We start from the raw sequence: 72,089 nt of genomic DNA, 5'->3' as shown, positions 1-72,089 counted from the left end.
ACCTGATGAAGGAGCAGTGCTCCAAAAAGCTAGTGCTTCCAAATAAGCCTGTTGGACTATAACCTGGTGTTGTGTGATCTTTAACTTTGCCTTTTTGGTGATCATGCTATTTCTTTGGGTTTTGCTAAGGTCTAACTCACAATCAGCAAGTGATTGGGAAAAAAGTCCCACCAAAATTTTCAACCAATATCTTACTGTGAACATTTATTTCCTAAACAGGGAGACTGAGACAAGCAGAAAACACAGAGATTTTGATGTCAGATTTAAACGTGGATTTGATCTCGATGAAGAATACTGACAGTTGTAAAGTGGGTAGTCATACTGAGATCACTCTAAAATACAAAAGTATTTCTAAAGGGCTGAGTAGTTTTAACATCCTTCCCTGTCTATTTTATTTTAAACAGTGAACGCTGACAATATCATCAGGGCAAATGGCAGAAAAGAATTACTGAGCCCAGCAGTGTAGGGAGCTGAAATCATATCTGTAGAAATGTAGTTATTCACCCAAAACATTGCTACCATTTTTTTCACTTCAGCTGCAAGCTCATTAATTCAGATCCTACTCACTGTCAGTACAGTAACTCCTCCATTAATAGCTCCAGCACTCTGTGTTAAAGGAACTGTTCCAGTGCTGATGGCAAGGCTGTGATTTTTATAGCTATTTCAGTCACATCTACATCTCAAAATCAGAATAAGCTCCCAGGATATGCTGTCGTCTCTGAATACCCTGTGTATATTATTCGACATTGACGACTTATCTCGGCTTGTTTCTTTTATTCGTGAGGTTGAGGAGGGGCTGGCCAGTCCACTAATTGTTACCCATTGAGAGAGCAAGATGGTGACTTTGGGTTGTATGGGGCTCCCACAGTCTGACTGGGAGATGATAAAACTCTTGGTTTTCATAGGTCAAAAGGGGTTCACGTTAGCTTAGAATAATAGGATCTTCCAGTGTAGAAAAGGCCATTCGGCCCATTGAGTCTGTACCACCTACTTCAACTTTTGTTTTAACTAGCACTTTTGATAAACCAGCAAAAAGTATATCCCTCAAATATTGAGATGTCTGAGTATTTAGGCTGTAAATAAAGTGCAACAGTGATGTGTATACACCCAACATTATGATTATATCACTTACTGTGTGTTTTTGCATTGATGTGTGGAGGTGTGTTGATTTTTTTAAAGTAGTTTTTTGAGGGATATTGATAATTCGAAATTTCACTTGGTCAGAGTTTACTGTGGTCATGCATATCTCTTGATGATCCAGAATATTGATCAACCAGCCCACTTCTGGTCCTGTAAGTGCCAGTAAATGGAAAGTTTGCTGTAACACCTCCAGTAGCCTCACTTTCCCGTACAAGACCTTTCAAGGTCCTGTATGTTGGTGTCGATGAATGCAATTAGTGTGGTCAATCTTCATTAACATACCAAACAACAGCAGATACTCACAACAAAGACAAAGGTGAGGCCACTTTTGGAATATTGCTTTCAATTCTGGGTGTCTTTCTACAGGAAAGATGTTGCGACACTTGATAGGGTGCAGAAAAGATTCACAAGGATGTTACCAGGGTTGGAGGATTTGAGCTACAGGGAGAGGCTGAACAGGCTGGGGCTGTTTTTCCCTCAAGCATCAGAGACTGAGGGGTGACCTTATAGGAATTTATAAAAACATGAGGGGCATGGACAGGGTGAATAGCCAAGGTCTTTTCCTCAGGGTAAGGGAGTCCAAAACTAGGTTTAATGTGAGAGGGGAAAGATTTAAAATGAACCAATGGGGCAACTTTTTCACACAGAGGGTGGTGCCAGAGGAGGTGGTGGAAGCTAGTACAATTATAGCATTTTAAAGGCACATGAATAGGAAAGGATATAGGCCAAATGCTGGCAAATGGGACTGGATCAGATTGAGATGTCTGATCAGCATTGTTATGAAGGTGAAATGGGGTACTGTACCTTTAAGAAAGCTAAAAGCTAGCAGAATTACCTGACAGCACCAAGTATTCTGAATAGGATACAATGTAACTCGTGGTCCAGCAGATAGTGTAGCTGGTTGCCTGGAGACAAACCAAATTTGAATTCGGCCAGTCAGTTTAAATTAGACCCCAAAATATCAGCTTCCAATCCAGTTTGAATTGAGTTTATTGACAATAATAAAAGCCAATGACATAATCCCTTTGCTTTGAGATATAAGACTGGGAAAAATTGAACAATTGGGAGGAGAACTGCCAAAAGACCAAGAGATGTAGGCTGCTAGTCAGAACTCTCTGAGAGGTACCTGTCTAGAAATGGAGTTTGCATAGAAACCATCAACACCGACCTGGAGAGCAAATCTACAGGAAGGTAGGAAGAGAAGATTCAACCACAGGCTGGTTTTTAAATTTGAATTTTTCAGTAAATCTTAATCAGGGGTTTTATCAAACTAGAATCATAGAAGGGAAAGTAAAAGATAGGTTAGAGGAAGGAGTTATAAATAGTTGTTAATTAATTATTCTCCATTATACTTTAAGAAATAAAGTTGTTAATTTTTAATTTAGATATTTTTTGGTCTCTCAAATTTTCACAGATTACTGCATGGGATAAAGCTTTTCTGTGTTGCTGGTTTAGATTAAGCAGGAGAGCTTACCCCATGTCATAACAGTTTGGGGACTCATCTGGGATTTGAGCTGGTTTAGATTTGGAGGTATGAAAAATCCTAGTAGATTTAAACACTTGCAGGATAGTGTCTTAGGTCTTTCAATAAAATATAAGTGAGGCAACTTGTTTAATTTCCGTGACGGTGGTTGATTAAATTCAAATGATTCTCAAATTTGCCAAGAAGGTTTAGAAAAAAGAAAAAGGTCATACTTTTAGAATTAGCAAATAAGTTAGATTTGGGTCTAACCAAGGACAGAAGTAAAGCTGAAATTGTAAGGGCATTACTGAAACACTTAGGTACATCAGAGAAACAGACAACTGCAGTAGAGGTAGAAAAACTTAAATTACAATTGAGGAAAATGGAGTGAGAAGACAAACAAAGGGAGAGAGAAAGATAAAGAGAGAGAAGGGAAAGAGAGAGAGGAAAAAGAGAAAGACAGAAAGATCTTAGCTGAGCAAAGAGAGAGAAGAAAGGGAGAGAGAAAGAGAGAGAGAGAGCGAGAGACGAAAAGAAAGAGAAGGTTCTTAGCTGAGCAAAATGGGAGAAAATTTGAACTTGAGAAGTTGCAACTTAGTCAGCAAAGTCAAGTTAACAGGATCGAGATTAAAAGAGAAGATAGTTATATATTCGAATATGAGAAAACTCTGCCACATTTTGATGAGAAAGATGTTAAAGCCTTCTATACTTCATTTGAGAAATTGGCTAGGTAGATGGAGTGGTTCGAGATAATGCTAGTTCAGACTAAACTGGTAAACAGAGCTAGTGAGGTATCTGGTGCGCTGTCAGATGAGGGGTCAAGTGATTATGAAGAGGCTAAACAGGCTATTTTGGGGATCCAAGATGGCGGCGATCTCAGAAGCTTCACACCACAGTGCAAGCGGGACAAACTTTTAACTCACCCTACCCAGACCACCACAATATCCTGGGACTCTGAAAAGGTAGTGGAGTCCCAGGAAACTGTTAAGAATCAACTTACCTGGGTTTTTGCTGAGCAGGGATGCTGAATAAGGGAGGAGAGCATCCGAGGCTGGGCCCAGCCTGCAAGATCCTTGGACTCGATTTCTTACCAGGTCCTGGTGAACGAGCTTACAAAATCTCGTGAGATGTTGAGCAGGTAGGTAGAGGAGAAGCTGGCCTCGATCTCTCTCATGCTGCAGTAGCATGAACAGCAGCTGGGAGACCTGGAGTAAAGGAAGGATGAGGTGGAACACAGGGCCACAGTAGTGGAAGCTGATACCAGTTCCTCCAAGGATAGGATCCAAGCCCTGGAAATGCAGGTCCATAATTTATGTGACCAAGTTGATGACTTCAAGAAAAGGAGCTGGAGAAAATATATCGGATCGTCGGTCTGCTGGAAAGTGAGGAATTTATTGAGGACGGGTTGCCGAAATTCCTTAACTTGGAGACAGGAATGAGAGGGCTCACTGGGTCACAGTGCAGAGGTCAGGTCTGGGTCAACGTCCTTGACCTTTCCTGGTATGGTTTCATCACTATAGAGATAAGGAGAGAATCGTGGAAGCTTCCAGAATCCAGGGGAAGAATCCAAAGGCCCTAATTTACCAGGACTCTAAGATCATGTTCTTCCAGGGTTTCTCAGTGGCGGTGATCCCGAAACGAAAATCTTTTGATGGTGTCAAAAGAAGACTGAGGGAGCTTGGGATCCAGTACTTTCTGAGGGATCCAGCAGTGCTCTGGATAACCTTAGATGGATCCGTGCAGCTCTTTGACATGTCAGAGAAGGCAAGAGACTTTGTGGACAAATTAACTTAATCTGAACAATTTAGTATGTGCAAGTAGTAGTATTGTTTGGGTATGTCTTTGTTTTTTCTTTAAAGAAAAGAAGTCTGGCCAGGGATTTCTTTTCCTATCTTTTTTATTGGTAATAATCTGATCTAAACTATGTCGGGTGGCGGTTGAGTTGTGTACTTTCAATTTCAAAGTTAAGTTATACCAGAGGATGAGTGTGGCTTGAGCTAGGAGGAGGGAAAATGTTTGGGATGGCTAGATGCCTACTTACAGGCAGTTTATACCCAGTTCAGGTATTTAAATGCCCGGGCTGCGGACTTGGCAGTGGGATGGGTAGTTGCCCCATTTGGGCAGGGGATGGGTTGGTGGTATTTATATTAGTTTGTTTTTTGGTTTTTGTTGTACATATTCTTTGATAGCTTTGTGGGTTTGTTAAATGTAGTGTTTTTTCTTTATGTAGATTTTATGTTTGATGGATCTTGTGACACTAAGGCTCAGCGATTTGTGGTTCCAGTTCCTCCTCTCTGGAATCTAAATGTTATTGCAGAAGGTTATGGCTAATGATTTGATTAAGTACCTGGAACATCAAGTGGTGTCACTCACCAATTAAAAGGAAGAAGGTACTTTTGAGTCTTAGAAAGGAAAACGTGGATAATGCTTTATTACAGGACACATACTTGGATGTTAGGGATCATTTGAAACTACAGCAGAATGGTTTTGATCAGGTTTACTTTTCATCTTTTAATACCAGAAGTAGGGGAGTGGCTATATTGGTTAGGAGGAATCTCCCATTTAACTTACTTGAGTGTGTTAAAGACACACACACAGGAGGTTTGTAATTCTCAAAGCCCTGATAAATGGGGAAGAATATAATGTTTTAAATATTTATTGCCATCTGGCCCACCCCCTCAAATTTCTGGTAGGTGCATTCTCTAAACTGATCAGTCTCGAGTCCCAGCATATCATTATAGGGGGAGATTTTAATTGTCTCATGGATCCCACCGTAGACAGGTTGACCGAAGGCTTCCCCGGACATTAAAAACTATCAACTAAGCTTGCTTTTATCCTACATGAGTGATTGGGACTGTGGGGACCACCTTTCAATATGGTTAGATATCGAAACCTCTCAGGCAGGGTGCCCTCTTACTAGCTTGTTGTTTTTGGATAAAGTGAGGACGGTTAGGGAATATTGCCATAACCCAATAGTTATCAATACTGTTAAAGCATGGAGGGCAATTTGGCAGAGGGAAGGCAATGTTAGCAAAACATCTTCTCTGACACCTATAGTGGATATGTCGGGTTTTCAACCGGGGATGATAGATTCAGGATTCAAACAATGGGCAGCTAGGGGTGTGTCTTGCATGGGCAATTTATTCGAGGGAGACACAACGATGGCCTTTGAACAGTCAGCACAGAAATATGAACTGTCTAACAGGGACCTCTTTCATTTTTTTCAAGTTAGGAATTTTATTCAAAAAAAGACTACACTTTTGACCAATCCCTACAAATCCAACATAGAGAGGAGGGTGCTAAGTGGTAAGAGTACACTTTCTGTTCGCACTTTATATTATCAATTGATATAATTGATATCAACTGAGGGTCACCCCCTCAGATGAGTTTGGTTGACTCTGCAGAGTGTGGGAGAGAGGGCTAGGTGTTGAGGTCTCCTCAGAGGCATGGGAAGATATTTGGGAAAATGCAAGAAAGATATCAATTTGCAACAGGACCCATGCTTTACAGTTGAAGATTCTCCACAGGGTCCACTTGGCTCTGGATCGTTTGTCAAAATTTAAACCAGGGGTATCTTCAACATGCCCCAAGTGCATGGTTGGTACGGGCACTCTTACCCATTGTCTCTGGTCCTGTGATAGGTTTCAAACATACTGGAGCGCTGTGGCGGCTGCAATAGAGGGGATTTTGGGTGTGAGGGTGGAGAAGGACCAGATCTCTCTTCTTCTTGGCCTGCCCAGCGTGTTCCCTGTAGATGCGCATAAGAAAAATTTATTCAACGTCCTCACTTTGTGCGCTAGGTTGAGTTTCTGAAAATCCCCTGGGCCTGTTGAGTTTGTGGTAGATTGTTATGGAGCAGATCCCCTTGGATTTTCTGACAAGTATGATACACCACAAACTGAGAATTTCTATAAGACACGGTGGCCCTTTTTAGAATATCTGGGCGTAGATTTGTCTGCTGCACTAACAAGGGCTTTAATATAGCTGTACCGATTGTGTTTTACGAGTCCAATATCCACAGAGGGAGAACTGCGAACATATGAATATGTGAAAATTAATGCTCTCGATATGAAAGAATGAGTGTTTTGTTTGGCTGAGCTAAGTTATTATTGTTTATTAGTTATTGTTGGTTATTATTTATTCAGTTAAGTAGTTAGTTGGAGTTTTAAAAAAATATATATTTCTCTATATATATTTATACATTTGTACATGAGGGCGGTTTTGGTTTTTTACATTTTTTTGGTGTTCTTTCTTTGTACTGTTTTGATCTGTATTGTTTTGCATTTGTTGTAATATTAAAAAATCTATTTTTCAATAAAAATATATTTTTAAAAAACAGACTATTTTAAGTGCTTATGAATTGGTATCAGAAGCGTATAGACCTCAGTTCAGAAACACAAAGAAGAAACCAGATCAGACTTATGTTGAGTTTGAAAGAGTTAAACATAGTCATTTTGATTGATGGATGTGAGCCTTAAAGATAGGTAAGAGCTATGAGGCTCTAGAGAGATTATTCTGCTGGAGGAGTTTAAAAACTCAGTTCCAGAGATGATAAGAATTCACGTAGAGGAACAGGAAGTTCAGGAACTGAGAAGGACAGCAGAATTAGCAGATGAATACATGTTGGTGCATAAGACAAGCTTCCGGCCGGAATTTCGTCCTGTGAGGGAGAGAAGTTAGGAGAAGGGGGGGATCCTTCACTACTAAACCAAGAGTAGAGAGCACTGGTAAGAGTTTAGCACAGGATAAAAAAGAAGCTCAAGAGGGTGGAAAGGAGGTGAAAGGCCTCAGGTGTTTCCATTGTGGGAAAGTGGGACACGTAAAGTCACAGTGCTGGTCGTTAAAGAGAGGCGCCGTGGGAAAAGATGTGGTAAAAGAAGGTAAGCCAGTAATATTAGTGAAGGTAGTAAAGGAGACCCCAAGATGAGCTGAGGAGCTGCAGGAGAGTGCACAGCCGAGGCAGGGGCTAGGCATGGGGTTAGTACCTGATCTCTACAAAGAATTTGTGGGCAAAGTTTACCCGGAAAGAACAGGGGGAGAAGGACATCAAGTTATCATTTTGAGAGATCCAGGATCTAACCAATTGCTGATAGTAAGAAATGAGCGAAAATGCACTCTTTCTGATCTGTTACCCGCGAGTGTGGTAATTTGTGGGATAGATCGACAGAAATTTAGCATTCCCCTATGTAAGATCAGGTTGGAGTGCCAATTCAAGACTGGGGAAGTTACAGTGGGAGTGATTGATAGAGTGTCAGTTCCAGGGATTCAGTTTGTTCTTGGGAATGATTTGGCAGGATCCATGGTGGGAGCGACACCCCCCCCCCACCACAACCTTGTTGTGGAGAAGTTCAAGGAAGACCAAGATGCTGAGGAGTTAAAACAGAAATATCCTGGTATTTTCCCAGACTGCGTAGTAACCAGATCCCACTATCATAAATCACAGCACAAAACAAAAACTAGACGTAAAGATGAAGGAGTTGAGGTTCAGTTTGTGGATACCGTGTTTGATGTAATGGTACAGGAAAAACCTGAAGAGGCAAAGGGTCAGACAGAAGTGTTTAGTCCTGAAAGGCGAAGGCAGTTGCAATAGTAAGATAAGATGATAAAAGATGTATATGTGGGCGTACTCCAAAAAGCAGGCAGAGAATATTCCTGAGGGTTATTATCTGAAAGATAAAATCCTAAGACTGAAATGGAGACCACGGCAGGTTAGTGCAGAGGAGAAATGGGCCGAAGTTCACCAGACTGTGTTTTCAGGAGCATACAGACAGGAAGTGTTAGGGGTAGCTCATGAACTCCCTGTAGGAGGTCACGTAGGTATACAAAAGTCTCAGGCTAAGGTACAAAAATATTTTTATTGGCCCGGACAGCACAAGGATGTCGTTAACTTTTGCTGTACGTGTCATAAATGCCATATGGTGGATAAGCCACTGGCGGTAATAAAACCAGGACCTTTGTTGCTAATTCCTGCATTTGAAGAACTTTTCACAGGGGTTATAATTGATTGTGTGGGCCCCCTCCTGAGATCTAAAAATGGCAACCAGTATTTGTTAAACATAATGGATGGGTCTCCCTGATTTCCGGAGACAATTCCATTACGGAGTATCAAGGCAAAAAGGGTCGTAGAGGAATTAGTAGCTTTCTTCACACAGTATGGGCTACCCAGAGAGATTAGTCTGACCAAGGGCCAAATTTTACTGCTAGGCTGTTTAAGGAAGTCATGGATAGTTTAGATATACAGCACTTTAATCCCAGTGTGTATCATCCTGAATCCCAGGGAGCTTTAGAAAGGTAGCATCAGACTTTGAAGACCATGTTGAGAGTATCCTGTCAGGATTAACAGAATGTTTGGGATAAAGGTATCCCATTCGTATTGTTAATGGGTTTCATGCTGTACCACTCTATGAATGTATAACATAATGGATTAGTGGGTTCTGTGTTGTATATCTCTATGACTGTATAACTTAGTGGGTTTCAGTTTGTGAGTTCCCACAGACAAGAGCTCATTACTGGCTGGTCAGTCCACTGACAAACTCCTCAAAAGGAACCTGGGCAAGTTGCTTCAGCATATCATGTTGATTGTTACCTCTGGAGAATGCCCAATTATTTTTCAAATTGCTCTGCTGCACCTTCAGCTGCCTGAGCCGTAATCTCTGAAATCCCCTTCCTAAAGTGCTGTCCCTCCACCTCCCTCTCCTGCTCTAAGCCGCTTTGAAAAACCTACCTCTTTTGCCAATTACTTACGCTCATTGCACTTAAAATTAGACTTAAAACCTCCTTACGTGGCTCAGAATCAAATTTTGTTCCACAAGCACTCCAGTGATGTTGCTTGGGAGGTTTTGGTATGCTGCCGGCTTCATACAAATGCAGGTTGCAGTTCGGGATTGATGCAAATCCCCTACTTGTCATTCTGGGTTGGTTCTGCTCAATATTGCTGGGGTCAGATACAAAGGAAAGCTCCCACACTGGTGACAGCTGAACCCAAACCTCAAAAGAGACTCCTTTCTGCACCAGTGTGCCTTTGCTTTATCTCTCACCATCTGTTCGATTTACTTTCCGAAATGCAAAATCACTACGCGCTGTGCCAAATGCTGGGCTGATTGTTTCGATTTGGGCTCTCATCCATTGTTAATTAAAGTACTTCACAAAAATACAGCAGAATGGTGCTCAACACAACTCCCACACCTTCTGTATTCTCTCATTTCCTCTTTCAATTTTGCAGATTTTGTTTAATCCGGACACTACGTCCTGATTCAATTCCAACTTCCTTGTTGTTCTCAAACTTGGATCCTGTCCCACACCTTGGTCCTCAATTTAATGGGAATCTAGTCATGAGGATGAAATTGTAGTATTTGTTAATAAGGCAAAGCCAGAGAAGATTAAAGACAGCCACAAACATGGACTGTGTTAATCAACAATTCTTTTGTTCAATCTGTCAAACAGACAAAGATTCCTGGACTGGAAAAATCCATCAGGAAATCTCCAGCAGATGTGTACATTGGCCCCAATATTGACATGGAAACTCTGAATCAATACTAACTGCAGTAATCTTGGAGTAATCTTGATTAGGTTTGTGTGTGTCTCTCTTTGTCGTGGGACTGAGATTATGCTTCACCTTCCTTTACAAGTAAACATCAACTTGTGCTTCAACTTGTGGTGAAATTTCTTTCCCATTTTAAGATGTTCTCTCCTCTTCTCTTCAGTCCCGTGGCCCAGGGAGGGGGAGAGCTGGACATTCAACTTCAGGAGCACCACAGAGAAAAAAAAACTCGGTGAAATTTGTAAAGATGCCTTCCAATAAAGTCACATCAACTGCGTCAAAACGTTCTCCCAAACATTTCATGGAGTTTTTGGGAAATTATACAATATTGTCTCAAGGCACCTTGATTATTCTTTTGAATATCGTTTATAAAGTTTGCCTAAATTAAATTCTATTACTTTAATTTTATCCGTTTTCATTGAATTGCAGTGAGCAGATCTCACTGAAGTTGGTAATTTAGGGCAGCTATCCATCTCAACTCGTCTTTATCAATCTTTATTTTCCTTATCCTCTCACAATCAAACAGCGGGAAGCCAAGCTACCATTTTTGAATTTGATTGTACTTTTTACAGCGGATTGGTTCCTGTTAGATTCCTGGACTGGAGCCAACTAACACTCTCTTCAGTCTCTGACCCTTTGGCGTCATTTCCAGCTTCACACCATTTGTTGATTCCTTCGTTACAATTGCTGGTCCCTGGAAACAGCAGATGGTGTTGTTCTTGGAGACGTGTTGAGTGAATGTGGGCTTTGGCCCACCGGATCAGAGTGGAATATTTAATTGGATTAGTTAACAGCTTTTCTGGATAAAATGTGTGTTGTAATGTCTCTGGAAATACAATAGATTAAAAAAAACAAGAAAGAGATAAAATTGCCAACACAGTCCAAGTGCTGATGGGCATCAATGTACATTATAATATCAAACAAAACTTCAGAACAATTTGACATCTCCTTGGTTCAATTCCACTTCAGAGCTGTTGAGTATGGGACTGAAGTTCGGTAATAGAGTCTCATTATAATTGTTTTCTAAACTATTGAGATAATCAGATGAAAACATTGAAAAGTTGAATGATTCCAACTGTCCCACAATTCTGTCAGCCAGGAGGAATAAGCTTTCTGCTTTTAAGATCAAAACCAGAGCTTTTTAAAGATTCTGTTTCTCAGAACTGTGGGATTCACAACGTCATTAGCTGTCTCTTGGAGCACACTCAGTGCCCAGGTCACAACCTCTCTCTATGCCCCAATTAGGAAATTACTTCAGCTCAGGTTCATACCTCTCACTAACATGACAGCCAAGATTGGAAACTCCCTCAACAGAAACTTCTTACCTTCTTCTGTTAGTTACTTCTCCCTACTATGAGAATGCTGCAGTCGCCTGTGAGTTGTTGGAGTGGTCTGGTTAGTAAACCTTTTCTGCAAAGTAGTTTCGACCCTCCCCTACAGAAGCTAATTAGCTAACTCTCAGTGGGAGCTCTGATCAGTTACAATGATCCAAGAGAGATCTGAGTGTGTTGTCCAGCTTTGCAGGATGACGTTAATTTCCCAGGAGCAGGCAACATTGTAGATCACTGTCAGCATGGTCCATGTGCTGTTCTCCATTGTCATTGTCGGCATGGTCATTGTCATTGTAAGGCACTGTCAACATTGCCTATGTGCTGTTCTCCATTGATATCAGTAAACATAGGAACAGGATGAAACCAGTTAAGTCTTCAAGCCTGTTCTACCATTGAGTGGCTGATCTGTGATCAAATTCCATTAACCTTCCTTTGCCCCAAATTCCCTCAAAATTTTTGGGATCAAAAATCGATCAATCTAAATTTTAAAACGAGGAATTGATCCAACACCTGTACATGTCATAAACATTTACAGCTCTTTGTTGTAACATATTTTCTAATATCTGCCCCACTCCCAGCACTGGGGATGTAGTGACATCATGTTTATTGCAATGGTTCAAGATGGGGGCTTACCAGCCCTTTCTCAAAGAGTAACTAGCGATAAATATTAGCCCAGTCGGCAATGCCCACATCCCGTGAACGAATTAAAAAATCAGTGTGATTAAATCACTCCTTTATCTAAATTTCAGGGAATTTCGGCTTGAGTTTGTGCAATCTTTCCTTATAATTTAACTCTTGTATTTTAGGAATCATTCTCACAGACAAGCACTAGATTGGGTGTAAAATCTTCTTTCTTTTTCAAGAAGTACATCCACATAGTCCCTAAAGCAGTACAGTTTTGTACTGTAGCTTATGAAAAATCAAGCAAACATTGGGATTTGACTCTATCCAACAAACTAACCAAAGGCACTACTTACTTGTACAAGATTATATGTACACATATTTGAGGAACTAGGAGGGTCCAATAACTGAACAAACCCCATTTACCTTCAACAGAAAGACCTCAGATGGTGGTCTTTCCCCACTGCCCCTTGACAGCAGCTGCCCCAGGCTTTAGTGCATCCCTCAGCACGTAGTCCTGGACCTTGGTATGTTCCAGTCTCCAACACCCGGTCAGAGTCAGCTTCTCTCTCTGGAAGACCGACAGGTTTCAGGTAGACCAAAGAGCATCTTTCAGTGAGTTGGTGGCACAGTCAATATTTGTCTGAGTCCCGCATCACAGAGTTGCTGGGGACAGACTTCAACACTGTTACACCACAGCAGTGGACTCTTCTGCTAATTAAACCAAATGCATAGAAAAGCTTAACTCACCTCGAACTCCCCAACTTCCACTATTTAAAGAAACATTAAACAACAACTATTTACAACTCTAAACCTCCTTTCTCTTCAAGGTCTGTTACCTACCTGCAGCTCTATAACAATATACTGAGCCAGGAAAAGCTCCATTAAAACTACATCAACTTAATTTTCAAAACCAGACAGTGACTGTCATTGTAGGCGTCGCTCTCCTGCTGTAGATCTCCCTGGGTCATCTTTGGGTCTTTTGCTGCAAAGATGTTTCATATGAAAAAGGTCCCGTTTGATAGAGAGTGTTTTGGATGGCAGTCTCTCTCTCTCTCTCTCTCTCTAGATGGCAGGGTGCTCTCTGGCTTTCAAAATGTCTGTTTTTTTTGAATATCCCAAACATCAGATCATCTCATTGGTTCAATATTGTCAAAACAGTAAAATTCAAATTTAAGTGGGTTTTAGTATCCTGGGGCATAATTTAAACTGATTGGTCAGATTCGAACTGTCAAATGTTACATATTTTCAATTTTCCAGTATACCCTGAGTCTGCTTGTCAGTCACATGACAGGTGTTAGCAAGCTCTCAGTGCAAAACAGCCTTCAGTCTCTCCTTCAACTTCAGAACAACACAAACCACGGCATCTCTCACATTATACTGCATGTAATACCTCTTTCCTAAGGTTGTTAAGAGCTGCCTTGTGTGGTCTAACCAAGCCTTCACAATCTCCACATTCATATTGCAGTTCACACCTTTGTCATGCTGCCAGAATATTGGTGCCTTTATTTTTCTTTGTCAGACTAGAATCTGTGGAAGCTATTCTACCCAGGAATAAAATGTCAGTGTGGATTCACTGACTCCCCTACCCCTGCCAAAAGAAGGCCCAGCAAAACTGAGGTGTCAACCAATCTCCGGCCCAAATTGTAAAGCAGCATTTGGAAATTATTCATTACCCAGGCCAAGGCTGCCACTTACATGAAGTTCACACCCCACAAAAACCGCAGCACATGGTCCTCAAAAACTAACAGATTGGATGGTGTCAAAGCCTTATGGATACGTCATTAACACTTCAGTAACTCCTCACTGAATAGCAATCACTTCTCTTCTTCAATTAACACTTCAGACATCTATGCAATGCAAGATTCCCCAAAAAACAAAGTCAACAATCTTTAGGATTATGGATCTGAGTGACAGCTGGTGGAATGTCTGAAAAGCACACATATACACAGCTGCTCGGGAAAACAGGAGGTTAGTCGTGTCAAAACCAGAGATACGTTGCCAACATGGGGTGGCACAGTGGCTCAGTGGTTAGCACTGCTGCCTCACAGCACCAGGGTCCCAGGTTCAATTCCAGCCTTAAGTGACTGTGTGGTGTTTGCACTTTCTCCAGGTTTCCTCCCACAGTCCAAAGATGTGCAGATCAGGTGAACTAGTGCATTAGTCAGAGGGAAATGAGTCTAGGTGGGTTATTCTTCAGAGGGTCGGTGTGGACTGGTTGGACCGAAGGGTCTGTTTCCACACTGTAGGGAATCTAATCTAATCTAAAAACATTTTCCATCTTACATTCATCAGGACAACAACAAAATATCAGATTACAAAAGATTGCAACAATTTATACTGGAGGAGAAAAGAATGCTGGCTCTTGGCAAATTAACTGTGATTGGATGGTATGTTGCCATGGAACAGGAATGGTGAACTATAGGCTCCCCAAACTCCAGAGTAATTCAAGGAAGGCGCAAGGCTAGATCGTGTTCCTTTTACTTGCTGACAACAGCTCTCTGTGTCTGAAATGGCCATCAAGTGTAAGTAACCCATCTTATGTGCTTAACAGTCTCTTCAATCAATTGTACAGTTTCTAGGCCCAAGCCATTTGCAAGTTTTATTCAGAAATTGAGTGCATCCAATTTAAACTGTAGGACAATGATTATTCTACCACGTTGTGTATCGCATAAATTCACAAACAGAGCAAAGGCTAATATCACTTTTCAACTGTGAGGTTCCCCATCTGGTCCAAACTTCCTTGGTATTTCAGAATTTGAAGAACAGATTCAAAATCTGTTTGATGCTGCTCTATGAAGTGCTTACAGAGAATTATTCTGCACTAACAAGGTGTAGCTGTCAGTCCAATAAGACATTCTGTCTGCCACATAATTTATCAAAATTGTGCCTGGGTTTCAGTGTTAGTGTGATGTCAGCTATGTGGGCCATCCATCTCAGTGTGTGGCTTATCAAATCTTTTGGCTGTTTGTAAGGCAGAGTACTGATTCTACCCAACCAGACTGCACTTGTAAAACCTGAAATAAAACAGCTCCTGTTAGACATGGTTCCATGTGAATGCAGTATGTGCTGAACAATCCTGATTGTATTAACAGAACAACAACAACCCATAATCAGTCAAGGTCATAACACTGATTGTTTTACACTCAGTATAAGTGATATAAACTTATATATAGGGACCCGTTCTCTGCAAAAAACGAAAAAGGCTCAGAGGTTCTAAGGAAGGGTCACTCAACCCAAAATGTTAACTCTGACTTCTCTCCATAGACATTGCCAGACCTGCTGAGCTTTTCCAGCAATCTCTGTTTTTATTTTCAGATTTACAGCATCTGCAGTTTTTATTTAAACTGTTTCAAACATTGGACATTAATTTTCAATTGGGTTCGTGTTGAGCCCACAGTAATCCATTGTTTTTCTGAGGTAATGCCTCATCAATTCACAGTTAACTTGATAATCAATCAGCACCCTTTTTGTTTGTGTTATAAATTGGTGTGAATATTTGAAATTTGGAATTCTTGTGTGGGTCCCGATGAACACAAGATGAAATGATTTGCAACACGTCTGTCTTTTTAGAAATTAAAAAATAATTTATGTTTGTTAAAAATAAAAAGATTTGGTTCACTGAAATTATATCGTCATCATCATCACAGACGAAGATGACTCTCTCCAAGGGTAAGTAAGTACAGGCTGATACAGCTTCTGCAGGTTCTGTTACCCTCGGGGCAGGTGGTAGTCACATGAAGGGGTGGGTGGGGCATTGGTTTTGCAACACACTCCTTTCACTGTTTTCATCTGACTTCCATTTTTTCCCCGATGGCAAGTCTCAAAGTGCTTGGCACCTTCCCGAGTGCTCCTCCACTCGAGACAACCTTGGGTCAGTGATTCCCAGGTGTCTAGGAATGCCACACTTCACCGGTGACACCTTGAGGGTATCATTGAAGCGTTTCGTCTGTCTACCTGTATCCTGTTGGCCAGAGCAGCTATTGAAGAACTCCAGCATTGCCTCCAGTGTGCTATTGCAGCCTTCAGCCACCTGAGGAAAAGGGTGTTCGAGAACAACAACATCAGGTCTGACCCCAAGCTCATGGCAAAAATAGCTATGGTGGTTCCTGCCAGCCTATGTTGCTGTAAAATGCAGACTATGTCTACAGCAGACACCTCAAAGCACCAGAGCAGCACCACCAATGCTGCCTGTGCAAGATCCTGCAAATCCTGGGAAGAAAGACGCAACAATACCAGTGTCCTTGACCAGGTCAAAAAACATTCCCAGCATTGAGGCACTGACCACCCTTGATTGACTGCAAATGGGTTGGACACATCATCATCTGCATGACTGACATATACTCCCAGCTCCAGGTGAGCCCCAGGTGGACAGAGGAAGTGCTTCAGTGATTGGAATGAGACAGATTAGGAATGAATGAGGTTGGATTCAGTCCAATTAGAATGGTTGAATTGTTAGAAATTGATTCATTCAAACTTTATACAAAAATGAAGGGGAAAATATTTTCCCACTGGAATTCTACAAAGGGGCTAGAATGTGATGATTCTTTAAACAGTGCTTGCTTATTTATATTTGGCTGAGCCATGCCTCACAAAAACATTGAGAACTGCTACATTAAAACATCAATTGAGAAAGCAGTGCTATAATATATCATCGTTGATTGAGATGTCTTTCAGTTATATGTCTTAAACATTCATTGTAAATGTGCTTGAAAATATATTCAATGGAAATGCATTATGCAAAAAAATTGCTTTCAGGCCATCAGAGCCTTACTCCATATTCATGCCTGAGAATGAAAATGAATATATTGTTTTCAGGCCAGTAATAGCTCTGTTTATTTAGTCATTAGATTGAAGAAGGTGGTATTGCAGCAGGAAAACACTTTCTCAGAGTTTACATCTATATCTACGCTGACAATACCACAAGGGATTTACCACAGAGCATCGACCAATCCAAATATGAGTGCCAGCTCAATCTAACACTGAGAGCACACGTTCCCACTGTCACTGTTTTACTGTGAGGAATATCAGACACAAGGATGGAACAGGTTGTCTCTTTTGAGACAACTTCATTCATCTGAAGGTTACTGAGAGCACAGGAGGGTTTAAATACAAACTTATTGTCAGTGCCAGAATACAATCACAGTTTAACAATGCAACAAGAAGGGTGGGTTTGATTAGATTAGATTCCCTACAGTGTGGAAACAGGCCCTTTGGCCCAAGCAGTCCACACCGACCCTCCGAAGAGTAACGCACCCAGACACATTTCCCTCTGACTAATACACCTAACACTATGGGCAATTTAGCATGGCCAATTTACCTGACCTGCACATCTTTGGACCGTGGGAGAAAACCAGAGCACCCGGAGGAAACCCACGCAGACACGGGGAGAATATGCCAAACTCAATACAGACAGCCGCCCGAGGCTAGAATTGAACCTGGGACCCTGGTGCTATGAGGCAGCAGTGCTAACCACTGAACAACCGTGCCAATTACAATTCTCAGCTGAGGAACAGACAAGGCAAGCGGCAGCAGAAAAAAAAGAAAATTCTACCTGGGGTAGCTGGATGGCCCCAGTATTTATTGCCCATCCCTAGTTGCCCCCTCAAGAAGGTGGGGGTGAGCTGCCTTCTTGAACCACTACAGTCCACCTGCTGTGAGTTGACTCACAATGCCCTTAGGGAGGGAATTCCAGGATTCTGACCCAGCCACACTGAAGGAACAGTGATATATTTCCAAATCAGAATGGGGAGTAATGTGGAGCGGAACTTGCAGGGGGTGGTGTTCCCATATATCTGTTGCCCTTGCCCTTCTCGATGGAAGTGGTCGTGGGTTTGAAAGAGCTCTCTGAGGATCTTTGGTGAATTTCTACATCTTATACATAGCCCACACTGCTGCTACTGAGCATTGGTAGTGGAGGGATTGGATCCTTGTGGATACGATGCCAATCAAACAGGGGCTGCTTTGTCCTGGCTGATGTTGAGCTTCTTAAATGATGTTGGAGCTGCCCCCATCCAGGGCAAATGGGGAGTATTCCATCACACCCCCGGCTTGTGCCTTGTAGATGGTGGACAGGCTTTGGTGAGTTACTTGCCGCAGTATCCCTAGTGGAGAAAGTGAGGACTGCAGATGCTGGAGATCAGAGCTGAAAATGTGTTGCTGGAAAAGCGCAGCAAGTCAGGCAGCATCCAAGGAACAGGAGAATCAACATTTCAGGCATAAGCCCTGAAGAAGGGCTTATGCTTGAAACGTCGATTCTCCTGTTCCTTGGATGCTGCCTGACCTGCTGCGCTTTTCCAGCAACACATTTTCAGCAGTATCCCTAGTCTCTATCCTGCTGTTATAATTGCTTATATGGTAAGTCCAGTTGAATTTCTAGTTAATGGTAACTTCCAATGATGTTAATAATGGAGAATTCAGTGTTGGTAACACCTTTGAATGTCAAGGGGCAGTGATTAGGTTAGATATAGAATCCCTATAGTGTTGAAACAGGCCCTTCACCCAACAAGTCCACACCAACTCTCCGAAGAGGAGTAACCCACCCAGACCCATTCCCCTACTGCTCTACATTTACCCCAGACTATTACACCTAACCTACACATCCTTTCACACTAACAGGAATCTACTGTCTCTGCACTCTCATTATCTTATTTCTGAAGCCTTCCCTTATTCCAGCCGTCCCTTTCACCTACAAACATCTGCCCCCAATCAACCTTTGAAAGTTCTTGCCTAATATGCTCAAAATTAGCCTTCCTCCAATTTATAACTTCAACTTTTAGAATGGTCTATCCTTTTCCATCACTATTTTAAAACTAATAGAATTATGGCCACTAGCCACAAAGTGCTCCCCCACTGACACCGCAGTCACCTGCCCTGCCTTATTTCCCAAGAGTAGGTCTTTTTTTTGCATCTTCTCTATTAGCTACATCCACACACAGAATCAGAAAATTTGAATGTACACACTTAACAAATTCATCTCCATCTAAACCCTTAACACTATGGAAGTTCCAGTTTATGTTTGGAAACTTAAAATCACCTGCCATAACCACATTATTATTTTTACAGATAGAGTCATAGAGTTTTACAGCACGGAAAAAGACTTTTCAGTCCAACTCGTCCATGCCGACCAGATATCCTAAACTAATCTAGTCCCATTTGCCAGCCTTTGGCCCATATCCCTCTAAATCCTTCCTATTCATGTACCCATCTAGATGCCTTTTAAATGTTGTAATTGTACCAGCCTCCACCATTTCCTCTGGCAGCTCATTTCATACATACACTACCCTCTGCATGAAAACGTTGCCCCATAGGTCCCTTTTAAATCTTTCCCCTCTCACTCTAAAGCTAGTCCTTCTATTTCTGGACTCCCTCACCCCAAGGAAAAGACCTTGTCTGTTTACCCTATCCATGGCCCTCACAATTTTATAAACATCCGCAAGGTCAATCTTCAGCCTCCGACACTCCAGGAAGAACAGTCCCAGTCTATTCCCTATGTCTCTCCCTATAACTCAAATCCTCCAACCCTGGCAACATCCTTGTAAACTTTTTCTGAACCCTTGTAACTGAGATCTCTTTACAAATTTGTTTCTCAATTTCCTGCGAAGTATGGTGGCTCTATAATACAATCCCAATATGGTGATCATCTGTTTCCTATTTCCCAGTTCCACCCAAATAACTTCTCTGGATGTATTTCCGGGAAAATGCTCCCTCAGTACAACTATCAAAACCACCAGGCCCCCTCTTCTCTTGCCCAACCCCCTTTTTGATCCTTCCGATAACCTCTATACCCTGGAACACTTAGCTGCCAGTCCTGCCAATCCCTGAGCCACGTCTCTGTAACTGCTATGATATCCCAGTACTATGTTCAGCACCACCTTTTGCACTGAAGTAAATGCAGTTTAATTTATCAGGCTTACCTTGTTCTCTGCTTTGTTCCTGCCTGGCCTGACTGTTTGACATGATCCTTTTTTTCAATTGTGGAGAAAGTGAGGACTTTTTCAATTGTATCAGTTTCAGATTGATCTCTTTCCTCACTATCTCCCTGGTTCTCACTGCGCCCCCATCCCCACCTTAATAGTTTAAATCCTCCCGAGCAGCTCCAGCAAATCTCCCTGTCAGTATGTTAGTCTCCTTCCAATCCAGGTGCAACCTGTCCTTCTTGTACAGGTTACATCTACCCCAGAGAGATTTCAATGATCCAAAAATGTGAATCCTTCTCCCATAAACCAGCTCCTCAGCCATGCATTCATCTGCTCTATCCTTATATTCCTACCCTCACTAGCTCGTAGCATCTGGAGTAATCCAGATATTACTACCCTCGAGGTCCTCCTTTTTAAATTCCTGCCTAACTCTCTACATTCTCTCCTCAGAATCCCATCCTTTTCCCTTCCTATGTCGTTGGTTCCAATGTGTACAATGATCACCTGCTGGTTCCTCTCCCCTTTGAGAACATTCTGCACCCTCTCTAAGACATCCTTGATCCTGGCACAGGGAGGCAACACACCATTCTGGTTTTTCACTGCTGGCCACACAAATGTCTGTCTGTGCCTCAGATTAGAGAGTCCCCTATCACAATCAATTGTTTGGAATCTGACATACCCCTCATTGCATTAGAGTCAGTCTCAATACCAGAAACATGGCTGTTCGTGCTATATTCCCCTGAGAGTCCATCACCTCCACATTTTCCAAAACAGCATACTTGTTTGAGATAGGGATAGCACTACCTGCGTACCCCTCCTACTTTTCCTGGAGTTAACCCATCTACCCGACTGTATCTGCGGCTTTTCTCCCTTCCTATAACTGCCATCCATCACACTCCCTCACCCCCAGCTCTTGTAAATTCCTTATTGCCTCTAACTGCCGCTCCAACCAATCCATGCAGTCTGGTAGGATCTGCAACCAAACACACTTCCTGCAGACATAATCATTAGTAACGTGGAAACTCTCCCTTAACTCCCACATCCGACAGGAAAGGCACATCACTCTATTAAAGGCCATCTTTGCTCCTTCACAATCTACAGACCCATAAAAATGGCACCGTCTTATTGCTGTAAAAAAAGACAGTGCTCCAGCTAACCTACTACTTACGGTTGATAGTTTTAAAATTTAATCAAGAGCCACATCGAATTAAAACATGTTTGACCTGATGTCACGAGACTTCCTGGGGCCCAGAGTGAATGTTGAGGACTCTCACAGCAACTCCTTCCCACTGTGCCGTCCCTCTGCAGGGTCTGTCCTGTCGGTGGGACAGGACATATCCAGGGATGGTGATGGTGAGGTCTGGGACATTATAAGCTATGATTCCGTGAGAATGACTATGCCAGGCTGTTGCTTCTGGGACCGCTCCCAATTTTGGCACGAGCCCCAAATATTGGTCGAGATCTTTTCAGGGTCGACACGGCTGGCTTTGGTATTGTCCTTTCTGATGCCTTCATTGTTGGCTAATGGTGGGTGCATTAAATAGAATGAGTTTCACTTTCTTGCATTAATATTTCATAACCTGCTGAGTCCTTAAATAGCCAAAGAATAATGGGTTGAGTATGAGGGGCTAGTAATAGATTTATAGTCGTTTTGAAGAGGCGATGGAAGGAGATTGAACAGAAATTGAATAACTAATTAAAAAAGGGAGTTTCTCAAAGCTTTGGGGTAAGATATTTCCAAAAGTCTAGCACAGGTAAGAGATTGAATGGCCATGACTTTCCTGTTTGATTTCCTTTGCCCTGCACAAAACAAAATGAGATTGTGGAATGGCTGATAATAAACCAGGGGTTAATATGTTTAAAACTCCAACCGTCTCACTCAACAAAACAAAAAGAAGAGATTGAGTAGGGAATGTTAGAAAAATCTTATTGTTGAACTTGATTTGAGGTCTGGAAATTCATAGGTGACAAAGTCTTTTCCCTGGGGTGGGGGAGTCTAGAACTAGAGGACATAGGTTTAGGGTGAGAGGGGAAAGATATAAAAGGGACCTAAGGGGCAACTTTTCCATGCAGAGGGTGGTATGGGTATGGAATGAGCTGCCAGAGGATGTTGTGGAGGCTGCTACAATTGCAATATTTAAGAGGCATTTGGATGGGTATATGAATAGGAAGGGTTTGGAGGGATATGGGCCGGGTGCTGGCAGGTGGGACTAGATTGGGTTGGGATATCTGGTCGGCATGGACAGGTTGGACCGAAGGGTCTGTTTCCATGCTGTACATCTCTATGACTCTATGACACATTTGTTGGGGTACTGTTCTTTGCTTTGTGAAAGGCACTATATGAATACAGGTTGTTGTTGCATTGTTGCGGATGGCTCAATGAATTGATAACAAGCGAAAAAGGATTACTTCTCTTAACTTTGACAAGAACAATAAAACCATCCAAAACAGAGAAGAAAAATCACAGATTACCTTGCCCTCACACACTAAATGACAAGTAGTGCTATTTGTATCGTTAAAACTAGAACAAGTCAATTATCTTCACGTCAAATGAAATGGAATTTTGTGAGACTGGTAGAAATTTCAGTGGATCTACTCACATCTGCATCACTTATGAACTTGTTTAAATATCATTGAATTCCCAAATGCTCTGACAATATCAATAACACATCAATTTATCCTGAAGAGAAAAGAGCTTTTCTGAAAATACGCGGCATAATTATATTTTCTTCCAGTTGAGCTCCAACCGAAGTAGGCTATGAGTGATTGTAGGGCCCAATATGCTTTTTGCTTAAATATAAAGCACAATGCGACATCCTGAGAGCCTGCACACAGCACACAGAACTCGAGATGTTAGAGGGAAAAAGATAAATTGAACTCGGGATGACCTTGAGAATTAAGAGTCAATAGATTGTCAGAGGAGTCAAAGAGTGAAGCTGAGGACAGCTGTCTCGAATGGTTTGTGAGTAAAGTATTGGAAGATTCTTAAGAGTGACATGGTGGCTCAGTGGTTAACACTGCTACCTCACAGCGCTAGGGTCCCAAGTTCGATTCCAGTCTCAGGCCACTGTCTGTGTGGAGTTTACACATTCTCCCCATCTCTGCATGGGTTTCCTCTGGGAGCTCTGATCTCATTCCACAGTCTGAAGATCTGCAAGTTAGGTGGATTGGCCATGGGAAATTGCCCCATAGTGTCCAAGAAAGTGCAGGCTTAGTTGGAATAACCACAGGAAATGCAGGGTTACAGGGATAGGGGATAGGGGATGGGGTGGTATGCTCTTTGGAGGGTCAGTGTGGACTTGATGGGCCAAATGGCCTGCTTCCATACTGTAGAGATTCCATTACAGAGTTCTAAAGACAGATGTCTCTATTCTGGGATTATCCACGTTTGGGAGAAGCAGTGTTCAAAGCTGAACCCATAATGAGTGCTGGGAATGCTGATGGGATCTAGACACATGGAAGCTGCACTTTACCACTGAGAGGGTCGGTTAGCTCAGTTGGTTGCTGGCCAGTTTGAGATGCAGATTGAGGATAGTTCACAAGGGCTGAGATGTAGTGACCCTCAGGTTAAACGACTATCAGTTGTTCCTGTTTAATGGGAAGGCTGTCGTATGGTTGGGAGGATCATGGTGACAATACCTTTTAGAACAGAAGCACAGAATCCCAAACGTACGCAGCCATTTTGATCATCATTCTGGATTTCTGTTCCCAATCATTTTAAAAAATTTATTCATGAGATATAGTCACTGGCCCATCCTTAATTGCTAAGAGGGCAGTTAAGAGTCAACCATCTTGCTGGGGGTCTGGAGTCACATGTAGGTCAGACCAGGTAAGGATAGCAGTTTCCTTCCCTAAAGGACATTAGTGACCCAGATGGGTTTTTCCAACAACCAGAAATGGTTTTGTGGTCATCATTAAACTCTTATTTCCATATTATTATTGAATTCAAATTCCACCATCTGCCATGGTAGTATTTGAACCCAGTCCCCAGAAGATTATCTGGGTCTCTGGTTAATTGTCCAGTGATAATTCTACTCGGCTGTTGCCCTTAAATGACAATGGGGGAATTACAGGACTGGATTGCAAACAATTTTAAGATTAATCGATGGATAGGTTGATGAGTGAGGAAAATAACTTGCGCATGAATAAGGCACAGAAAGCCAACTGGTAGAGGAGCCACCCTGAAACCTGACTGGACACACTGTTCAGCTTATATTTACAGAGATGTACAGAACAGGCATGCGCTACCTAACTCAACAGAGTTTCAGTGAGTTTCTATTTATAGGAGCATATGTGAATCCCCCAATTATTGCTTTCCTGCAATTAAATGGAATCAATATACAATTAACGAGGAGGTCATGCTGAAACTGTATAACCACTAGTTAGGCCACAATGAATCTGATCGGAACAACGCTTCACTCATAAGGGCACAGATTAAAATCAGGTTTCCTGGAGGAGGCTTTATTCAATTGAAAACAAGGCCTTCTGTCAGGTAATTTGTATTCGATTTGAACCTGGAGCAAAGGTTTATGTAAAATACAAGGTAAATATGACAGAGAATGCACAAACTGAGATGTCTTAGATTTGCAAACCATTGAACCTTAACTGCTCTCCACTAAAGATCATCACCTGATAATCCATCCAACTGTGATGGGATAGAAGCCATTACAATGTTGTATTTCCTTGCTTCTGCTCCGATAACATTCACATTTTGTTTCTTTGTGGTAAACATTTTTTTCCTCCAATTTACATTTTATTTTGAGCGAGTCACTGATTCTATTGCTTCCTTTCTGTTTGTACATTTCCACAATTCCCAGTGCACCTGGTTACATTTGTTTATTCCATTCATACCCTGACTGTACATAGAACACAGAACACAGGACATGGAAGATGGAACAGTGCAGCACAGGAACCAGCCCTTTGGCCCACGATGTCGTGCCAAATATGACACCAAATTAAAATAATTCCTTCTGCCTGCTCCTGGTCCATATCCCTCCATTCTTTGCATATCCACGTGATTATCTCAAAGAATGTCCTGATCGTATTTGCCTCCACTACCACTCCCTGGCAGCACATTCCAGACTCCTGTGGAAATAAACTTGTCCCTCACATCTCCTTTGAACTTTCCCCATCTCATCTTAAATGCCTGTCCGCTAGTTTTAGACATTTCAACTCTGGGAGAAGAAAAGATTGACTATCAACCCTATCTCTGCGTCTCATAATGTTATTGACTTCTATCAAGTCTCCCCTCAGCCTCCGCCACTCCAGAGAAAACAAGCTGAGTTTTTCCAGCCTCTCTTTATAGCTCAAACCCTCTATTCCAGGCAGTATCCTGGTAAACCTCTTCTGCACCCTCTCCAAAACCTCCACACCCTTCCTGTAGTGTGGTGACCAGAATTCAACGCAATTCTGTAAAAGTTATATATTCTTTATCGATTCCATTTTGCTTTCCCCACATTGTCCTCTCTGTGGTAAATATACTGCCTGAGACATGTCTTGATCTTTTCCCCTTACACGCTCTCACATTCCCACAATTCCTGAAGGAACAAATACCATCTGAATGCATTGAATTCTTTACTTTTTAGTTTCCGTGAACCTTCCCTTGTTGGAGGTTTCAATTCCCCCATTCGGTTTTGCTTCTATATTTCTCCCTCTTCAAACACAGGTCACTCAGTACAGTATGTAATAACTAGTCTTGGATGACATTCCCCAATCTCTTTGGAATCCTATAAACAGCAATTGTATCACCTCCCCACCTTCTCTTCCCCACAGAGAGTAGACTCCGTTTACATAATCCTTTAACTCATTCTCGTTTCTGTCTTCTGAACCCTTTGTACTTCCTGTGCAGTATCCTGAGTGCAGACACAGCGATGATTTATAAAGTGAAGGATTACCTGGTTATTTCAGCTCACTACTGACCTCCACACTTAGTCTGTACCCTGCTCTAATAGCTTTGGCTTAATCCAGCACTCCAGTTCAGTCCCAGGCAGCAGTGCAGTGCCCAGGTTCACTCAGCCTATAGTTTTATGCCATGGCTCCTTATTTTGGTCACTGGCTCAGTGAAGATTTCAGCAAACAGGCACATAGGACATAGGACACAGGAGGAGGCCATTTGGCCCTCCAAGCCTGCTACACCATTCAATGAAACCATGGCTCATTTGGTTGCAGCCTCGGTAAAAACAAGGACTGCAGATGCTGGAAACCAGAGTCCAGAAATCCAGCACCACTCTAATCTAGACTCTGATTGCAGTCTCGTCTCCATTTCCTTGTCTGCCTAGTACCACAACCTTAGTCCTATCCCTCACAGAATCATGGAGGAAACAGACCGTTCGGCCCAACTTGCCCATGCTGACTAGACATCCTAAATTAATCTAGCCCCATTTAGAGTCATAGAGATGTACAGCACAGAAACAGACTCTTTGGTCTAACTTGTCCATGCCGACCAGAGATCCCAACCCAATCTAGTCCCACTTGCCAGCACCCGGCCCATATCCCTCCAAACCCTTCCTATTCATACACCCATCCAAATGCCTTTTAAATGTTGTAATTGTACCAGCCCCCACCTCTTCCTCTGGCAGCTCATCCCATACACGTACCACCGTCTGTGTGAAAACATTGCCCTTTAGGTCTCTTTATATCATTCCCCTCTCACCCTAAACCTATGTCCTCTAGCTCTGGACTTCCCCCACCCCAGGGAAAACACTTAAGTCCCTTTTAAATATTTCCTCTCTCACCCTAAATCTCTCTAGTTTTTTGGACTCCCCTTATCCAGGGAAAAGACTTTGGCTATTTACCCTATCCATGCCTCTCATGATTTTATAAACCTCTATAATGTCACCCCCCAGGGAAAATAACTGCAGCCTATTCAGCCTCTCCCCATCGCTCAAACTCTCCAACCCTGACAACATCCTTGTAAATCTTTTCTGCACCTTTTCAAGCTTCACAATATCCTTCTTACAGCAGGGGGAACAGAATTGTATACAGTATTCCAACAGTGGCCTAACCAATGTCCTGTACAGCTGCAACATGACTTCCCAACTCCTGTATTTCTCAATAACAAATCACTCCAGAAAACATTTAGATCACACTCATTCTTCAGTGCACATGAAGACTGCAATGCAATTGATCTATGCCCTGCATCAACATGTCTCCCTCAACACGACTTAAATAATAAACTCAGGTTATTGACTATTTGCCCATCTGTTTCCCAACCTATACATAAACACAATGGTCCCCCAGCTCAGTGACCTCAGGATAGAGCTTTGGGTAAATGTTATTCACCTGTTGAGGCATGTTATGGCACTCACTGGAGTGGGCAACTCTGGCCAAGAGCTAGGGACACTACCTTTGCACCAGACCAACCCACCAGCATACACTGTCCCCAAGTTTCCATTCAGCAAGTACACCAAGTTAAAGATCCCCATCAATAGCACCCCCCTTAATTAACTAATTAATTAACCAATCATCACAAAAACTGAAACAAAAACTGCCAGAGAAACTCAGTACCTTTGGCAGCATCTGTGTGGAGAAAGCAGAGTTAATGTTTTGAGTCCAGTGAACCTTCCTCAGGACCCCTGAGTTGTTGACGTAGAATCACTGGACTTGAAATATTAACCTTGTTTTCCCTCTCTCCACAGATATTGTCAGACCTGCTGAGTTTCTCCAGCAATTCTGGTGTTTGTTTCAGATCTAGAAGCATCTGTAGTTCTTTGTTTTATCATAGAAAACTATTCGGGTCAACATTTTAGTAACATAGGGACACTGGACAAACAGCAGTGCAGAAGTTATTCGGCCCCCTACAAGAGGGGGGAGGTAAGGGGAGAAGCAGAGTGGAATCCTTCCCCATTACCTAGAGCATGTTTCTTTCTCTCTCCCTGTGGACTGTGTAGTTGATCAGTTGGATGGTAATGATCTAATTGAGGTGTTAAAGATAATGCAAGGAGTTAAAGGGATTGGGAGTGACAGCGGAACTATTTTTATCTCTTGACGTGGGAATCAAGACCTGGGATGGGACGATACCCGAAAGATTGAAACTGTCAGTCAGGGGTGATGTCAGAAAACCTTCCTTCACATGAAGCAGAGCAAATATCTGAAAAAGATTTCAAGTTCCCCTTCTGTACCTCCAATCACCAAACACTGTGGAGGGTCAAGAAAAATTTTAAAAGATTGAGAGTTGTTTCATTGGAAGATTTTTTTTTAAAAAGATCCATTCCCAGGATGTGGACATTGTTAGCTGGGCCCAGTATTTATTGTCTGTCCATAGTTGCCCCTTGAGAAGGTGGGGGTGAGCTGCATTCTTGAACCGCTGCAGTCCATGTGCTGTAGCAGACCACAATTCCAGAATTACGGATTAGGAATAGGGATATGGAAATAATTGGGTATTCAAATGGAGTTGGAATCCATGATCCAAGATGATCTAATCGAATGACAGAAAAGGCATTGGGGAATGGCATTAGGGAATGGCTGGTTGAAAGTATTGTGATGATGAACTCCCAAGTTGCATCAGTTGGTCAATGATAATATAAAGGTTCCAGGAGGAGGTGTTTTTTAACTTATTGTTCATTTTTTTGAACACTCAGGAAGCATTTCTGATTGTGCGTCTCTGTCTACTTATTGTGGGGTCGTGCAATCAGAAAAGGGGTCATTACCAGACCGAGAGCTGAGACTGAATTAGCCGAATCTTAGGTAACTTTTCTTTGAGTTTTCATGGAGAAAAGTTGATTTGTTTCTCAGTGTCTAGATGCTTCAATACAAGAAAAATGTTTCCCATTAAACAGGCGACTTCTTTCGGGCAAATTAAAGGTTACATTGAAACATCAAACTTGAGTTAAAGAGTACCTGTACCTGTCAGGTCAATCACCTTTGCGTCACTTTACTGTGCCAGTAACTGCACTGAATATGGATTTATTTTTACATAACTCTAGAGAATCGTGAGACCCTAGGGTTTTAAACAAAAAGGATACATTTTACATGGAATAAAAGTAGCTGTCTGATAAAAGTAATTGCATGGAGAGCAAACCAGGAGCCATTAGCAACGTTATTTCATTCTCTTACTCGGCTTCGTACAGAAATACGATACTTGTGAAAACAGAAATCAATTGAGTCATGCACAGGGGAGTCGTTACTGAGGAAAGGAAATTTCAGGGAAAGAAACGGAGCAACTTTGTAATTTTAATATTTGACTTATTTTGAAGTCAGATGGAACAGGAGCTGTATTTGTACAGAAGTTGGCTGATCTCTTCATACAAAGTGAATTATGTTTCTAGCACAGTGACTGTTGCATCAAATGCAAAACTACATTTTTTTAAATGCAAGTCGCAAGACTTCACAAGTCCCATAACAAGTCCAAATAGTTCATCTGTTTCTGGTGGGATTGGTGAAGGAAGTCAGATTAGTTCAAATCTCTCCTGGTTATTCATTCAATAGTTCTGTGATTTGAATGAGCATTGGTTCAGTGTTTCAACTAAAAAATGGCAGCTCTGATAGTGCAGCATGTCGGATGATGTCAGCGACTCGTTTTTTTACCTCAATCCCAGATGGAAAATTGCAGACTGAACCAAAGAACTAAAAGGTAAAGCCACCATAGTCTTACCAAACCATAGGGCTGTTTTCTCATGAAACAGATGCAACTGGTGGTGGTTTAGCCTGAGAGTTCACTGTGCCTCAGGCAAGGGAGAGGTGGAGAAGGAGAGTCATCGAGATGTACAGCATGGAAACAGACCCTTCGGTCCAACTTGTCCATGCTGACCAGATATTCCAACCCAATCTAGTCCCACCTGCCAGCACCCAACCCATATCCCTCCAAACCCTTCCTATTCATATACCCATCCAAATGCCTTTTAAATGCTGCAACTGTACCAGCCTCCACCACTTCCTCCTTCATGGTAACCGCAGCCAGTGTAGGAGTTGAACCTGCACTGTTGGTCTCCCTACATCACAAACCAGCCATCCAGCCAACTGAGCTAACCAGCCAGAGACTGGACATGGACCAGGATTGTGTGGAAATAGACAATGCAGGGATACGCAGCCTGAGGATACTCCGCGTGGGAGCGGGTGAGTGTGGAGGGTGGGAGGATACATTGGAGATAAAGACCAAATGCCGTTTTACCCTGTCAGCTGATCTTAGCTGAAGTAGTGATGAAGGCATTGCGTCAGCAGCTAATCTCCCTGCTCTTCCCTTCTCTTTATTCCTCCCCGTGGGGACGTGGGAGTACCTGGCAAGGCCAGCACTGTTGACCATCCTTAATTGCCCTAGCACTGATTGGCTTGTTCAGAGTGCACTTAAGAGTTAAACACATTACTGTGTGAGTCTGGAGACCCCATAAGGCCGACAGATTTCCTTCCCTAAAGGACAGGAGACAACCAGATGTTTATTTTTAAAAAAGAGAAGCAGAGCCAATGATTGTTATCTGTAGTAGATCCAGACTTTATTGATTTGTTTTGAATGCTGTGGGGGAGATTTGTACCCTTATCTCCAAGCCATTAGTAGGGGTATCTGGGTTACTAATCCAGCATTACCACATATTGAAGAGGAAATTCAATAGGAATAATGGCTCCCAGTCTCTGTCTAATCATAGACTCCCTACAGTGTGGAAACAGGCCCTTCAGCCCAACAAGTCCACACTAACCCTCCGCCTTATATTTACCCATGACTAATGCACCTAACCTACACATCCCTGAATTCTATTGGAAAATTATCATATCCAATTCACCCTAACCTGCATATCTTTGGATTGTGGGAGGAAACTGGAGCACCTGGAGGAAACCCACGCAGACACGGGGAGACTGTTCCAACTCCTCACAGACAGCTGCCCGAGGCTGGAATTGAACCCAGGTCCCTGGTGCTGTGAGGCAGCAGTGCTAACCACTGAGCCCATGTGCTGCCCAAGGACCACTCCATAGACACGGGCTTGAGAACCAGCCTGGCTATGATACATTGTATGTGAGAAAAAGAAACTTTCTAATAATGACTGTCTCAAATGACAAACAATGAATAGCTACTGTGGAACACTGAAGAGCAGCAAGATCCCACAAGAACCATTCCTGGGTTAGTGGTCCCAGGGGAACTTGGGGAAAAAAATTTGGAAATCAAAATCAATGAGTAAGGTTGCAACCAAAAAGTAACATTTAATTTCTTTTCGTCTTCTCATTTGCTTAATTTGTAGTTTCATGGAAGAGACAAATGTTAATCCAACTCCTATTGATTGAGAGTAACACGGAGATTGTGGCATAAATTTTATAGATCAGTAAATGTAAAAGGGGAGAGGATTCACACAAACCTGGAGATGTTGCTGAGCTGAAGCTGTCTCGGTTATATTGGGAAAGAGAGAGGAATGTTTACGTTACCATGGAAACCCCAGCCTGTATCCGAAGCACCTCGGTTGCCTCTTTGAGAGGCACATGTTCACCTCCATCTGAGTGAGGATCGAAGGGCTGACCATTATTGATTATCTGCACTCGGTTCCTACAACCCAGAGAAGCTCTTGTGGCACAGTGGTGGTGTCCGTACCTCTGAGCCAGGAGGCCTGCGTTTCAGCCCCACCCAGTCCTGAGGGGTGTAGTCATATTTCTAAACAGGTTGACCAGAAAATACTTGTAAAGGTCCAGAGTATACCTCTGTGTTGGTGCATTGGCCAAGAAAAGCTTACACAGATCGGAAACCACTGACAGTTTAAGAAAGCTCCAAACTGATCCTTTGGCCGTTGAGACGTTACTCTACGTGTTTACTCAATCCAGTTATTTCACCAAAAATCTGTCGGGTTTTTTAAAGAGATTTCTGATCCATATTAGCAATGGCCTGGATGGAACCAATAGCTGCCATTGGAGAATGTTAGGCCCATGAACAGATTAATAATTCTTGCACCAACAAAACCAATGTCCTGGATTGCTCTTGGGCACTGGACCTTCCTGATGAAGGGATTAAGCCCGAAACGTCGACTCTCCTGCTCCTCGGATGCTGCCTGACCTGCTGTGCTTTTCCAGCGCCACACTCTCGACTCGGGGACAGGGTCAGGGTCCTTAGTCTGGATGTACCAGCATCGAAAGGAAAGGCTGAAGCTTCCCAGAGGCTCCTCCTACTCACCCACCCAACAATTAAAGATGGCGGATGGTTCTCCATGTGGTCAGCCAATCAGCTGTTCTGAAATCTCACCCCTCCCCCACCGAGAGGTCAGTATTGCTGACAATATGAAGGCAACCAAACTAAGAGGTGCCTTCAGAGGCATGAAGGGAGGCTCCTCTGATGGAATCAACCAGGATCATAGAATCCCTACCGTATGGAATCAGGCCATTCATCCCAATCTTCCAAAGAGCATTCCACCCAGAACCACCCTTTTGCCCCATCCCTGAATTTCAAATGGCTAACCCACCAAGCCTGCACAGTACAGACAATTTCCCATGGCCAATCCACCCTAACCTGCACAGCTTTGGTCTGTGGGAGGAAACTGGAGCTCCCGGAGGAAACCCATGCAGACACGGGGAGAATGTGCAAACCCCTCACAATTGAACCTGGGTCCCTGGTACTGTGAGGCAGCAGTGCTAACCACTGAGCCACCTCTAACAGGTACAGGGTCTTTCCCATGTGTGGTTCCAACTGTTCCCCACATCCGTTCACCTTTCCCCAACCCCGTCACCACCAACCCTTGGAAACCACCTCCACTAACAGTGATGATAGCGAAGAGAGGCTGGGTGCTCTGTTTGGAGAGCTGTCGGTTTTACCCAAGTGTGGTTCCTGACAGAAGCTGACATGAAACTGAGACTGAAAAGGAGCGCAAACACTTTGGTAAAATAAATAAAACAGATGCTGGTGTATCATAAAGAAGCCAAAGAGGAGAGGAGAAAGATTTACAAAAGACATGGGGCATTTTTTTCCCCATACAGTGATTCGTGTGTGGAATGAACTTTCTGAGGAAGTGGTGGGTATGGGTAAAGTTACAATGTTTAAAAGGTATATGGATATATGAATAGGAAAGGTTGGGAGTGATATGGGCCAGGAGCAGGCAGGTGGGACTAGATTAGTTTGGGAACATGGTCGGCATGGACCATATTGGCTGAAGGGTCTGTTGGCGTGCTGGATGACTCTATGATTCTAAGTGCAGATGCTGGAAATCAAAACCAAAAATAAAAATTGCAGGAGAAACTCTGAAGGCTTGGCAGCATCAGTGGAGAGAAAGCAGAGTTAATGTTTCAATTTGAGTGACCCTACTTCAGAACTGGTGTCTCATCTTTATATATAACTAAACATGAACCCCATTAACAATCCAGCACTGACTACTGGCATCATGTGCTGGATCCCCTAAGAATTTGTCTCCACTTGGCTTAATGCTAGTAAACCATTCCTGAGGAAGGGCTTTTGCCTGAAACGTCAATTTTCCTGCTCCTCGGATGCTGCCTGACCTGCTGTACTTTTCCAGCACCACATTCTCGACTCTAATCTCCAGCATCTGCAGTCCTCACTTTCACCGTGAAGCTAGTAAGGGCAGATATGGACTGATGGTGAAACATCCCCTGGATTCTCAACCTCAGAATCTGGAAGTGACCATCAACCCCTTGACTCTGCTGAATGAAAAAAGATTTGGTCCCAGTATTTAGTCCACTCATTTTATTAGAACAGCAATCCCTTTGAAAGTGTATACAATATGCTGTTACTTAGCAAGTAACATATGCTGTGTATGGCAAGATCCCAGAGATTATGATCCACTGTCCTTTGGATTGAGAGTGATATCCATTCAGGATCACAAGTTCTAGCTGTGACTCTCTGTGTGTGCTGTCGGACTGATTCTCTGTCCTTGGGTCTACGGGCACATGGGGCAGGATGGCCTATCAGAGAGTGGGATCCCAGGGCCAGAATTGGCTCTCTTTTCTTTCCTTTTCAGCCTCTTCGTTAAGATGATGCATCTCAAGACATGAAGCAGCTTGATGGCCATCTTGGCCCTAGTTAGAATGATTGGTAGCAAGCTCCTCCCAGTCATTCGTGTCAATTCCAGGAGAGATTCAGAGTCTGATTTATCCTTGTGGGCGGCACAGTGGCACAGTGGTTAGCACTGCTGCCTCACAGTGCCAGAGACCCGGGTTCAATTCCCGCCTCAGGCGACTGACTGACTGTGTGGAGTTTGCACATTCTCCCCGTGTCTGTGTGGGTTTCCTCCGGGTGCTCCGGTTTCCTCCCACAGTCCAAAGATGTGCAGGTCAGGTGAATTGGCCATGCTAAATTGCCCGTAGTGTTAGGTAAGGGGTAGATGTAGGGGTATGGGTGGGTTGCGCTTCGGCGGGGCGGTGTGGACTTGTTGGGCCGAAGGGCCTGTTTCCACACTGTAAGTAATCTAATCTAATCTAATCTAATCCTGCCCTGGAACATCAGCCACTGGACATCATGGTCTGAAGGCCAATTTCCCACCATGTCCACACAGAGTCCCATCTATTGAAGTTCAGTCTGAGAGTTATGGAGTTAGTTTCAGGAAGGACACAAGTGTTTGTCCAACACTTCACCCCAATGAGTTCAGATAAAGTGGCAGAGAAATTGCTGGTGGAATTTCTCTTGTGCACATGTATGTCCATGATATGCAGGGACAAATTACTACAGTCACAAGGGGAAACAATTGATGATGATGGCTATCCCCATCTCAGGCAGGAGAGAGGGCTTGAGAGGATGGGACTATTGAGTATAGGAGTTGAGAGGTCATGCTGAGGCTGTACAGGAGAATGGTTAGACCACTTTTGGTATACTGTGTTCAGTTCTTCTATAGGAATGACATTGTGACCCTTGAGAGGGTGCAGAAAGATTTACAAGGATGTCACCAGGGTTGGAGGATTTGAGCTATAGAAAGAGGCTGAATAAGTTGTGGCTGTTTTCCCTGGAGCATCGGAGGCTGAGGGGTGACCTTATAGAGGTTTATAAAATCATGAGGGGCATGGATAGGGTAAATAGACAAAATCTTTTCCCCAGGGTAGGGGAGTCCAAAACTAGGGGGCATTGATTTAGGGTGGGGGGGGGGAAAGTTATAAAGGGAATCTGAAGGGCAATGTTTTCATGCAGAGGGTGGTACGTGTATGGAATGAGCTGCCAGAGGAAGTGGTGGAGGCTGGTACAAATACAACATTTAAAAAGCATCTGGATGGGTATATGATAAGGAAGGGGTTAGAGGGATATGGGCTAAGTACTGGCAAATGGGACTAGATTAATTTAGGATATCTGGGCAGCATGGACGAGTTGGGCCGAAGGGTCTGTTTCTGTGCTTTACAGCTTCATGACTCTATGAGGCTTTTTTCAGTAACGGAGAGTTAACTGAGTTTCTGAGCTCTTGTTGCTGGACCTTCTGAGTATTTCGAGTTCGACAGTTTGCAAACTTTGGTAGCTATGAAGGATACAGAGGGTTCAATCAATTCTTGTAATTGATATGTGTAAATTGGGAAAGTCAAGCACTCACTCCATCTGCTGTGGTACTTCTGTCCAGCTCTTCACCTTCACAACAGGTGAGAGTGCACTCTGTCGTCTCCTGAAGCAGAAACAGATTAGAGCTCTGTTGCATCTGCCAAGTCATTTGTATGAAAGTTCATTAAAATCTCTGTCTGTGCTTAAATATCCCCACTGTGGTGTTGCAAGAAGTGACTGATAAAGTGTGGGACAGCGCCATCATTAATCACAATTATATGCTTCAGCAAGAGAAAAATTCAACAGTTTACCTTCAGCTTCAATTATGCAGGAGAAATGTCATTTGCCTAAAGAAAAATAGGCCATTGCAGTGTCTGGTTTTCTGATAATGGAAGCAGGCAAATGGGGTCTCACTCCATCAGGCCCATTACAGTTGATACAGCAACTCTTGAAGGAGCATCAGCCATTAGCAGATGGTACTTCCACACTGGGTTTTTTTGTGCTTGGTCTGACAGTGGCACCTCTGGCTCATTCTCTGTCTCAAGGTACCAAGCAGAGCTGGGCACCAGGTGAGGCACTTGAACCAGCGTTCCTCTCTGGCCCTCCCATATTTGGGATGTCAGAGTGGGAGATGCTGCCTGTGAACAGCACTGGACAGCTCTGAAACTCAACTCCGAGCCTGAAGAAAATCTGAGAGAACTGCAGATGCTGGAAATCAGATCCAAAAACAGAAAGTGCTGGAAAAGCACAGCAGGTCTGGCAGCATATAGAACATAGAACATTACAGCACAGGAATGAGCACTTCGGCCTACAATGTTTTGCCGAGCATGACACCAAATTAAACTAATCCCTTCAGCCTGCCCTTGCTCCATACCCCTCCATTCCTTGCATATTCATGTCTTTATCTAAAAGCTCCTTAAATGCCCCTATGGTATCAAAACTCCACTACCATCCCTGGCAGCACGATCCAGACTCCTACCACTCTCTGTGTTAAAAAAAAACTTGTCCCTCACATCATTTTTTGAACTTTTCCCCTCACACCTTAAATGCCTGCCCCTAGTTTTAGACATTTCACATCTGGGAAAAAAAGTTCTGAACATCAACCTATTGATGAATCTTATAATGTTATAAACTTCTATTGAGTCTTCCCTCAGCCTCCACCGCTCCAGAGAAAACAGCCTGAGTTTTTCCAGCCTCACTTTAGAGCTCATTCCCTCTAATTCAGGCAGCATCCTGGTAAACCCCTCCAAAGCCTCCACATCCTTCCTGTAATGTACAGTTTGTATCAGTTCTGAAGAAGGGTCACTGGACCCAAAACATTAACCATGATTTCTCTCCACAGATGCTGCCAGACCTGCTGAGCTTTTCCAGCAATTTCTGTCTTTGCTGCCCATTCCTGAATAGTTTGCTTTCCTTGACAGAGAATGGCTGCTTCATAATGGAGATAGTAAAGCCCGAGATTTCTGCCCAAGGACAAGTCCACACTTGCCCAGAGACAAGAATAAATCCAATTATCCGATGAGGAGATGTGACTTTTGCAGCAGGAACACCGAGCAATAATGTTATAATTCAAAATGAACAACGTCCCCCATGTGTAACTCATAGAGGGACTGAGTAACTGCTCCCTGCCTCCATTCTCTGTTGGAACAAGTCTGTTTTGCAATGTGAAATTTCACAGATTGGCTTTCATGAGCTGTCAGCAATAGGTTTTGGATTTTAAATCTGTTAGCATGCACAGTTTCTCTCCTGTCAGCTCAATTTGCATGGAAACAAATGGCAAAGGCGTAGACCCTTTATGGCTCAATTTAAGTATATTTACTTCAAACAAAAAGAAGCAGAATGAAATGGAGATTATTTATATCAAAACATGCCGATCCATCCAAGCCTCTCAGTTAGTAAACAAGGAAAAGCAAAAGAACAAAACAATCAGGATCAGGCCCTTCAGCCCTCCATGCCTGTGCTGATCAGCATGCCCTAACTAAACTAAAAAACAAACCTTCTGCCTTTATTCGGTCTGTATCCCTCTATTGTCTCCCTGTGCATGTAGCCATCCAGATGCCTCTTAAATGTCACCAACGTGCCTGTTTCCACAACCACTTCTGGCAAAGTGTTTCAGGCTCCTACCACACTCTGCCAATCTATCTATCTATCTCCTGTTCTATCCTTTCACTACAGTCACAGGTATGGAGGGCTGAAGGGCCTGATCCTGATTGTTTTGTTCTTTTGCTTTTCCTTGTTTACTAACTGAGAGGCTTGGATGGATCGGCATGTTTTGATATAAATAATCTCCATTTCATTCTGCTTCTTTGTTTGAAGTAAATATACTTAAATTGAGCCATAAAGGGTCTACGCCTTTGTCATTTGTTTCCATGCAAATTGAGCTGACAGGAGAGAAACCGTGCCTGCTAACACTCTGCGTGAGAAACCTCCCTCGCACATCTCCCTTAAACTTTCCCCCCTGTCATCTTGGACCTGTGCCCCCTTAATTGAAACTTCAACCCTGGGATAAAGCCTCTGACTACCCACCCCATCTATGCCTCTCATAACTGCATAGACCTCTAACAGGTCTCCTCTCAGCCACCATCTTCCCAGTGAAAACAGTCCTTGTCTTTTTAACCGTTCCTCTTAGCCAATGACCTCGATCAGGTGACATCCTGGTGAACCTTCTCTGCACTCTCTGCAAAGCTTCCATGTCCTTATGGTAGTGTGGTGACCAAAACTGCACACAATACTCCAAATGCTGCCTAACACAGGTTTTATATAGCTGTAACATGGTGTGCCAACTCTTGTACCCCATGTCCCAGCCGATGAAGGCAAGAATGCTAAATGCCTTCTTAATCACCATGGCCACCTGTGTTGTCACTTTTAGGGAACTGTGGACCTGCACACCCAGATCCCACTGTTTGTTAATGCTCCTAAGTGTTCTGCCATTTACAGTATTAATTCACACCGAAATTTGATCCTCCAAAACGTATCACTTCACATTTGTCTGGATTATACTCCATCTGCCATTTGTATGACCAAGTTGCCAATCTATCTATCTATCTCCTGTTGTATCCTTTCACTACAATCACATGCTGAGCTCCATAGCTCACACTCACTTCTCCAACTCAGAAAGGAGTGGATTCAAAGAGAATTTCAGGACGTGGGTTAGCGGCTGAGCTGGATGTTACTGGGAGTGGTGCCCATGTGGGTCAGACTGGATATGGGAGTGGTGCCCATGTGGGTCAGACTGGTTGTGGGGATGGTGTCCATGTGGGTCAGGCTGGTTATGGGGGTGGTGCCCATGTGGGTGAGACCCTGTTACAGGGGGTGGTGTCCATGTGGGTCAGGCTGATTATGGGGGTGGTGTCCATGTGGGTCAGGCTGATTATGGGGGTGGTGTCCATGTGGGTCAGGCTGATTATGGGGGTGGTGTCCATGTGGGTCAGGCTGGTTATGGGGGTGGTGCCCATGTGGGTCAGGCTGGTTACGCGGGTGGTGTCCATGTGGGTCAGGCTGGTTACAGGGGGTGGTGTCAATGTGGGTCAGGCTGGTTATGGGGGTGGTGTCCATGTTGGTCAGGCTGGTTACGGAGGTGGTGTCCATGTGGGTCAGGCTGGTTACAGGGGGTGGTGTCAATGTGGGTCAGGCTGGATATGGGGGTGGTGCCCATGTGGGACAGGCTGGTTACAAGGGGTGGTGCCCACGTGGGTCAGACTGGTTGTGGGGATGGTGTCCATGTGGGTCAGGCTGGTTACGGAGGTGGTGTCCATGTGGGTCAGGCTGGTTACGGGGGTGGTGCCCATGTGGGTCAGGCTGGTTACGGGGGTGGTGCCCATGTGGGTCAGGATTGTTACAGGGGATGGTGCCCATGTTGGTCAGGCTGGTTACAGGGAGTGGTGCCCATGTGGATCAGGCTGGTTACAGGGAGTGGTGCCCATGTGGGTCAGGCTGGTTACAGGGGGTGGTGTCCATGTTGGTCAGGCTGGTTACAGGGGGTGGTGTCCATGTTGGTCAGGCTGGATATGGGGGTGGTGCCCATGTGGGACAGGCTGGTTACAAGGGGTGGTGCCCACGTGGGTCAGACTGGTTGTGGGGATGGTGTCCATGTGGGTCAGGCTGGTTACGGAGGTGGTGTCCATGTTGGTCAGGCTGGTTATGGGGGTGGTGCCCACGTGGGTCAGGCTGGTTACGGGGGTGGTGCCCATGTGGGTCAGGATTGTTACAGGGGATGGTGCCCATGTTGGTCAGGCTGGTTACAGGGAGTGGTGCCCATGTGGGTCAGGCTGGTTACAGGGAGTGGTGCCCATGTGGGTCAGGCTGGTTACAGGGGGTGGTGTCTATGTGGGTCAGGCTGGTTACGGGGGTGGTGTCTATGTGGGTCAGGCGAGTTACAGGGGTGGTGTCCATGTGGGTCAGGCTGGTTACAGGGAGTGGTGTCCATGTGGGTCAGGATTGTTACAGGGGATGGTGTCTATGTGGGTCAGGCTGGTTACAGGGAGTGGTGTCCATGTGGGTCAGGCTGGTTACGGGGGTGGTGTCCATGTGGGTCAGGCTGGTTACGGGGGTGGTGTCCATGTGGGTCAGGCTGGTTACGGGGGTGGTGTCCATGTGGGTCAGGCTGGTTATGGGGGTGGTGTCCATGTGGGTCAGGCTGGTTACAGGGGGTGGTGTCTATGTGGGTCAGGCTGGTTACAGGGGGTGGTGTCCATGTGGGCCAGGCTGGTTACGGGGGGGTGGTGCCCATGTGGGCCAGGCTGGTTACGGGGGGGTGGTGTCCATGTGGGCCAGGCTGGTTACGGGGGGGTGGTGCCCATGTGGGCCAGGCTGGTTACGGGGGGGTGGTGCCCATGTGGGCCAGGCTGGTTACAGGTAGTGGTGTCCATGTGGGCCAGGCTGGTTATAGGGGGTGGTGTCTATGGGGTCAGGGCTGGTTACGGGGGTGGTGTCCATGTCGGTCAGGCTGGTTACGGGGGTGGTGCCCATGTGGGCCAGGCTGGTTACGGGGGGTGGTGTCCATGTTGGTCAGGCCGTGTTGCTCTGACCCAGTATAAGTTAACAAATCCAGGGCACTATAACAGGAAAAGCAGGAGAATCTCAGGTCAGCTCCACTCTTTCACACCCCACCCCTGATGTCTTGCACATTCTGTTCATTACAGGGTCACCTTGCTGATGGAGGAATGCTGAGGTTCCTATAGCAGACACTGAGCTTCAGAATGGTTCATTCTCACAGGTTTGATGGGTAGTTGTCCCAGTACAAGTTGAATAATGCTGTGTTTTGTATTCAGGAACATACAGCTCACATTTACATCTCAGTTGGCCCCAAGTTTCAATGCTAAAGTTTTTACCCCTGTATTTAAATCCCTCCTCACCTCTCCCTATCTCTGCAAAATCCTCTGATCCTCGTCTCTTGGGCATCCTGACTTTATCTGCTTCACCATTGGCACTGTACCTTCAGCTGCCTGAGCCATGGCCTCTGGAGTTGTCTCCTTCAATCCCTTGGTCTCTCTCTTTTTCTCTCCTCCTTTCAGTTATCTCTCTCTCATTCTCTTTCTCTGTTTCTGAAAGCCTTTCTCTCCCTCTCTCTTTCCTCCATTTCTCTCTCTCTTTTTCCTCCATTTCCTTCACACTCTCACACAAACTCTGTCTCTCTCTCGCTGTCTGTACTCTCTCCATCTCCTCCTTTTAGCCATTCTTTAAAACATTCCCCATGTTTTGTAATACCACTGTAAGGAAGTGTGATTGGAAAGGTTGAACACCAAAGTAGAGCCAATAGTCATGGGGTACACAGGCTCGTCCTCTGCACAGCCATCCCTGGGTCTGCTTCACAAAGAGCTCAGGTGATGAGTTCCAGATGGGGCGGCCATTGCTATCTCCAGGAAACGCACACTCAGTGAGCTCTGTCGGGAGATCATTTAGTGATTCCCATGATCCTTGCCAGGGTTATCGCACCATGTCATGTGAATCAGCGTTGATGTTTAGTTTGACAATAGTCCGATGAAACTCATTGGGATAGTTTATGACATGGAAGGTTGCAACCTAAGCAGACATTGTTGGGCCCTTATGTAGCTAATTAGGTAATCAGGAAGTTGTCAGCTCTCCTCACATTGTGTAGGCTTGCTGTCAATGACAGTGGATTCACTGAAAGTGATAACCAGGAAGATCCACATTGCCAATCCCAGGATGGAACTTCACATTGCTGCACATTCCAAGACTTGTTTTCAGAATTAGCACCACAAGATTCACAATAAAAATACCCTTTTGAGGCAACAGGTGGATCTCTTGAGATGGGGGTTAATTGGAGTCTCAGTCATGCTCGGATTGTTTCAGACAGTAACAGGACAGGACGTTCTCTGGGTTCAATCCATCTGCTATTACTGTACATCCAAACAGACAAGACAAAATACTGTAGGAAAAGGGCAGTCTCCATGGTCTGGCTCAGAGCTGAGTCCTGATGCTATGAGGTGGGGTGGCACAGTGGTTAGCACTGCTGCCTCACAGCACCAGGGACCCAGGTTCGATTCCAGCCTCGGGCAACTGTCTGTGTGGAGTTTGTACATTCTCCCCATGTCTGCGTGGGTTTCCTCCCACAATCCAAAGATGTGTGGGTCAGGGTGAATGGGCCATGCTAAATTGCCCATTGTGTTAGGTACATTAGTCAGAGGGAAATGGGTCTGGGTGGGTTACTCTTCGGAGGGTCAGTGTGGACTTGTTGGGCTGAAGGGCCTGTTTCCACACGGTAAATCTAAAAAAGTATTTGAGCAAGAGACATGAGGATCAATTCCTCGAGCTGGTGTTGTGTTTCACTGGGATACTGTCACAGGCCCAGGCCTGAAACTTACCACCACACCAGATGCTTTGTTGAACCAGCAAATGATCGGAAAGTTGAAATTATACTTACAGACCGAGTGAAGATCTCTGCAAGGTGATTGCTCTGTCTGTGTTTGGTCTCATCAATATAAACGAGACCACGTTGTGAGCAGAGAACACAATGAACCAGACTGAAAGATGTACAAGATAATCCATGCTTCACCTGAATGGTGTGTTTGACAGCTTGGATAGTGAGGAGTAAAAGGGTAAGACTTACACTTGCTGCGATTGCATGGGGAGGTCCAGTGGGGAATGTATGAGGAATAGACCAGGGTGGGCTCCCTGCAGAATGATGACTGTGGAGGGGAGGGAAGGGGAAGGTGGCATCCTGTTGGAGGGGGCAGCAATGGCAGGGAATGATCATTTGAATGCAGAGACTAATGGGGTGGAAAGGAAGGATGGGGAACTTTATCATTGCTCTGGGAGGGAGGGAGGGGAAAGTGTGAAGGCAGCAGAGTGGGTAATGGGTCAGGCACAGCTGAGGGAGATGGGGGTGGGGAGATGACCTTGGTTGAGGGGAAAGGTGGCCATGTCAGAGGCAGTCTGCAGGAAGGTGGCATTATCGGAACAGATGCAACATAGACAGAGGAACTGAGAGAACGCACAGAATCCTTACAGGAAGCAGGATGTGAGGTGGTATCATGGAGGTAACTGTGGGAGTCGGTGGACAGCATATCCCCAGGAATGGAGACAGAGGAGTCAAGGAAGAGCAAATTACAAGATGAAATAAGTGAAGGTGAGAGAAGGATCCAAATTGGAAGCAAAGCTGATGAGGTTTACAATTCTGGATGAGAGCAGGAAGCAGCATCAATGACAGAGGTATGGGTGGGGGTCCACGTGGGACTGGAACAAGGAATGTTCCACGTACCCCACAAAGAGACAGGCATCTCTGGGGTCCATGTGAGTAACCATTGGCCACATCTTTTGTGTGGAGAATGTGAGAGAAGCTAAAAGAGAAATTGTTCAATCAGGGAACAAGTCCAGCCAAGCAGAGGAGACTGGTGGTGGATGGAGACTGTTCAAGTTTTCACTCAAGGAAGCAACAGAGAGACCTTAGGTCAGAGGAAGTGCAGAAACCAAAGTCAAGCTCAGAGGCAGCACCAAGTTACCAACATGCTCCAGCCACGATGCCCTTCCATCCATACGGTACACACAAAGGATTCAGTGTGCACAGTTTAATTGTTCCGACATCAAGTCCTAACCATCAAGACTGGAACTATTAACTCTGATTTTCTCTTTTTCTCTACAAATGGCGCCAGACCTGCTGAGTTTCTCCAGCACTATTTGTTTTTATTTCTGATTTCCAGAATCTACAGTTCTTCGAGTTTATTACATCATTTCATTCTCTGGGTCAAACTCTCTTATGCTTATGCTGTAAGCCACATGAGCTAGAAACATCAGCTTTGTTTGAGTCTGTATGGGGGCAGCAAGGAGATATTTGTAGTTCAGTGAATTTTCTCTTTTTGTTGGTAAGCTGTGGCTCAGAGTTAGCACAGGCAAATGGGAGGGGTGCAGTAAATGGTAATGGCGCAGTTGGGTGTGAGTGAATGTTCATTATAGAGTAGAGCAGACAGAAGTTTGCTCTGAATCTCACCATATTTCCTTTGGCCTGGGAAAATAATATAGGCAGCAAAATTAGAGAAGATCTTAATCTCTCAACACTGATGCTGCACAGCGTGATAATCCCCAGCACTGATCCTCAAAGGGAGATTGGGGAGAGATAAGGAGGAGTTTTTCCCCCCATAACTACTCAAAGTTATCTTTGCTCTCCTACAGAGAGCCACCTCTCAGTCCAGTTTAGATCAGCACGTCTTTTACTGACTGGTACCCATGTCAAGATCAGATAAACCCAGAAAGTGACAACCGAGCATGTATAACATACCACGTGAGGGAACAGCTGCTTTATAATTATTAGTTGCAGACTGACAGCCCTGCAGTGCCGCAGTGTATGAATTATCAAATGAAGAGCTGATGAGAGCCCCTGTTTACGAGGCAGGATCTGTGCAGATGGCATTTCAGTTCAACAGGGCTGGCTCAAAACAGCTCAAGCAACACCAACATCTTTTTGATAGAGGGAGAGTGGATGATCTTGCATTTATATAGCAATTTAGCATGTACCGAAGATGCCCTAAACTGCTGATAAATTACACGATAAGAGCAGCCATTATGGTTATGGTAGAAAGACAGATCTTTGGGAGCGCAATGTTCAGAGACAGAGCATGGATTTGCCAATGCAGATTTTATTGACCATCCCCAATTACTTTGAGGCATAAATACATTGCGTGGGTTTAGTGTCACATGTAGGTCATGCCAGGTAAAGATGATGGGTTACCTTCCCTGAAGTATATTAGTGAACCAGTTAGGCTTTGATGAGACAATGTCAGCTCAGAGATGACAACATTGGTAACTGCAATATCTATAATTTATTTTGCTGGGACTGGAACAGTGAATTTCCAGCCAGATTCTGTGGTTACAATCCCCTGAAACCCCACCTTACTGCTGCATCTTATCAAAACCTTCTTCATTATGGATACAATCTCGTTTGTTTAAAGCACAGTCAATCCCTGACCTAAAGGTTAAAATTTGCAATTAGTTCCTCTATCCCATAGCTATCTCAGCCATTCAGAATGAAATTAATCACCTGTAGTTAAAGGGACAGGACCCAGTTTGTATTAAAACAGCAACTAAGAGTGCAGACTTCCTGAGAGTAATGGCGCAGCAATGCTGTTAATTCATTCAGTATTTTGCTGAGACTCCCACAGCAACACAAGGGAGGAATATCCATCCTGACGATGAGATCTGTAACATCCCAGAGGAAGTAAGGCACTCGTGTTGATAACTTTCGCACATTCCTGTCTTAAACTGATTCCAACCTCATTAAATTAGTGAGATGTGAATCACACGTATCAAATGCCTATGAAACAGTCAAACAGATCACTGTCAGGTTGGTCACTCATTGAAGTTGTTATGTACCAGACCAGCCCCCTCAAATTGAATGACCTTAATTCTTCTTATTTTAAAGATAAATGTAAGGTACTGTATTTCAATTGGTCAAACTACTCAACATTAAGCAAAACACAATTTATTCGTACATTCCAGTAGAAATATAACCAAAGAAAAAGGAACTTGGAATTACAATTCTATTGGAAAACTTCAGAATAATAGATTATTTTACTGCTAAACAGTAACTGTTCCAGTATAATAACATCCCATAAATATACCATCGGCCAAAAGAAAATTCAGAAAACAGATTGTCTCACATGCAGTTCTCTAATCCAGGAGAAAAGGAAATCAAAAGATAATTCAGAGAGTGTGTGTGTAGTAGTTGGGAGAGATTCACTTCTAACCCTGTTGAGACCCCAGCAACAACTGCTGAAAGCTAAAACTAAAAATCCCTTCTTCTGTGGGAGCTTGACCACACCCAGTCAGGCAGCCACTATTGTTCCAATTTTTTTAAAAACCAAAGGCCTCACAAATTGTTTATCTTCTCAGACTGCTCAGTACCTGTCCCCCAATCTCTCTCTAAAAGTAGCTAAGACAAACAACTCTTAATGTCACAGTATCATCATAAAACAGATGACTCAATTAGAACATACTAATGAAACATTCAGTCAGATGGAGAATTGGAGCCTTAATTGTTGAAAAGAAGAATGGGATAAATAGTTAAGGGGAAATGTGCTGGGCTACAGGAAATAGCAGGGTTGAGAAGGCCTAATCAGAAGCTCTTTCAAAGATACAGTTCTGGCACAATGGGCCAAATGGACTCCAATGTAGCAAAATTCTACGTCTCCATCCTGAGTCAATCAGAACTCGAAGAAGAATCCTACATATGTGTCTAACAGTTTGATACAATCATATTCCATTACTGTGAAGGCTGTTTAATTATCTGTCTGACAACCCAAATGGGAGGTGTCAGTCGGGTCATAATGGGTTAATTAGGTTGTGGTTTTTATTCTTGGGTGCTTGGGGGGAATCTTCATAGCACAACAGCAGGGCAGAGAAAAATAGTGACATTTCTGAAAACAATAGTAAAAGGACCGAGGAATGAGACAGATCTAGTTCAGCGCCCTTGGGTCAGGGCAGAGGAGAAATGAAAGCTTTAGAACAAAGACACTCTTTCTGCCTGAGAGCATTTTAATCGAAGCAAATGTAAGTAAGAGATTGGTGAGCTGCTGGGGGTGGGGTGGGGGAGCTGTGTTGAGGAAATAAGAGTGTTCCCAAGGACTGATAGTGTTTCTCAACATAATGCCTCATTTACCATGTCCGGTCTGTAGTAGACCGGTCAAGAAAGGGATGGTGATTTGGGGTTTAATTGGACAACACTTCCAAAGAGCTAACAGGGACACCATGGACCAAATGGCTATTTTCTGTCTCATTCTATGGCTCAAAGATGACAGCTCATCCTTAGCTCATCATTGGCCATCACATGTATATGGATTAGTGGTGCTGGAAGAGCACAGCAGTTCAGGCAGCATCCAAGGAGCAGCAAAATCGATGTTTCGGGCGAAAGCCCTTCATCAGGAATTCAGCTGATTCTTGATGAAGGGCTTTTGCCAGAAACGTCGATTTCGAAGCTCCTTGGATGCTGCCTGAACTGCTGTGCTCTTCCAGCACCACTAATCCAGAATCTGGTTTCCAACATCTGCAGTCATTGTTTTTACCTATCACATGTATATGGGCCAAGTAACAACTCTGTTCAGTTCCAAACAGGTATCTGCAGGGCTATTACACTATATGGGGCATCGCAGTCATGAGAAACCTTTTTCTGCAGTAATGCCTGTCCACACTCACAAATAGGAATAATCAGAGTTCTGTGACACCAACAGCATGGATTTGATTCCCGCACCAGCTGAAGTTACCGTAACGGACACACCTTCTCAATCTCTCCCTCACCAGAGGGAGTGACCCTCAGGTTAAACCACCACCAGTTGTCTCTCTCTATTAAGAGGGAGGAACTCTATGGTCTGGTAAGACTATGGTGACCTTACCTTTTTATTCTATCTCAGCAACACTGAACCCTGGTATACAGTTGTATGCTCTGGCCTGGATTAGAAAGTCACATTAAAGTATGCAATGGATTGAATCTGACACCTTGTTGGGATTTAACACAGAGCACAAAGTTGCTGGGATCTCATTCAGCTGACAATTTTAAAATTGTGGCTCTGTGGTTAGCACCGCTGCCTCACAGCACCAGGAATTAGTGTTCAATTCCAGCTTGTCTTGTGGGGTGTATGCACATTCTCCCAGTGTCTGTGAGGGTTTCCTCCAAGTGCCCTGGTTTCCTCTCACAATCCAAAGATGTGTAGGTCAGGGTGGATCAGCAATGGGAGATCGCCCATAGTGTTCCAGGATGTGCAGGTTAGGGTGGATCAGCAAAGGGAAATAGCTCCAGTGTCCAGGGATGTTCAGGCTAGGCGGGGTAACCATAAGACCATAAGACATAAAAATGGAAGTAAGGCCATTCGGCCCATCGAATCGACTCCGCCATTCAATCATGGCTGATGGGCATTTCAACTCCACTTACTCGCATTCTCCCTGTTGCCCTTAATTCCTTGTGACATCAAGAATTTATCAATCTCTGCCTTGAAGACATTTAGCGTCCCTGCCTCCACTGCACTCTGCGGCAATGAATTCCACAGGCCCCACCACACTCTGGCTGAAGAAATGTCTCTGCATTTCTGTTCTGAATTTACCCCCTCTAATTCTAAGGCTGTGTCCACGGGTCCTAGTCTCCTCGCCTAACGGAAACAATTTCCTAGTGTCCACCCTCTCCAAGCCATGTATTATCTTGTAAGTTTCTATTAGATCTCCCCTTAATCTTCTAAACTCCAATGAATACAATCCCAGGATCCTCAGCCGTTCCTCATAAGTTAGACCTACTATTCTGGGGATCATCCGTGTGAATCTCCACTGGACACGCTCCAGTGCCAGTATGTCCTTCCTGAGGTGTGGGGACCAAAACTGGACACAGTACTCCAAATGGGGCCTAACCAGAGCTTTATAAAGTCTGAGTAGCACAACAGTGCTTTTATATTCCAACCCTCTTGAGATAAATGACAACATTGCGTTCGCTTTCTTAATCATGGACTCAACCTGCATGTTTACCTTTCGAGTATCCTCAACTAGCACTCCCAGATCCCTTTGTACTTTGGCTTTACGAATTTTCTCACCGTTTAGAAAGTAGTCCGTGCTTGTATTCTTTTTTCTGAAGTGCAAGACCACACATTTGCTCACATTGAATTCCATCAGCCATTTCTTGGACCACTCTTCCAAACTGTCTAGGTCCTTCTGCAGCCTCCTCACTTCCTCAGTACTACCTGCCTGTCCACCTAACTTTGGATCATCAGCAAACTTCGCTAGAATGCCCCCAGTCCCTTCATCCAGATCATTAATATATAACGTGAACAGCTGCGGCCCCAACACTGCGGGACACCACTTGTCACCGGCTGCCATTCTGAAAAAGGACCTTTTATCCCAACTCTCTGCCTTCTGTCAGACAGCCAATCCTCAATCCATACCAGTAGCTGACCTCAAAAACCATGGGCTCTCACTTTGCTCAGCAGCCTCCCGTGTGGCATCTTATCGAAGGCAAATGTGGGGTTACAGGGGTAGGGTAGGGAAAGGTGGGTCCAGATGTTCAGAAGTGTGGACCTGATGGGCCAAATTACCTGTTTCCATGCTGAAGAGAGTCATAGAATCCCTACACAGAGAGCTCCCAATATCAGTTACCTTGGCAATGATGATGTAATGATAAAGCCATGGGAGAAGACAGATTCTGTAAACAAATCTAGAATATAAAGCTGGTAGCTACATCACAACATCACAGATTGTTGTAAAAACCCATCTGGTTCACTAATGCCCTTTCAATCTGCCATCCTCACCCAGACTTGCCCATACGTAACAACAAACCCACAACAATGTGCTGGCTTTTAACTGCCCTCGGAAATGCTCTCGGAAACCAATCAATCCCAGGACTGGTCGGAGTGGGCAACAAATACTGGCTTTGACAGCAACACCCACATTCTTCGAATGAGTAAAGCAACACTTGGGAGAACAGAACATCAACATCACTAAAAGGATCCAGAGGGTGAAATGGTTTGTCTTGTTCTCATCAGCACTAGGATGCAAGAAACCTAGTTAGAAAAGAGACACCATTTTATAGAGCCTGAGAAGAAGGTGCTGATTGGTTGCGACATTAATGGCCTGGAGATGTAACAGTTAACTGTCAATCCTAATTCTCAGACTAATCAGGTAGATTCTGATTGGTCAGGTTGCGGCCATGGGGCTGGAACAGCAAATTGTCTCCATGACCTCTTTTGCAATTTGATGTAGAAAATGTCTGTTGCATATTTGCATAATTAGTTTCCTGCACATGCAAATGCAATACAATGAACGCCTAACACCAACCATGACCCAATCAAAACCCTCTCGTGTTGTATATAACAATGTCCCTTTGTTTAAGAGAATTTCTTATGCCCTTGTACTGTTGAGTGCATGGCAAAAACCTATAACCTCTTGCTTCCTTTCTGCAGTGTTTAGGAATAATAGGATTGGAAGGAAGGAGAAAGAGTGCTATTAAAGAAAGCTAAGCATTCCTAATGTGGGCAAAACAGTGAAGATATCAGCTAGAGATATTCTTGAATAACCCTGGTGTCCTTTTCACCTGGAAAACGGAATGTAGCGTTAAAAATTCAAGTGAAGTTCCACTCTAAGTGGTTCGAAAAGAAAATGACATTTCAGAAAGAGCCACCTTTGACCTTGTTATGCGACAGAATCCCTTAGCTGACCCATTTGTTAGAAATCCAGACTGTAAATAGTAATTACAGCAACAAAGAAATTACCGGGAAGATTGCTAAATTGTTCAGTGAGTGCAAGCTGCATTAGCTCATATCCACTTTAGTAATTGGCTGTGTGAGTAATGTAGGAACAATAGGAAACATTGCAAAAGGCACACTGGACAGACTGTGTGTATATACAGGACATTGTGAAATGAGGGGAGTTGGTACCAGTGTAATTGGCTGTGTTGCATTTGGAACTTTTCCTCCAACACGAACACGATTCTTTGAGCAAACAGGACAGAAAGATCGAGATTACTGTTCTTATTTGACAGCCAAGTGAGTGATGGCCTTGGTCACTTTTGAATTGGCAGCCAATGAAGTGAAGGATACAGTCCATCTAATTCTGAAGCAGTGATATATCTCAGTAGGTAAACGTTGCAGAGGGGCAGTCACCTCTGCAGTCAGGGCAATTTGAATAATGTTCATGGGTGAAGTCAGACTGAAAGAAGGCATGTGTAAAATGCAGCTTTGATAAATTAAAAGACAAGGAAGCACAATTAGTCAGGATGATAATCGTAGACACAATGCATCAGAGAATGGTTCCTACAAATAGGCTATTTGGCCGGCTGTGCTAGCCCTCCCAATTCCCACCCTTTCGACATCACCCCGGAAACTTCTTCCCGTCAGACTGTTATCCAATTCTCTTTTAAAATCTAAGATAAAGTCTGTCCCCCACAATACCCTCAGGCAGTATCTAATTACTCATTTCACCTTTTGTTCTTTTGCCAAAATCTGTGCCGTGTGGTTTTGATCCACCAATGAGATTAATTTCATCCTAAAAATTGTGTCCAGATGTTCATGAATATGAACACCTCGAACTTTTCTCAAAGGAGACCAAAGCCAACGTTGCCGGTATCATTACAATTCCTCATCCCTGGAACCACTCCTGGCCAAGTTTTCCTGCACCTTCTCCATTACCTTCGCATTCTTCCTCATTGTGAATTCCCAGAACTGGACACAATATTACAGTTGAAGCTGAACTTTTTTTTTTATAAAAGTTCACCATAACTCCATTGTACATAATCCTTCTTATGAGACACTCAGGATACTCAGCGCTAACTGAAAATACTGGAGACGCTCAGTAGTTTTGCAGCATCTACAGAGAGAGAAACAGACTTTCTTGTATATCAGTCATATCAGACTTGAAGCATTAATTCTGTTTCTTTCTCCACAGCTGCTGCCAGACCTCCAGCCTTCTCTGTCTGTAGTATCCAGTTTTTTGGCTTTTATCCAGGATCTTGTGTGCTTTATTAACCACTTTTTCAACCTGCCCCAGCACCTTCGATAATCTCTGCACATGTAGAAACATGGAAAATACGACCAGGAGTAGGCTATTTAACCCTTTGATTTGATTTGGTTTGATTTATTACTGTCACATGTACCTAAGTATAGTGAAAAGTTTTGTTTTGCGTGCAGTTCAAAAAAATCATACCATACAAATTGCATGAGCGTAATCGGACAGAGCCACGAGGGTAATCAGACAGAGCCACGAGGGTAATCGGACAGAGACACGAGGGTAATCGGACAGAGCCATGAGGGTAATCGGACAGAGCCACGAGGGTAATCAGACAGACACGAGGGTAATCGGACAGAGACACGAGGGTATTTGGACAGAGCCACGAGGGTAATCAGACGGACACGAGGGTAATCGGACAGAGACACGAGGGTATTTGGACAGAGCCACGAGGGTAATCAGACAGAGACACGAGGGTATTTGGACAGAGCCATGAGGGTAATCGGACAGAGCCACGAGGGTAATCAGACAGACACGAGGGTAATCGGACAGAGACACGAGGGTATTTGGACAGAGCCACGAGGGTAATCAGACAGAGACATGAGGGTATTTGGACAGAGACATGAGGGTATTTGGACAGAGCCATGAGGGTAATCGGAAAGAGCCATGAGGGTAATCGGACAGAGCAATGAATACAATGTTCCATCTGCAGGGAAGGTGCACAAAGACAGTGATCAGCATTAATTTAAAATTTGAGAGGCCCAGAGTCTAATAACAGCGGAGAAGAAGCTGTGTGGATGGTTATCTTCTGCCGATGGAAGATAGTGGGAGAGAGTATAACTGGGGTCTTTGATGGTGACTGCCTTTCCAAGCAGCAGGAAGTATAGATGGTGCCTGCGTTGAGCTTGCTGATCATCCAACTCAGTCCCCTGTTCCTGCTTTCTCCCCATACCCTTTGATATTTATAGTCCTAAGAAGTCATTTATAGTCATTGCGTCTTGGAAACATTCAATGTTTTGGCCTCAACCTCTTCCTGCGACAGAGAATGCCACATGCTCCCCCACTCTCTGGATGAAGACATTTCTCCTCATCTCAGCCCTAAACGACCTATCCTATATCCTCAGTCCGTGACCTCTGCTTCCAGACTTCCTGGTTATCATATACATCCTTTCTCCATCTAGCCTGTCTAGTGCTGTTAGAGTTTTAGAAGTCTCTATGAGATCCCCCATTCTTCTCCAGTGAACCTAGTGCCAGTGAGCCCTGTTGACCCTCATACATCAGTGCTGCCTTCCCGGGAATCAGTTTGGTTAAATTTTGTACAACGTTTTGATTTTGAACATTTAAATTGAATCAATTTTGATGGAAATTAAACCCCTAGGTCTCTCAGTTCCCACACCTCTTTATAACCAGGTATTTTATATTGCCTCTTCTGGGTCTTTCTAGCAAGGTGCATTTTTAAAAATTGAGTCATGGAGTTCCACAGCACAGAAAAAGATCCTTCGGCCCATTGAGTCAATGTCAGTCAAAAGCCAGCCCCTACCTATTCTAATCCCATTACCCAACACTTGGCCCATAGCCTTGCATGTCCTGCCATTTCAAGTGCACATCTGAATACTTCTTCAACATTTAGATTAGATTCCCTACCATGTGGAAACAGGCCCTTCGGCCCAACAACTCCACACCAACCCTCCGAAGAGTAACCTACCCAGACCCAGTTCCCTCGAATACAGCTAACACAATGGGCAATTTAGCATGGCTAATTCACCTGACCTGCACATCTTTGGACTGTGGGAGGAAACTGGAGCACCCGGAGGAAACCCACGCAGAAACGGGGAGAATGTGCAAACTCCACACAGATAGTCACCCGAGGCAGGAATCGAACCTGAGACCCTGGTGCTGTGAGACAGCAATGTTAACCACTGAGCCACTGTGCTGCCCCAATTCTAAGGCTTTCTGCCTCTGTTTGCCCTTACAGGCAATGAGTTCCAGATTCCCATCACCCTCTGGGTGAAAAACGATTTCTTCATATCTCCTTGAAATCTTCTGGCCCTTACCTTAAATTTATGCCCTTTGTCATCAATCCCTCCAGCAAGGGGAAAAGTTCCATCCTGGCTCTGATGTCTGCACCCCTCATAATTTTATACATTTCAATGATGACCTCGCTCAGTCTCTTCTGCTCCAAGGAAAACAGTCCCAATTTGCTCTATAATTAAAACCTAACCAACTAAAACCTAACAAACTAACAGAAACTCCCTAATATTTTGAAAGCTGAAATATCTTCGGACTGATTGTTTAATTGACTGATTATTAAAGGTTCGGATTTCAATATTATCTTTCCACTTTCCATGTCCTGCAGTAAAGTTCAGAACTTCTTCCAAACTTTTCATTCAGTTTGAACCAGAATCAACAGCTTGAACTGCACACTGAATACTGTCCAGGATAATCATTATCTTGAGTTATTACATAATGTGTTGTTATATGGATAACATGTCCACCCAGGGTTCTCACAGAAAGGCAACTAAAGACATAATCTCTTGGAATTACAAGCAGCCTCAAATGAAAAGGAACAGGGATTAGACAAGGCAGGAGGAAATAACAAATCTGTGAAAATAATTTGTTTGAAGATAAGATAGTGTGACCAGTTTTGGGCACTGTATCTTAGAGTATGTCAAGGCTGTGAAGTCAATCTTTCAGCTGAGCATCTTGTACTGCAGTCAGTGCTCACAATTCCGCCTCCTGCCATTAAATGCAGATTGAGGGGTGATTATTTTTTGAAGCACCCTCAGTACATCAGCAAGGACAAACTTGTGCTCCTGTCATTGTAATTCTCTCACTCACTCCCACTGACCTTTCTGCTTGGGGCCTCCTACGTTATGTCGATGAAGTTTGATGGAAGAATCTCTTCAAACAAAAAGGCGTTTCACAACCTCTCAGTCTCAATACCGAGTCTAACAATTTCAGATAATAACCACCACTCTTGAGCTTTTTTTTTGTTGATTTGTGGTGGCTGATGTGAATGAAAGCCTTGCATTTTTTTGTTAACATCCCCACAGCTTTTCTTTGTTCTGCTTCTCAAATTCATACCTTTTGTTTTGTCTGGTGCCAATATCCCTTTGGTTATCTCATCTCTCTGTCCTTGTACACGATCACAGTCTTATCTGTTTCCCTCTTGCCCCGCGTTTCCTTGCTTCCATATTTGCTTTAGGCCTGACAGACGTCTAACTTTTCTCAGTTCCCATGACAGGTCTTCACTCTGAAAAGTTCATTCTCTGCAGATGTTGCCTGGTGTGCTGTGTATGTCCAGCATTTTCAGATTTTCCAATGTCTGTGTGGTCCTGTCAGGGAGGGTGGAGATTGTTTTTGGAGATGAGGTGGTCCTTTGTTACTGCATCAGATTCAAGAAACTGAGGCGACCACAGTAGCATGGAGAAGGTTAATAGGAGCATCTGATAGAGATGCTCAAAGTGATGAGCAATTTGAAGATGGTAATTAGGTAAAAATTAATTCCATCTATCAGTGAGTCAGTAATGGGAAGGCATAATTTGAAGTTCATCACGAGAAAATGCAGGGTAAAGAGGTTTTTTTTTTCACACAGCAAGTGCATGGCATAGTCTATCAGACTCAAGATCATTAGACATGATCACAGTGGAGATACAACCTTAAATTAAGCAATGAGTCAGCATCAGCAATCTGTTGGTTCAGCTTTCTCACATTCCTGGGCACAGTCATTTCTTTTACAACTCTCCACACAGATCAATGCTTTGCTTAATATATATCTTTACAGTTTTTTTTAAAAATCTGGATATATTTTAAGATTTTATTTTTATTCTTTATGGTATCTAACACAATTACTTGTCTTCAATCAAATGGGGGAGATACTAAACGAATACTTTACATCAGTATTTACTGTGGAAAAGGATATGGAAGATATAGACTGTAGGGTAATAGATGGTGACATCTTGCCAAATGTCCAGATTACAGAGAAGAAAGTGCTGGATGTCTTGAAACAGTTAAAGATGATAAATCCCCAGGACCTGTTCAGGTGTGCTAGGAAGCGAGAGAAGTGATTGCTGGGCCTCTTGCTGAGATATTTGTATCAATAGTCACAGGTGAGGTGCTGGAAGACTGGAGGTTGGCAAACGTGGTGCCACTGTTTAAGAAGGGTGGTAAAGACAAGTCAGGGAACTATAGACCAGTGAGCCTGACCTCGGTGGTGGGCAAGTTGTTGGAGGGAATCCTGAGGGACAGGATGTACTTGTATTTGGAAAGGCAAGGACTGATTAGGGAGAGTCAACATGGCTTTGTGCGTGGGAAATCATGTCTCACAAACTTGATTGAGTTTTTTGAAGGAGTAACAAAGAAGATTGATGAGGGCAGAGCAGTAGATGTGATCTATATGGACTTCAGTAAGGCGTTCGACAAGGTTCCCCATGGGAGACTGATTAGCAAGGTTAGATCTCATGGAATACAGGGAGAACTAGCAATTTGGATACAGAGCTGGCTCAAAGGTAGAAGACAGAGGGAGGCCTGTGACCAGTGGAGTGCCACAAGGATCGGTGCTGAGCCCTCTACTTTTTGTCATTTACATAAATGATTTGGATGTGAGCATAAGAGGTACAGTTAGTAAGTTTGCAGATGACACCAAAATTGGAGGTGTAGTGGACAGCGAAGAGGGTTACCTCAGATTAAAACAGGATCTGGACCAGATGGGCCAATGGGCTGAGAAGTGGCAGATGGAGTTTAATTCAGATAAATGCGAGGTGCTGCATTTTGGGAAAGCAAATCTTAGCAGGACTAATACACTTAATGGTAAGGTCCTAGGGAGTGTTGCTGAACAAAGAGACCTTGGAGTGCAGGTTCATAGCTCCTTAAAGTGGTGTCACAGGTAGATAGGATAGTGAAGAAGGTGTTTGGTATGCTTTCCTTTATTGGTCAGAGCATTGAGTTGGGAGGTGATGTTGCAGCTGTACAGGATATTGGTTAGGCCACTGTTGGAATATTGCGTGCAATTCTGGTCTCCTTCCTATCAGAAAGATGTTGTGAAACTTGAAAGAGTTCAGAAAAGATTTACAAGGATGTAGCCAGGGTTGGAGGATCTGAGCTACAGGGAGAGGCTGAACAGGCTGGGGCTGTTTTCCCTGGAGCGTCGGAAGCTGAGGGGTGACCTTATAGAGGTTTACAAAATTATGAGGGGCATGGATAGGATAAATAGATAAAGTCTTTTCCCTGGGGTCAGGGAATCCAGAACTAGAGGGCATAGGTTTAGGGTGAGAGGGGAAAGATATAAAAGAGACCTAAGGGACAACGTTTTCACGCAGTGGGTGGTACATGTATGGAATGAGCTGCCAGAGGATGTGGTGGAGGCTGGTACAATTGCAACATTTAAGAGGCATTTGGATGGGTATACGAATAGGAAGGGTTTGGAGAGATATGGGCCGGATGCTAGCAGGTGGGACAAGATTGTGTTGGGATATCTGGTCGGCATGGACAGGTTGGACTGAAGGGTCTGTTTCCATGTTATACATCTCTATGACCCTCTGACTCTATGATGAAGAAAGCCTCATTTAGGAGAGCACTGGGGGGAGGGGGGGCAGGGGTGGTCATAGAATCCCTACAGTGTGGAAGCAGGCCATTCAGCCCATTGAGTCCACACCAATCCTCCAAAGAACGTACCCATAACTAACCCCCCTCTTATCCCTGTAACCCTGCATTTCCCATGGCTAACTTACCTGGCCGACACATCCCTGGATACTATGGGATACTATCCACCCTAACCTGCAAATCTTTGGACTGTGGGAGGAAGTTTACGGAGGAAACAGGCAATGCTTCACTTCGACAGTTGCCCAAGAGTGGAATCGAACCCAGGTCCCTAGCGCTGTGAGGCAGCATGCTAAACACTGAGCCTCCATGTCACCCCATACCCCATCGTTACACGGTCACTGAGGACGTAGCCATTTAAGACTGAGAGGAGGTAAAATCTCTTCATAAAGAGGGTTGTGAATCTTCAGAATTCATTAGAGTCCCTACAGTGTGGAAGCAGGCTATTCAACCCAGCAAGACCTCACTGACCCTCTGAAGAGCATTCCACCCAGATCCACCACATCCCTGTATTTCCCATGGCTAACCCACCTAGCCTACACATCCCTGGACACTATGGGGCAATTTCCTATGGCCAATTCACCTGACCTGCACATCTTTGGACCGTGGGAGGAAACCCACGCAGACACGGGGAGAATGTACAAACTCCACACAGACAGCCACCCAAAGCTGGAATCGAATCTGGCTAACCACTGAGCCACTGAGCTGCCATCATCTGGGTGTTGAATGAAGGAATTCCAGTCTCTGGGAATTAAGGCCTATGGATTGCAATCAGTCCTGCAGTACACATCCTTGTGTCCTGTCTGTGGTGTTGTTTCACTAGCATGGACCTCCATCTATTCCAGCTGATCACCTTCAAATGGACAGAAACGTTTTATTCACAAAGACAATGAGCATCAATGGATACTTGACATTGGAAACATCTCTCAAAATACCCTGGTTATACTGTACAAACACATCATCAGAAGGTGGTGGGACACATGTCCACCATGTTTGGATTGAATGCTGAAACTGGGGCTGAATGGCCTCCCCGTGTTCTTATATTCTCTGCTCCTATGAGCTAAGCACAGGCAGGTGTGACTAGCTTAATTCGAGAACATGGTTGGCATGGACTGGTTGGACCGAAGGGTCTGTGCCTGTGCTGTATGACTCATTAACTCCATGTCCCTATGACCTGCTCTCTCATCATCTTTCTAGCCAGCCTTTGGTGTCCTGTTGCAGTGAATTGACTTGCAGTCCATATTTACCCTACCCTGCTCCACCCACCTCTTCCTTTCATTTTTGCAACTTGAGATTCTCTGGCAGTTTTGCCCTTGGGCCTTGGTCTAACTGGTACCTAAATCCTTCCAACTTGTAAACCCCATCCCTGCATTGCACACCTCCTGAAAGCCTTTCTCTTCGACTGATCTCTTGACATCTCCCTAAACTGCACAGAAAACACTGAGGGTGGAGAATTCATGGTATACTCCTTATCTCAAATAGAAAGAAACCCAATAACTCTGTGGACTTAGACCCTGGAAACCTAAGTGATGTAATCAATGGAATAAAAAATAAACAGAAACAGTCATTTGTGGAAGTTTATACCCTGATTCAAGTTACTGAATAAAGGTTTATGTAAAATTATGAAAGGATTTGATAGGATAGGTGTAAAGATTATTTCAGGTGAAAGTAAGGACTGCAGATGCTGGAGATCAGAGTCGAGAGAGTGGTGCTGGAAAAGCACAGCAGGTCAGGCAGCATCCGAGGAGCAGGAGAATCGATGTTTCAGGCAAAAGCCCTTCATCAGGAATGAGGAATTATTTCAGTTAGGGACCAGGAGCAGCAATCAATATAAATCAGAAATGACAAGAAGCATCCTCATCCAGAGACTCCAGTAGGATGTGGAAGTCACCCTCCCAGGGATTGGTCAAACTCAATGAAATTGATAAATTGATGCTGGAACAACCCACAGGGGAAAGGAATAGAAGGATATTGTGGTAGGGTGAGTTGAAGAGGGGAGTGGGAGACAGCTCAGGTGCAGCAGAAATTCCAGAAGAGAGCAGATGGGCTGAAAGACCTGTTTCTATCCTGGAAATATTGTGGAATTCTATAATTTCCACCGCAGTTTGAAGCCAAAAGGACAGTTCTCAATAACGTGGCTGCCTCACCAGTCAAACCCAGATGGCTAATTAGGTATGTTCCCAACAGACTGTGACTAAAATGGCTTACAATGAAATTCTATTTATAGAATAGAACAGTGAGCAATGAATTTGCACTGTTTGTGATACAGCAAGTTAATTTGTAGTATTAGGTGGAAGAGTATCCTGCAATGTCTGTAGACATCTGTCACCTATCTCCCCATCATCTGCCTTGCATTTACTGTCAAATCCCCTTGAGAATCCTGCCTATTTATCCCCCTTTGGCACAAGGTTGTTCAGGTTTATTGATACAACAGTGACAAAGCCAACAGCATCAGAAGCACATGTGAGGCTGCTTTTACTCAGATGTCCTGTTAACTCTCTGACTGGATCCTAGTTGTAATGAGAAAGGTTCAGATTTGTTGCCTAAAGCTAAAAATGGAGCATTGGAATTTCTCAATGTGGCAATCGTTTCCCTGTTTATTAAAAGGACCACATAGGCCTGGACAATTCTTGTTGAAATCTCTCAGAATGAGGCTTTACACATCCTGGTGCTTCATGGTTTAAATATGTGAACGTTACCCTTGCTGATTCTGCCCCAAACCCACAGGTGGGATAAATGCTCCAGGTAAACATGAGCTGGATGGTCTTACCGGTGTCTACAGTGAGTCAGAGAATGCCAGCAGTAATAACACAGAACACCACAACACAAACTAAATATTTAAAAAAGACCAGCTCCGTGTGACCTTGATAAATCACCAGATCCCAATGATTTAGCAATTTAATTCTCAGCAGAACAATCAAAACAAAGAGTAGCAATTCAGCTCTGATGAAGAGTCATCTAGACTCCAAACATTAGCTTGCTGTCTCTCCGCAGATGATGTATGACCCACTGTGATATCCAGCACTTTTTGTTTTCAAAAGAAAGAGTATCTTGTCAGGAAGAGATATCGTCCCAAATGGCAGGAGGCTGAGGGATACAGGAACTCTGCAACATATGTTATTTTACACTCATAACTCTGATGTTTTGAGGAACTAGAACCCAGTATTCGTATCGTCATGTCATTTTTGATTCAGCTTTGTCCAGAAAGAGTACAACTCATAAATCACGTGTGAATCCCTATCTTAGCGTCTACTCCCAGCATCCTGTCTGATGCTACTGAATGGCATTGTGTTCTATCACATTATCCAGAGCAGAGACTGTGTGTGGACATTGTGCTGTACAGTATAATACACATACAGAACATATTTTGGTTGCTATATATGAAACACAGCAGTTCCCTAAGTTACAGTCTCAGTCCCTACCTTATTCGTAGGAAAGAATTAGGTCATTCAACCTCTCGAGCCTGTTCCATCATTCAAAGAGATCATGACTGATCTGTAACCTAACTCCACATGTCTGCATTTGACCCATACCCTTTAATACCTTTCCTTAACAAAAATGCATCTATCTCAGATTTAATATTAACAACTGATCCAGCATCAACTGCTGTTTGTGGAAGAGAATTTCAAACCTTTCCCAACCTTTGTGTGTAGAAATGCTCCCTAATATCTCTCCTGAACAGTCTGGTCCTTAGTCTCAGACCATGCCCCTAGTTTGAGAATCTCCAACCAGGGGAAATAGTCTATCTCCATCTATTCTGTGTTTTCAAGTTAATATTTGAAGACTTCAATCAGATCACCCCTTAACTTTGAATTCTATTGTTCCTATGGGAGAAATTGTCCTGGTGTGAGTCACTTGAACTCTTTTACACTCTCCCTATATACATTACACAAATGGGAAAAGATTCCTCAATGTAACTTGTCTTGATACAAGCTGTACCTTTCTAGTACATAATCCTGACTTAATATCAGGAATCTACTCTGTTATTCGTTTGTGAAAAAATTAAGTTAGGCTCCCATTAGCAAATGGAGACCTTGCAGGCATTTTGAGTTTAGCAGGAGGATACTGGGTCCAAGGAGAGACTGGATAGGCTGGGGTTATTTTCCTTGGAGCATTGGAGGCTCAGGGGTGACCTCATAAAATCATGACCAGCATGGACAGGGTCTTTTCCGTAAGGTGGGGGAGTTCAAAACTAGAGGATGTCATTTTAAAGTGAGAGGAGAAAGATTTAAAAAGGAGTGAGGGGCAACTTTTTCACGAGTGGATCGTATGTGGAATACACTGGCAAAGGAAGTAGTGAAGGCTGGTGCAGTTACAACTGGGCCAAATGCAGGCAAATGAGACTGGTTTTAGTTAGGCATGGATGAGTTGAACTGAAGGGTCTGTTTCCGTGCTGCATGACTACATCTAGGGAAGTCAATAAAGATCTGGCCTCACTGTTCAGATTACCAGCTTTTGGCACATAGCACTGGAGATCACAGCAAGGCAAAATACCTATTGAAATAATAGTAAACAATTAATGGGCTCTTAGAAAAGCATGGCTAATTAAAAATAATCATTACTACCTTACAAGGTGCAGTGCGTCATGTCATTAATAAATCCTTTGTGGAACTGAGAGTTGTTCACCAAGGGAATGACTGAAGTTTCTGATATCTTCAGAATTAGGGGACTGCATTACAGAGAAAAGGTGTTCCTTGGCAAAGCTCATCTTGTGATAGATTGGAAAGGAACTTTCTGCTGATTAATCAGTAATGGATTCCGAGACTGAGGATTCAAAGCAGAAAGGGAGAAGGGCATGGAAAAATTGTTAATATTCTTTACGGCACGGAGATGTGGAATTCAAATCAGTCACAGTATTCAAATAGGATCAGATAGGATTTTGAAAAGATGACTTTAAAAGGATATAAGGAGAGTGAGGAAATGGGATTTTTGTAGCTGTGGAGTCAGCAATAACACAATAGCACAAACAGCTATCTTTAATTCCCCAAACCTGGCTCTGAATGATGCCCAGTGTCTATATCAGCTCCAGAGCTGAGGCAGGGCTCAGACAAATTGTTCACTATGTGTCAAAAAACACAGCATTTGACTACCTGCTAGATATATGCTATCTAACCTCTGTCGGTCAATCCTTAGTTAACAAACTGTATTTGCATTTATATAACCCCTTTCACAATATTCCAGTGTCCTTTATGCCCAAAGGACTGCATCTGAGATGCTGGAACATACACAATGCTGCAGCCAATTTGTGCCGGCAAGCTCCAACACAGTAAAGTAGTACAGTGCGGCATTCCCTCAGTCCTGACCCCCCCGACAGTGCGGCACTCCCTCAGTACTGACTCCCCAACAGTGCGGCACTCCGTCAGTACTGACCTCCCGACAGTGCGGCACTCCCTCAGTACTGATTCCCCCGACAGTGTGGCACTCCCTCAGTACTGACCCCCCCCCCCCACCCCCCGCGACAGTGCGGCACTCCCTCAGTAATGACCCTCTGACAGTGTGGCACTCCCTCAGCACTGACCCCCGACAGTGTGGCACTCCCTCAGCACTGACCCTCGACAGTGCGGCACTCCCTCAGTCCTGACCCCCCGACAGTGCGGCACTCCCTCAGCACTGACCCCCTGACAGTGTGGCACTCCCTCAACACTGACCATCCGACAGTGTGGCACTCCCTCAACACTGACCATCCGACAGTGCGGCACTCCCTCAGTACTGACCCCCCGACAGTGCGGCACTCCCTCAGTACTGACCCCCCGACAGTGCGGCATTCCCTCAGTACTGACCCCCCGACAGTGCGGCACTCCCTCAGCACTGACCCTCCGACAGTGCGGCACTCCCTCAGCACTGACCCCCCGACAATGCGGCACTCCCTCAGCACTGACTCTCCGACAGTGCGGCACTCCCTCAGCACTGACCCCCCGACAGTGCGCCACTCCCTCAGTACTGACCCCCCGACAATGCGGCACTCCCTCAGTACTGACCCCCCGACAGTGCGGCACTCCCTCAGCACTGACTCTCCGACAGTGCGGCACTCCCTCAGCACTGACCCCCCGACAGTGCGGCACTCCCTCAGCACTGACCCCCCGACAGTGCGGCACTCCCTCAGCACTGACCCCCTGACAGTGTGGCACTCCCTCAACACTGACCATCCGACAGTGTGGCACTCCCTCAACACTGACCATCCGACAGTGCGGCACTCCCTCAGTACTGACCCCCCGACAGTGCGGCATTCCCTCAGTACTGACCCCCCGACCGTGCGGCATTCCCTCAGTCCTGACCCCCCAACAGTGCGCCACTCCCTCAGTACTGACCCCCCGACAATGCGGCACTCCCTCAGTACTGACCCCCCCGACAGTGTGGCACTCCCTCAGTACTGACCCTCCGACAGTGTGGCACTCCCTCAGTACTGACCCCCCCCGACAGTGCGGCACTCCCTCAGTACTGACCCCCCGACATTGCGGCATTCCCTCAGTACTGACCCCCCAACAGTGCGTCACTCCCTCAGTACTGACCCCCCCACCCCCGACAGTATGGCACTCCCTCAGCACTGACCCTCCAACAGGGCAGCAATTCCTCAGCACTGTCCCTCCCTCAATGCCACTCTGGGAATTTCAGACTTGTAAAAATTCCTGGAACAAGGTTTGAATTCCCTGACTCAGGAAAAGTGTGTATTAACAGCTAACCAATTGCCTGCTGTTTAAAGATTTTCAAAAACTATCAGCTACATGGATTGATTAAAAGGAATGCAAGCATCTTAATTAAGATCCAATAACAATTAACATTTTACCCATAACACACTTTGTCAACAGAACAGAGTAATTTGAAAGCTGAACTCAGTACTTTGTTCTCTCAAGCACACCACGTCAAGATTCAATTAAAAATAAACAGTCTTTCTTTAAACATGAATAATTTGAACTATTTGCAATTGTTGACTCCAACTTTGAATATAATTTAAACAAACACTGAGCTTGTCTGTGACTAACAGGAAATGTGTTAACCTAATGGTTCTCTCTCCACAATATCAGACACATCATTCCACTCACTTTTCATCGCCATCAATTCTCTGATTGAGTCTTTTTTGTTTTATTCATCCACAAGATGCAAAGGTTACTGGTCAGGCCAGCATTTATTACCCATAGAGTAGCTAAGAGTTAACCCTATGGCTGTGAGTTTGGAGTTACATGGAGGCCAGTCCAGGTAAGGATAGCAGATTCCATTCCCTGAAGTAAATTGGTGAAGCAGATGGGTCCTTTTTCCCTGGCAATGAACAATAGTTTCATGTCATTTTTAAACTTTCCAACTTCGGACATTTATTGAATTCAATTTTCTGCTGTCTACCATGGCAGGATTTAAACCCAGGGACCTCCATCCAGGGTCTCTAGATTAATGTTCTCGCAATGATACACCTTCCCATCTAACCTTACCACAGTGAGTTGATCAGTTCAGAGATACTGTGACTCTCCCAGCCTGATATATTGGTTTTCTCAGTGAGAGCATCACTGGAGAAATGTTCACCTCAACATCCTGTGTTCATTACTAACAGGCTCAGAACAATGAATCTATTAGCGTGGTTATTGCACTGGGCCGCTTCAAGAGATGCACTCAGTTTGTGATCTAAATTGAAGCAGCACACAGGTTGAGAGCACATCCGTACACATGGGGATGCTGGTGTGCTTTTCAGTGAAACTGTGTGCAGTTCTGGTCATCACACCATATGAAGGATATGTCTACAGTCGGGAGGGTGCAGATGACCTTCACCAGGATCTTTCCTGGACTGGAGTAATTCAGCAATGACGAGGGACTGGAGAGGCTGAGCTAGTTTTTCACTGAGCAGAGCAGTCTGAGGGATAATCTGATTGAGATGCAGAAAGCTCTTGAGGGGCATAGACAGCATAAAGAGGGAGAAAGTGTTTTCCTTCAAAGAGGGGTTGTAACTAAGGGACATAGTTTCATGGTGAGGAGCAGGAACTTCAGAGGGGATCCGAGGAAAAATGTTTCACCCTGAAGGTGATGGGAACCTGGAACTCACTGTCTGAGAGGATGGGAGAGACAGGACATTACAGAAGTATTCAGATGAGCAGTTGAAATATTAAAGCACATAATGTTCTTCAATTTTTGGGAAATGGGATTAGAATGACAGTCAGCTCTGAGGAAGAGTCACTCGACCAGAAACATTAACTCTGATTTCTCTCCACAGATGCTGCCAGACCTTATGAGCTTTCCCAGCAATTTCTGTTTTTGTTTATGATTTACAGCAACTGCAGTTTTTTTTTTGGTTTGTCTTTAGAATAGACAGATGTTTGATGAACAGCATGGACATAATGGGCTGAAGGGTCTCTTTCCATGCTGTAACAACTCCTTGATTCTAAAGCTGCCAAAGTGATTCCTTGTCAGTGTGCCTGAGTGAGACGACCAGCTGAGCACTGGGTTCGGGGTTGAGTATTTAAGGATGGAATATCTCTTATGTCTGATAGCTTGAATAGTTTTTCCACACGTTACAGAGCTACACCCGAGAGGCGTGCTCTTAGTGGAGGAGCTGAACTTGAGAACATGAACAGAGAATGAACAAAGTAACTCCGAATCATCGAAACCACTTTCCCTCCAATGCTCCTGATACCGAGAGTATAGGATATTAAAACTGGGCCCCATCATAACTTCTAACATCATTGGAAGATTCAGCCGGGAATTTTGTTAATCTCTGAGCTTCTGTAGTCTGTTGATATCGAAATAGTGTAACGATATCCCAGAATGAAGAGTCATCATTTCCAAATTTATGTTAAACGGGTTAGAATTGACAGCAAGAAGGGGTTATCGAGTTTAGGACAGAATTCCAGTGTGGAATGTTGCCCAGTATCATTTACCAGTTCCATTGTGGAGGAGCCGGTGTTGGACTGGGGTGGACAAATTTTTAAATTTACCAGTTCTTCCACCTTGCGTGCGATAAAAGGCCCTTTCTGCAAATAATAGTTTTGGTGCTGAGACACTGAATTATGCAGTTTGGTCAAAGAAGTGGGTTTTCAAGAGCACCTTAAAGGGGCCATTTGAGACAGATATGTTTGGTGAGAGAATTCCAGAGCTTGGGGGCCCAGGCAGCTGAAGGCATGGCTGTTCCTATCGGAGCGATGGGAATCGAGTGCGTGAACTGGAAACCAGGGAAGCTGAGCAGTTTGTACCAGTCACTCTGCCAGAATGACCCATATGCCACAATCCATATATATTACATATGTGTATATATGTCATAAATTGTGAACAATTTGCAGGAGGCCAAATTGTTAATCAATTGCTTTTTGATGCAATTTGAATTGTTCAGTTGAATTATGCTCGGGGAGTGCTGGCCAGCTCTCTATTCCCTTCTGTATGATGTATACAAGGCAATCCTCCAGAAATGGACTACCTAACACAGCCTTCTAGTGCTATCCATTAGAGTTTGTGTCAGATTTCATTAACTTGTAAATCAGCCCCCTAAGCTGTTTGCCTATTGATTGAGGGTCAATCTCCCCATATATAAGGTAATACAGCAGTGTATCCCTTCATTGGATTGTTCAGTTCATTCTACATCTGGATGTCTATTCTAGTGATGTGGAACAAAACCATTCATAGAAAGATAGAAGCTAGGAGCAGGAGTAGGCCATTCGGCCCTTCGAGCCTGCTCCACCATTCAATGTGATTGTGGCTGATCATCCAACTCAGTCTCCTGTTCCTGCTTCCTCCCTGATACTCTTCAATGCCCTTAGCTCTAAGAACTCTATCTGTCTCCCTTTGGAAAACATTCACTGGTTTGGCTTCAATCTCAGTGAATTGCACAGGCTCACCATTCTCTGGGTGAAGACATTTATTCTCATCTCAGTCCTAAATGGTTTACCCTGTCTCCTTAAACTGTGACCCATCATTCTGGACCCCCCAGTCATCAGGCACATCCCTCCTGCATCTCCCATGTTTAGTCCTGCATGGGTTTTACAGGTTTTCAACCAACCAACCCATCAAACCCTTGTATCCTAATTTCTTTGTCTACAATTGCATGTGAATTTACACCTCCCTGTCAGATAGCATTCTGAATTGTAAGGTGCTTCTCCAATAACTAATAACCAGTTGAAATATTTATTAGTCAATAACAAGTAAACTAATTGTGCAGTTATTCGTTCAGATCATTGCTTAACACAGTGCTGTTTCCCTTCTGGTCCTGTTGTTCTTTCGGGTTATGGTTTTCCAACTGAACAATCTTTGTTAAAAAGGGACGAGAAGGTGAGCTCTTTTGATTTACACTCATCAGGTTGAGGACATAAGTGACACGTTTGATAAAAGCAGCATTTCAACAGTGTTACTTTCTCAGGTCTGTTTCTTGCATCCTAGCTCTAACCAGTGGAAGACGAAAAAGCTTTGACTCCCCCTCTTCTTCAGTAGCGTCTACATTGTGTGCAACAAGAAATATTAAAATAAACTTTTGAATAAAACCTTACCATAATTCAAACAATTTAGAATTTTTTAATCATGAAAAGAATCCAGGAGTTATTGGGAAAAGACAGGAAAGTGGAGTTGACTCAGCCATGATCTCATTGAATGACAGACAAGACTAAATGAGCCAAATAGCTGACTGCTGCTCCTTTACCTTATGATCTTACAGGTGGCTGAGGGGCTTTGTTGAGAATGGATGGGTGGATTTCAATTGTTGATGAGCTAGATGTTGGGCCTCCTTCAACAACCTTCACTCATAGCAAATTCACTCTTTGAATTGGTGTGTGTTAAGGTGGGGTACATTAATGCTGGAAGCATATTGCATTTCAGGGATAGGGGACTACCCATTGGGCATGTATGGGACATTAAAATGCAAAACAAAGGTCCCCACTGCTTCCCTATACTGGCACCAGTGGGTAGTTCCAGTCTCTGAAATGCAAATGTTTCCAGCATTAATGTACCTCACCCTTCCATTGCGACTACTCTGCTGGACCGGATGGAGGGCCCAGGGATACACTTTCATTGAGAACATGAGAATTAGTAAACATGTTGTATATCTCATTTCCCACTTCTCTCAAACTCTACCATCCTCTCACATTCACACATACCCTCCCTCAGTCTGTCCCTTCTCTTGCAAACTTAAACTTGTTTCTCAAGTATTGAACTTTATCGGAAAACACAGGGGTGAACAGATTAGTGTATAATCTCTTTGTGCAGTTCCCTGGAACAGCCCTGGACTCGGTAAGAGACAATAAAGGTGCAGATGCTGGAATCCAAGGTAGATAAGCAGGAGGCTGGAAGAACACAGCAAGCCAGCCAGCACCAGGAGGTGGAGAAGGTAATGTAGAGACTTTGCTGTGGGACAAACTTGGTTAGGGACAAAAAAAACCTGCAGATGCTGGAATCCAAGATGGAAGTCGCTCTGGTCTGTCTGCACTCTGTGAATGGGCACAGGGCTGTGAGAATCACTAATATAGACACTCACTGCTGGGAGATCGTAACCACCCATCCCTGCCACCAACAGTCAGCAGCTGATGCTAAAGTGTTAACGACGCAGGAGTTTGTGGATGTAAACTAGTGCCTGTGCCTGTTTTGCAGCTGATTACTGAGTCTTGGCCACAAGATTTGCCCATGGGACATAATTAGTTGGATCCAGAACATTGACTAGCTCAGCCCCAGAATGCAAGACTCAAACAATGATGAATCATACCCAGGGTTGTATTTTTAACTTACAGCTGAGCCTTGGTTTTGCTGAGGTTGGGAATGGAAAAAGCAACCTAGATTATTTACTTAAAGGGAATGTTTAATTATCAGTTATGTCAGTTTTGTCAGTTATATTTGATGAGCAGCACTGTTCAGTGTAAGGTCCAGCTCCTTCCTCCACTTAGTATACAGTAACCACATTGAATTCATAAGTTGGTCAACAAGATTTTATATATCATTACCTCTTAAAATCAACGATTAGATTAGATTACCTACAGTGTGGAAACAGGCCCTTCAGCCCAACCAGTCCACACCGACCCTCTGAAGAGTAACCCACCCAGACCCATTATTTCCCTCTGACTAATGCACCTAACACTACGGGCAATTTAGCATGGTCAATTCATCTGAACTGCACATCTTTGGACTATGGGAGGAAACCGGAGCACCCAGCGAAAACCCACGCAGACACGGGGAGAATGCGCAAACTCCACACAGTCAGTTGCCCGAGGCAGGAATCAAACTTGGGACCCTGGTGATGGGAGGCCGCTGTGCTAGCCACTGAGCCACCTGGCCACCCTAAGGTTTGTCTCGAGAAACCCAACTTTACAAATTTATTTTGACACTTTCTGTGAATGTAACATCACACAACTAATTGATTAGCATGAACCAAGCGTCTAATGTTATGTGACAGCCCCTCACACAGACCTCAGAAATATTAATTCACTTCTGTCAGGTGAACAAAACTGTCAGCCTCCTGCACACAATATGGAAATAAAAAACACTCAGGTTGCTGTCATCAGGCCATCGGAACGGAAACAGCCAATCGCAAAAGATTAGAAGCCCCACTGAGTAAAGGGACGAGAACAATTTGGAAGATGAAATTGTTGGGAATAAGACAGTACCAGGTGTCAGAGAAATGACGACAGTCCCTGGAAAAAAAAGCTGCTTAAAAATAAATTGGGGAACAAAGGTGTGCTTCAGAAAGCTGATGAAGCCTGGGCAATGTTGATGAAGTTCTATTGGTCTAACATCTGTTGTGGGGAAGTTATTACAATCTGCTGGAAGGACAGAGAAGCTGAATGCTTGCACAAATATCAGAGTCAGAATCGATTCAGATAATCATAGCTAATTGAATTTTTTTCAGGATGCTATTGATGGTGATGGAAGAGATTGTCTGATGATGTTAGTTGTACACTTCCAGAAGGCTTTTGTTAAGATTCTACACAAAAGCATGCGAAGTTGTCTCGTGTAGGGAATTGATTGTATTTCAAAAATACTGTCCTTGTGCTTTTCGAAGCTAATGGGAATTGAAAGATTAATGACAGATCAACAGTACAATCAACATCTCCAGGAATGTTCTTCATATCTTCACACCAGTTTTCAATATCCTGGCTACCTTTAATCTATCAATCACAGCCTAAAAACAGACAATCCTTACAGTATGTGAGCGATCCATTCAGTCCACACCAACCCTCCAAAGAACATCCCACCTAGACCCACTCCTCTACCTATCCCTATAACCCTGCATTTCCCAAGGCTAACCCACCTAGCCTGCACATTCCTGGACATTATGGGCAATTTCCCATGGCCAATCCACCCTAACCTGCACATCTTTATTCTGTGGGTAGAAACCGGAGCACTCGGAGAAAACTCACGCAGACACTGGGAGAACGTGCAAACTCCACACAGACAGTCATTCGAGGCTGGAATTGAACCCGGGTCCCTGGTGCTGGGAGGTAGCAGTGCCAACCACTGAGCCCCATGACGTGGTCAGTTATATAGTAACTGCCTGTGGAATCTTGCTGTGCATAAACATTTTTGCATTTCCTCAATAACAACTGTGAGTATACTTTAAACATACTCAGTGAGTTTTGAGAAGATTCACAGAACATTTGAGAACGTCTACCACTGACTGAGAAAAATAACAGGAAATGATATCACTATAGGAAATTATATCACCACAGTAAATGACATCACCAACTCAAGGAAACCCAAGCATATAAATAGTAAGTGGGCTACACCATCAGTGCTTCATCCGAAGGCTCACTGATGATGTTACCTAGTATGGTGATGAAACGTCTGAAAATGAACCTTCCAGCTCAGCCAGCAAACCTACATCCAGATCCTTAAACATACTCAGTTAGTCAAAAATCTCATGAGGTCTTATATACGAACCAAAGTAATAGTTTTTGGGTTTTTTTTCAAATATCAATCCCAGCATCTGTTACTTGCTTACCTCACTTATCCTCACAATTTTAACCTTAACTTTGCCATGGACACTACCCATGGACACTACCCATGACTTTAACTCACATGGCTCAGGATAACACAATAAAAACTAACCTCCAGACTCTGGTGAAGATGATGTACAAAACTGAGATAGCTGCCTGAGATAACTGAAAAACTGACATGGTCCATTTCATTAAACTTGACTTATATTCTTTGTTGAACAGGATTATCTGTGATTGAGGAAGTCCAACGTGGGAACTTGGGCTTTCACATATGATATGCATCAATCCTCAATATCACTGAAGTCTAGTGTGAAGGGTTACATTCAGAGTTTGGACAAGTGAATTGTGGACAATCGGCCAGTAGACTGAGAACAGGGACAGATGAATAATGAATAATTAGTCAAAGTACAAAAATAGGTAATCAATAATTAGATACATTTGAAGGGTAGATAGACAATGGATGACCGCATTTAGAAAGGGTTATTGAATAATGCTCAATCTACACAGCAGGTCAAGGAGGAGATGAGGGAGACCCAGAACAGTTGATTGGTTGATACAAACCTCAACTTGAATTCTTTTGAATGAAGGGTCACTGGAATCAAAACATTAACTTGGTTTCTGTCTCCACAGATGCTGTTAGATGTGCTGATTCTCTCCAACAATTTCTGTTTTGTTTCAGATTTCCAGCATGCATAGTTATTTGTATATTTTAGTGCATTATGCTATATGGGTCAAACCTTCTGGAGAAGGGAAAAATAAATTAGTGGGAAGTATCTGAACACCGCTAAATGAGAGCTGGATAATTGTGAGATAGCATTCAGATTAAAAATAGAGGAGAAGATATTGACCGACAAAAGAACAGCTAATAGAAGTTAAAATACATGATGAGCAGTCAGTCACTTCATAGAATTCCTGCATTGTGGAAACAGGCCATTTGGCCCATTCTTCACTAATACTCCAAAGAGTTTCCCATCCATTGAATGATAGGAACTCTACAGTGTAGAAGCAGGCCATTTAGTCCATCAATCTCTGAAGAATATCTCACCCAGACTGCCACCTCCTTCCCAGGACCCTGCATTGCCCATGGTTAATAGCGCTAGTCTGCACATCCCTGGGGCAACTGAGTACAGTCAATCCACCTTGACCTGCACATCTTTGGACTGTTGGAGGAAACCAAAGCACCCAGGGGAAACCCACGCAGATACAGGGAGAATGTACAAACTTCACATAGTCACCTGAGGCAGGAATTGAACCTGGGTCCCTGGCACTGTGAGGTAGAAGTGCTAACCACTGAGCCACCA

The sequence above is a fragment of the Chiloscyllium punctatum genome, chromosome 29 (assembly GCF_047496795.1).
Source record: "Chiloscyllium punctatum isolate Juve2018m chromosome 29, sChiPun1.3, whole genome shotgun sequence".
Taxonomy (NCBI): domain Eukaryota; kingdom Metazoa; phylum Chordata; class Chondrichthyes; order Orectolobiformes; family Hemiscylliidae; genus Chiloscyllium; species Chiloscyllium punctatum.
This window is presented reverse-complemented; position numbering follows the sequence as displayed.